The sequence below is a fragment of the Hibiscus syriacus genome, unplaced genomic scaffold, assembly GCF_006381635.1.
Source record: "Hibiscus syriacus cultivar Baekdansim isolate YM2019G1 unplaced genomic scaffold, ASM638163v2 tig00111280_pilon, whole genome shotgun sequence".
NCBI classification, from domain to species: domain Eukaryota; kingdom Viridiplantae; phylum Streptophyta; class Magnoliopsida; order Malvales; family Malvaceae; genus Hibiscus; species Hibiscus syriacus.
Window position 1 is genome coordinate 461673 of NW_024063046.1, and position 60948 is coordinate 522620.

Sequence of the window (60948 nt, forward strand, 5' to 3'; positions counted from 1 at the left end):
AAAGTAGCCGTGGATGACACATTGAAGAAAATGAGGGTTATAGTTTGGAGATATATTATTAATTCGTAATGTTGTTGCATGAGATGACTATTTAAGTTTTGTTGTCCTTTTTATTTTTATTTAATTTTTGACTTATATCTAAATAATTATATTCAGTGTTTTAATTTTATTCTTTTTACATATCATTTAAGAGTTTGTTTTTGTCTGCTTCTATGACATATTTATTCCTTGGATTTTATGACACAATTTTTTCTATCATTGTAGTAGTTTGACATTTCATGTTACATTTATCACAATACATCTTCTGATCAAGAAATGTCGACGATGTTTCATAATTAGATCTCATTTTGACTTATATCTAAATAATTATATTCAGTGTTTTAATTTTATTCTTTTTACATATCATTTAAGAGTTTGTTTTTGTCTGCTTCTATTACATATTTATTCCTTTGATTTTATGACACAATTTTTTCTATCATTATAGTAGTTTGACGTTTCATGTTACATTTATCACAATACATTTTCTGATCAAGAAATGTCGACGATGTTTCATAATTGGATCTCATTTTGCAATAGTTTATCGACGCATTTAGAACCGTTCCCAGAATAATCTATCAAAATGATATTTTCGATCTTCATGCCTACTTCAATATTGTATTTAGGTTCAACTAGAATCAGTGAGATTATTCCATAAAATCAAAATGAAAAATATGATAAAAATTTAGAGGCTGTAATGATTAAACAACTAAAGTTTAGGGGTCGCCTAGAAGAAATTGAAGCGAATAACGTTCTTTGGGATAAACCCTGGAATTGGGATTACACAAACCGGTTCTCATCTTATTCCAGCCGCAAAGCAATCGTAACCCTAAGTTGGAAAACCTTATCCCTAAACCTGCAGACACCCCAGATTATTTCCCTACGTTGTTCCACAATTCCAGTCCAAGGTATATATTTTCCACTAATCCAATTCTCATTTGATTTTGTTCATGTCCAAATGTTCATATCGACTCATAATTCTTGCATTTCTACGTTTGATTTTACATAGTTGAAGAATGGGTATCCGTGGCAAAGGCAGTTTGGATCGTTTAAGAACGATATGGACACCCGAAATGGACCGATATTTCATCGACCTAATGCTGGAACAGCTCAACAAGGGCAATAGATTCGATGACCATGTGTTCAGCAAAACGGCATGGGTGAACATGAACTCATCGTTCAACGAGAAATTCAAGTTCGATTACGAAATGGATGTGCTGAAGAACCGGCACAAAACGCTGAGGAATGTGTACAAAGCTGTTAAGAATCTGCTGAATCAGAAGGGTTTTAGCTGGGATGCTACTCGACAAATGGTGGTCGCTGAGAGTAAAATCTGGGATGAATATGTCAAGGTTCAATTCTTTAATTATTTGATTATTTTTTTTGAAGGATTTATAACATTTTAGAGTCTTATTTGTTGATTTACAGGTAAACCCAGATGTTCGTCCTTACAGACTGAAAAGTCTTCCATACTATGATGATCTTTGTGTTATATATGGAGATAATTTAGCTGGGAAAATGGGTAAATAATTCTATCCTTGATACTACTAATTCTAAGTTATTGGTCTGCTATTCCGACTTAGAGGCGAGTGTCGGGTAGGAACGGACCTAAAATTTTATGTCGGATGAATTATAAAATTTTAGGAGACAAATTAGATCATCAATAGAAAATATAAAGAAAAAATTGTTGGGTATACATATATATGTTTGCGAGCTCAATTGGAAAGAGGGTAATATTTTTAGTCCGGTTTCAAATTGAGAGATGAGTTTGTTTATTAATATTTTGTGTGTTATATATGGAGGAGGTGTGTCGGATACGTACAAGGAACAAAGTATGCTCCATCTTCAAAGATTTTGCATGTATTTGGAGGACGATATACCATATTTATGTCCGAATGCGTCAAATACATATATTTAATGCAGATACTTTAGCAAAAAAGAGTGTTTGCAACCGAAGTTTCATATATTTTGTTACCAGGTTATAGTGTGCCGGAGACATCATCACACTTGGGTGAGGACAAAGAAGGATCAGCCGCTCGATTAGAATGTGGTGATGATGGAACCGTGGAGGCTGTTCATGAAATTGTATTGGGTGAAGAATGTGTTTCCGTTCCCCTAGAAGTGATGGATGCATCGGAGAGTACGCCAATTGCAACAGCAAACCCACCTTATGGTCGTAATAGGATGTACTGGCAACCACCGATGGACCGGTTTTTCATTGATCTTATGCTTGAGCAAGTGCACAATGGGAACCAGATTGATGGTGTATTTTGCAAGCAGGCATGGATAGAGATGATTGCTTCATTTAATGCGAAATTCGGTTCTAACTATGACATGGACATACTAAAGAATCGCCTTAAAACTCTAAGAAGGCAATATAATGTTATCAAGAATATTCTTCAACTGGATGGATTTGCCTGGGATGATGAACGTCAAATGGTGACTGCTGATGATAGTGTATGGCAAGACTACATCAAGGTATGTAATTATGTGTAAATCTCGAACTACAGTCAATGCTCTTATAATCTAGGCCATATTATACCTGAAGCTTACATACTCTACTTGGAAGCGACGTAGAATCTGTGTACCTTAGGACTTGGAGACGATATATGCCATCAAGTATTAATGGCATTGTTTTATTTGTTTAGAGCTATGTTACAGTTAATCGGTGTGAATGTTCGGATACTGGTATGTATCTGACATGGAAATGTTCAAAATTTTCAATGTATTTGGAGGATCATATTCTGAACTTAATGTAGTGAAATGATGTTACAAGGAAGATGATATTGTTGTCATTTCATTTTGTTTATTGATTAATTTGGTACTATTAAATGTCCTTTACGGCTTGTAATGGAGAGGCTTTTGATGCATATCACTACATGCAGGGGCATAAGGATGCACGACAATTCATGACCCGACCGGTGCCGTACTATAAAGACCTGTGTTTGATATGCAGTTCCCCTGATAACAGTGATTGCTTTGCCCTCCAATGTTCCGAACCAGAAAACGTGGATCGAGAAGTGAAGCCACTGCAGGCACCTAAGTTTTCTCAGTCTCCTGTAGCATCTGTTTCGAGTGAAGGTGAAATCGGTTACTTGCTGGAGCCAGCATGTCTGGATTCAAACACAACCGGGTCTAACCATAACTACAAACGCCAACTAGAAAACAAGTCGAGTTCTGTACATTCAAAGAAATTACGAAGCGAATATGACAGTATGGCCAGTGTGCTTCGAGAGATGGCAAGTGCTGTTTCTTCTTTAACGGAGAAGAAGGATGACGGGAACTCAAACCCCATCTCAATAGAGAGTGTAGTTACAGCAGTACAGGCGTTACCGGACATGGATGAAGACTTTATACTGGATGCATGCGACTTCCTGGAAGATGAAATAAAAGCAAAAACTTTTATGGCACTGGATGTCAAACTGCGGAAGAAGTGGCTGTTGAGGAAGCTCTGTCCTCCTCAGTGAGTTTAATGGAGTCTAGTCGATTGTACTTCTATTCTTTAGCAGAGATTAGGCACAGAGTTATACACAGAAGCATATGCAGATGGTAGAGAAATTCTGAAAATTTTCTAGGATGTCTGTACATACATAGAAACAAGGTTATAGTTTTGAGACATATTTTGTGGGACAAATGTGTCTTATATCAAATCAAAGACATCTTCCTCATCTCCTCTGATGAAGGCAGCAGGCACCTGATCACCTCGGTCAATGACGATCTCATCCGGCACTCCAATGGCGGTTCGTGCCGGTCTTTCTGCAACTCAGAGAGATATGAGGTGGTAATCTGGATTGGGCTTTGCAAAGGCCTATTACGAGGAAACTCTCCAAATTCAGTCATTCGTAAACATTAAAATTTAAATTATTAAATTTAATGTCTTATCCTATTAAATCAATCTGGTTTATTTGATGATCCTTCTCAATAGGTTACTCATTTTATATTAAATATCCGGCTATCCACCAACTCAAATATATTACTATTCAATAAGAACTGTTATTGAAATTTTATGATATAATATTAGTAGAAAATTATTTTAATATATTTGAAATTAAAGAGATTTTCAGCTAAACTGAACATTATTTTATTATTCTTGTTTGTTTTTAATCCCAGCACGATGTAACACGCTTTAAACATAATTTATGCTTAATTATACTAATTAATTTTTTAAAACAAGCATAGGCATGCTTCCACTATCAATTAATTGTGGCCCCAAATTAATTAGGTAAGCAAATTTGACACTTGATTTACAATTTGACACTTGAATTTTATTCTTTTTCATTTTAGTACTTTTCTTGTTTCAGTTTTATATCCAAACTATACTGTCGTCTTAATTTATCAAAAAATTGTTAATCATAATGTATTTGTATCATGTTTTTATTGGATATTCGTAATATTTAATAAAATAATAAGAAAAATGATAATTTACATATCAAAATGTAATTTTTAATATAATTTCCATAATCTAAGAAAAAATATAACAAGATTCTAAATTAATTACCCTCAAATTTGTTTCACCGTTGACAAATAATTGCAGAGCAAAGCTTCCTTGCCTCACGAGGCAGCAGCTGACCTTGCACCATCGCCAATGATTTATAGACATCGACAATCATTTTGTCGTCGTATTCTTTCACCGGACGCTTCCCAAAGGTAGCAATGTTCCAACCACCACCACCACCACCACCAATGTCTCCTCCGTAGGCGGTGTTAACCACCACCCCGGAATTGTCTAATCCCTGCATCATTTTCACATAGGCATCTCGTAACCAAACAAACAACTTCTTGGGGGAAGGCAGTATTCTCAGCTTCGCCTTGACCCTCATCCTCCACAACCTCCTCCTCCTCCGCCGGGTGGAACCAAGGTTCACCACCCTGCTCCGTCGTGCACCTGTGGAACTGTTGAGCTTGACGTAGCCTTTCCGCTTCCAGTAGCCTCTCAAATTCTTGTACACAGTTACAGAAATGCCTTCCATTAATACTTTTGGCTTCTTCCTGATGGAGCCTTTCCTGATTTGTTCTTGTTTCTGCAAGAGAAAGAAACGAAGGTAGGTGGTTGGGAGATTGATGGCACGTATCTTATAATACATAGTATCATTTAATAATAATATTATTATAATTATTATATACAAGTTTGTTAAAGAAATGAAATTAGTAACCACCATGAATTAGGGTTTGAGCTGTGTGTCATCCATTTGTTTTTTTTCCTAATTTTAAAATAAATTTTAAATATATATTTAAAAATAAAAAAATAGTAAAAGTATTGTTATATCCAAAGATATTCTTTAGAAACTACATCAAATATTTGCCAATAAAGATTCATGGAGATATCACATCATCTCCGGAACTATCTTATGTCGTGAGCGTTCTTTCGAGTCCATGTTTGTGTATCTTTAACATGACCTTTGACATAGTCAAACCAGATAGTTGATCATTGTATCTGTGCAGTCTGCCAACCTATCAATAGGCCTACATAATGACGTTAGACTTGACACTAGTCACCATATATTCATGATATTTATATCTCAAGCAAAGGATGAGAAGTGGTCTCTCTCTCAGCTCTCTTATCTATGATAATCATCTTTTCTCTCACACAATCTTTCTCTTCTTTTCTCTCACATAAAAGCACCGATCAATAACCGTTCTCTCACCGACTGTAGCTCTTTGCTTAAACTAGAATGTATGAACTTTCAACGACCAAAGAGACTAATTTATTCCATCAACATGTCTCTTTTTTCTCCATCGAAAAAAAAGTTGATTATCGTGATCCTCCACTCTCTAATTTTTGTTTAACAAAATAATAATAATATAATTGTCTTCTCTTTCATTTTTTTCTCATTTTTTTTCGATCTTCGATTTTTATTTTTAATAAATTCTAGACTCTAAACCTTAAATTTTATTATGACATCTTTAACATTTAAAAAAAAAGCTAAAAAAGTTAGAAGCGATAATTAGATGATTGAAAAGGTCAAATACCACTTTACTTGGATACTTATTTTTTGGTCAAAAAAACAATTCCTTTGGATTATGTCCCAAAGTCTCAAGGACAGCCCACCTTTGATTCCCTCCCATGTGCACACCACATTTGATGATTAGATGGAGTCACGTTGGTTTAATCACAATTTATTTAAGAACTTTAATTTATGTAATGTGGGTAACCTATATGCATCATACATAATTAAGAATAGGATATAATTTTCGGATTTGAAATATTCAAGGTAAAGTGGTTTAATTATTTTTAATATTTTATAGTTTTATTTAAGACTAAAAGTAAAAGAAAAAGGAAAACAATTGAGAAAAAAATCAATTTGTTAGAGTGTGGAGTGATTTCAAGACATTATTTGTTTAGAATCCTTTTTGTCATTGATAATGCCAAGCACGCTTTATAAATACAATCATTTAAACCCGAGTCTTTTAGAGATAACAAGATTCATTTTTACCACTAAGATCACTCAATGGCTATCAAACTTTCTCTCACCTGAGGGGGAACTTTTAGAAAAAAAAGATTGATATCTCTAATTTTCTTTTGATCTATTTCCTATGACAATTCGTCTAGAAGTCTTTATTTCCGAAATATGACTTTCTATTAACATTAAAAAAGATGAATTATGATCGATCGATCATCCCCACATTTTCAATCCATTTAATCACCTTTAATGACCACCTCCCATGTGCTACATAAACATACATATATGATATATGTCCTTCCAACATAATTATTCTAATGCAACATTTAAACAAATAAAAGTACTTGGAAAATGATATAAATGAAACTTAATTATAAAATATAGTTGGACTATTAAACTCAAGCCCAAGTGCGCATGTGTCACAAATACCCATCTTTCGATGTAAATAAGATAGAGACCCACGAGAAAAACCCTAGCCATGCCTTATTTTGGCTTAATACCGAGATTGACCCTGTATTTTTAGGATAATTCTTACTTTGAATTTTTATTATTTTTTATCGATTTGATCTTTCAAATTTTATTTTATCAAAAATAGTTAAAAATACTATGTGATTCAATCAAATTTTCCTACATAATATTTTTATTAAAAAATCATAAAAATGTAAAAATATCTAAAAAAATTATCAAAAAATCAATATTTATGTTTTGAAATTATATTTTAAAAATGTAATTATTCTTAATTTATGGATAAAATTTTAAAAATATTTAAAATCTAAAATATAAATGTATAAAATATTTTGGGTTATTTTTATTTAAATTTTATATTTTTAAATAATTTCTTAATGATTTTTTAATTTCATTTTCTAGATTTTTTATTTTTTATTTTCCACATGGCAAAACCGATTAAGGCACTTCATTCTTAGAGACTCAAATGATAAAATAAATAAAGGTCTAAACTCATAAAATAATAATAAAACAGATCAATGGAAAAATGTCACTAAAATACATGGGTTAAAGTAGGTTTGAAGCCTTTGTGTTTTTTTTAATCATATTGAGAGAGAAATAACAACTTTACTGATACTTCTATAGAATTCTTCAAAATTATTACATCAATAATAATATCAACTAAACTCGGATCTAACTAATTGTATATCTACGAATAATATATTCATTTAAAGGGAAAAAGAAATAATAATACACTTTGTTGAAAAGAAGCAAAATCAAGAATTGGTTACGATTCATATAGCACGTTGCTTTGTTGAGCCATAGACTATTAAAAGTTATAAAATAGTTTTTAAATTATATAGGGTTGCATTGTTGATTTTCTCAACTATTAATAGTTACAAAATTGTCTCCAAGTTATACGGTGTTGTTTTGTTGAGTACTATACTATTAAAAGTTCTAAAATAGTCTTCAAATTATATAGTGTTGCATTGTTGATTCTCCCAACTATTAATAGTTACAAAATAGTCTCCAAATTATATGGTATTGTTTTGTTGAGTCACCGACTATTAAAAATTATAAAATAATCTCTAAATTATAGGGTGATGCTTTATTGAGTCCCACGACTATTGAAAGTTACAAAATGGTCACTTAGCTATTCATATGTCTAAACTCATCATTTTCTGTTAAAAATGGGTAAAATACGCGTTTAGAACCTAAGCTATCAATTTTGATATGTTTTAATACCTAAACTTTCATTTTTTCCAAAACCATACCTAACGTTTAGTTTTTGTTTCATTTTAGTATCCCGACGTTAAAGACTTGACGAGCGGGCTGACGTGGCATAGCTCCAGTGGATGGACGACCAAACTGAATAGTGGACCACGAGAGAATGGAAAATCTACCAACATAGTCCAGTTTCAGGTCCATCGAACAGTGAACCATGGAGATCGAATAATGAAGAAATCAAAGAGCCCATCGTCGATTTTGGGAGATTGAGGTGTTTCTCGGTGAAACGGACACCGAAATCGCGTTAAGGAGGTCGAAAAGGTGTTGGCTAGAAAGTTTGGGCTTCATCGACCGACAGATGAAGAAATCGAATAGTCCATCGTCTATTTGGGGAGATTGAGGTGTTTCTCGGTGAAATGAAGACGAAAATCGCTTTAAGGGGTCAAAAAGGTGCGGGCTAGAAAGTTTGGGCTTTATCGAGTGAAGGATGCGACGACTGTAGATGCGGCAATCGGCGAGCCCGTCCATTAAGTTTTTAACGGCGGGGTACTAAAATGAAACCAAAACTAAACATCAGGTATGGTTTTAAAAGAAATGAAAGTTTAGGCACTAAAATAGATCAAAATTGATAGTTTAGGTACTAAACGCATAGTTTATCCTTAAAAAATTGACGATAGTCTGAATTAGACGTTAACTTATTGACTGATATATGATGTACTAAAATAGATCAAAACTGATATTTTAAGTATTAAATTGACAGTTTATCCTTAAAAATTGACGATACGTTAACTTGTTAACTCAAATACGATAAAGGTGATATATTCCTAAGAAAAAAATAAATAATAATACGACTCCTCGAGAAATAAGCAAAATCAAGAGTTGATTATGATTGATATAATATCTGGAAGAAAATCTGGTAAATTAATCTGCAACCGAAACGTAGAATTCCACCAACTTGAAGATTATACAGGAAATCAATGGCCAAACAACACGTCCAATTATGTGGTACGTACCAGTACAATGAAAGGAATTGGAGAATCTTGGACCCTTTACAGAATAATTTTTTTGTATTTAATAAATATCTTGAAAATACTTTTCATTCTTGATAAAAAAAATACTACAGGATGTATCAAAAATTATTAAAGAAGATTTTAATTTTCTTTTTAAGTTACTCTTCTACAAGAACAGTAATATCTAACCTAAATAATCTTGTATTATCGAATAAGATTTATAAGTTTTATTATATTTTAGTGTAGACACTCGTTTTCATCCCGATATTAGTAATATTATTATTATTATTTATTTATTTATTTACATGTTGCAAAATCCAACCGGCCCAATAGACTTGGGCCCAAATTAAATTATCAGTCCCAATTAACCGACCCAAACCCCAAGCCTACTAAAAGTAGAGTTTGTTGAAACCCTAACTTTTCACCCTAGTTCTAACCGCCGTCGCCACCACTAGCAGGTGAAGAGTCACTTCGCCGCCACTGTTCCAACCAGTTCCTGATGATTCAACCGTCATTTCAACTGCACACCATCATCTACAGTAAACCAAATCAAACCAATCAATAAAAATACAAAATCAACAAAAAACCATCATCAACAGTATGGTTTTTAATGATTTTGCCTCTTTTATTTATGCGTGTTCATTTTGGTCACTTTAAGCAATGTATTTCTGTTTATTTCAATTTCTAGCATGTAATATTGAATATTAACATTTCGGTCCTGAATATATGGGTTTATTACATTTTCGGTGTTTGTAATATGTGATTTATTACATTATGTGTTGTGTTATGTATTTAATTTGCTTTTGAGACATTAAATTTCCAGTTTTATTATTTAGTCCCATTTTGCTTGTTATCTTTTTTTAGGAATATTTTAATTTGAGTGCTTTACTTTAAATATGTCTATTTTTGTCCTGAATGATTGAAGTTGGTCTATTTACTATTGTAGTGCCTAGTTTGTAAATTATTTGCAATGGTTGCCTTGATTTCTAGTTGGTTGTATAGTTTAATCCTCAAAGTCACCATTTTTATTATTTTTATCCATCATATATTATTTTTCATGAGGAATTCATATAAACGCGCCTTAACTGACAAGGAGCATGTTTCCAAGAATTGTTCGAACAAAATAATACCTTTTATATTCAAATAAATTTGTTTTTTAATAATATATTTAATATATCTATTTTATCTAAAAGCTAAGGCAATATTATTTTGTACGGGGAATCCATGGATGTAACACCCCCAACTCGTATCCGACCAAAATACAAATCCGAGGTGTCACATTGACTTTATGAAACATTTACTTTTAAAAAGGTAGTTGACATTTAAACATACAATTGAAATGAAATGGTGGAACCTTTGATCAAAAGTAAATAAACAAAATTTAGCTTATATTGAAATTTAAAACTCAATAATTTACATAAATGTAGTAACATAGGTTTACAAAAGCGATCAGAGCATATGTGATTCAAAACTTTAATTACATGCCAACACATAAATACTACAAAATTACATATGGCATAAGTTGGTTCTGATATGATCTTCTCGTCTAGTTATGCTGTCTTGTTTGATCTTAGCTTTACTTCTCTTGTTTCTTCGAACTTACGTGTGAAACACTCACACGCTAAGTTACAGACTTAGTGAGACGTATAAAATGCGTACTAAATCTTAAACACTTAACATAATCTGAGCATTTTAAATAATCATATAATATGTAATCCATAGAACATATCATACAACAAAATGCACATATGCAAATATATCATCATAATCATCATGCATTTCTCTCGTTTATATCTTCCTTTTTGTAGCCCATGGTACATCATTGAGAACTTAAGGTATGTGAGTGAATTGAGGTTGTGCATAAATTCTGTCACTATAGCTCGTATAAATTGCACCAAAGTGCCATATAGAAATATCTCGAAGGACCACATAGTATTGTCCCGAAGGACCACAGTATTATCCCGAAGGACCGCGTAGAAATATCCCGAAGGACCGCGTAGAATTGTCCCGAAAGACCGCATAGAATCCTCGACTCTTGGCATGCCAACTATACCCTCAGCTCTCATATCACATACTATGGGCTTTACCCTTTATACCATTTCAAATAGCTTATCACATAGGATAATATATAACACATAACTCATGTATAACAGTTCATGTAACATACAGTAATATGCATATACTCACGTACATATGGAGACCATAATTCATGTAATCATGAAAGCAAAACATTGGAAATAGACTTATCACAAGTCTAATTTCAATATAATCATATACCATAGTAATATGCAATCACCTTGGCCTCACTAATCAAATCAAAAAACTTATGACTCTTGAACACTCTTATAGCTTTGAATCGTCTTGGACTTGCCTTCGATCGATATCTACACAAATATGATCTATATAATATCGGAATTTGAATCATTAATAATCAATCATACAAACTTAAGTTCAAATGACACTTGATTCACAAATTTATGTTGAATAGTATCGGTACCCCAGGCCCAGGACCGATATTTCCGTACTATGGTATCGATACTATACTTCAGTATCGATACTTATTCTGCATTATGGAATTCAACCTTTAAAAATGGTACCGATACTTATCCATTAGTATTGATACCTTTATAATGGATGCTACTCCCTCGGTATCGATACTGATTAAAGCATATCATCAAATTTTACCTTATGGTATCGATGTTGTTTCTTCCAATATCGATACTCAACCCAGATTCGTTTATTATTGCTTTGAAGTATCGTACTGTTCATCCAGTACCGATACCCCCTGCCCAGAATTTACTCATCTCAATCCCAAAAATTTACCAATACTTACTTAAATCTTCCATTTTGATATCATTTTAAGCATATAACTTAACTATACTTATCCAAAACAACTTATCACACTTTAACACATTTTAATATCCTATATCTCACTAGAACACTTGGAATCCAAAAATTATATCAGATAACCATTATGTCAAGAATCCAAATCTAACACTTTAAATTCCTTATTCTAACTGATGACAAGTCAACTATAACTTCAAAATCCATTTACTAACTTTTCCCCAAAAACCCCTTTTATATAATCACTCATAACTAATAAATCTTTTAGTTTCTTATTCTCTTTACACTTCATAAGCTTTCCTAATATTCCAAGAATCAAAACCACTTATAAAATGCAAGAAATAACCAACCATAAGAATCTTTACCTTAGTTATGAAGTCACGGTATGATGAGGAAGAAAGGATGAAGAGAATTCTAGATATCTCCTCTCTTTATCTTCACATGCATAAATATCACAAACAAAGAGTTTTTAATTATTTTCTTAACTATTGACCAATATACCCTTACAACTTTCATTCTTTGCTATTCAATCCTATAAAAATAATTTCCCAAGTAAATCCTTGAACTTTTCAATTTATCTAATTTGATCATGAAATTCTAAAATCTTGCAATTTGGTCACTAACCCGGTGTTTGGGATGTTACAATGGAAATGTTCCCTTAACTGACAAGAAAGGTATTTTTGAGGATTGTTCATGCAAAATAATATCTCTTATATATATTTTTTTTAAAAGATCATAATTTAAATGTATATTCGAATTTACAAATTTCAATATTCAAATGATGTATAATCGCTTAGGACGGGCATTGTGGGGGTGCTAATCCTTCCCCACGCGTAATCAACTCCCTAACCTTTTTTCAAGACGAATTTTTGGTTAAACGCAGATCGTTTTTTATCTTTTAAAATTATTTTTATTAAAAATATTTTAAAAGATATTTTTAGGCATTCGACTTACCAACCCAAAGGTCGATGTTGACTCTAAATTTGTTTATTTATGCATTTATTTTAAAACTCAATCTTTTCCAAAATTAAGTTGGATCGCTCCCCGCCATAGCTCAAAAAGCTTGAAGACAATTCTGACATTTAGTTTATTTTTTAAAAGTTGGATTTAAAGTCATTTCGACCGATCAAAATGACACTTATTTATAATTTTATGGATTAAAGGTTAAATTTTCAGGGGCTCACTATTGAAACCTATATTCGCACCTTCCGAAGAGGGTGGAATAAAAGAAAGGAAATATGACTTGGATGGGGTGATGAAAAAAAATAAGAAAAAGATTGACAGGTATAGGGTATTAGGAGAATTATTTTCTCAACTAGGGCATTTGTTGTAGTGCTAAGAGTAAGACATCAGGATCACTATGCATCTTCCGTAGATACTAGGAACACATGCATGTAAATGTTCGTGTGTTTTTCCCCCTATAATGACATCCATGTATTTGTTCAAAGTCTTGTTGATAGGGATATATTCGGACCCCCTATAGGTGTTTGTTTCCTCTTAGCTTTTGATTCAATAAAGAAAAATAATGGCAAGGGAAGGGCGAAATGACAGCATTAGTTGGGGTTAAACACTTGTTTAGGCGTTTTTAGCTCAGTTGTGTGCCTAGCATGGTGGGCAGAGCCTGCAAAGTAACATTTGCACACATGGGGAAATGACATTAAAGTCCCACTATAAATATGTAATACACTAATGTTGGCAATACTAGGAAAAATATGACATATATGAAGTATTAGATTGATATTGAGATTAGCAATATTAAGAAGAGGAAGAAAAATAATGGACTGCAAAAATATTTTTGATGGTAGACATACGTATATTAGTAACATAAAATTTAATTTAAAAAAATTTAAATATCAAGATGGATACAAATAATAAAATTGATAACTAATAAAAATTTTGAATTTTAAGGTAGGTGTTTTCACCACCGAAGAAAAGGCACGGATGGATGGAAGAGGACGTACATGCATAGGGTAGTGGGAGATAATCAGTGTGATGGAGGAGCGAACTGTGTTTAGAAACGTGTCCGAGTACGAGAATCATCGTGGTACGATTTGCCAAGTACAACGAATCATTTGTTTCCTCTTCATTTATACCTCACTTGCTAACATCAAACCTCATGTCTCACGTCCTTCACCAATCTCAAAACAACACCTCCCCCTCCCCCACCTTAAAAAAGATATGTCGGCATGTTTAATGCCTCTAAGTAATGCATCATGAGCCTTGGCTTGAACTGCCTCCTTTGACCTTACTATCTATTTCCAACACCACTTGTCGAGCACCCATGTTCCAGGTTTAATAACATATTTTCCATCGACAAACTTGGATAAATATACCGAGATCTTTATTGATTTCACTTCCTTGGTAATGAATATTGTTGATTGTAAAGTGTGAGTTTAGACGATTTTGAATGATTTCTCTTTTTGGATTTTGACGGAAAGTGACGACTGATGGTTCAAATGAGTTGAAGAATAAGATGCATAGTATGATGAGAGATGCTTTGAGAGAGAATCAGAATTTAATCCCTTCTTCAATCATGTGTATTGGTTATTATATTGATCTTTGGTGCTGGTAAGTCTAAGAATGATGATAACTCATAAGTTAGCACGATAAATGGATATGATCATCTGACAATATATTTGATTATAATCACGTGAGTTAGAAATCATGTCAAAGGATTGTGATTGGTCGATGAATAGGAATTCCTCTGGAGGTTTCGATAGTCGAAAGAGTAATAGTAGAAACATGGTCGGCAAAGAAAATCTAGAGAATGTACAATAAATTTATATATTTGTTATGCCTCCAAAGAATAATCTTCGGAAACTGCCACTTCTCCTCCAATAAGGACACCAGACTAATTCCTCCAGAATTTGTATCCTCCAAACACAAGCCTTTGAGTCAATTGCAGTGCATAGATAAGATATCTGATAGGTTCATGTGACCTGTCATGGCGAAATTCAAGATCTGACTATCATATCTATCTAATTCGTTAACCTACGAAAAACCATAATTACCGTATGTCTGACTCAACTAGTTAAGGGTCACTATAAATATCCTTCAACCAAAATTGAGAGAGGGGGTCGAATCTTTAATAACTACACAATCTCTCTCTCCTTCTTTATGACCAACTCTCTGTCACAGAAAATTATCAGGCAACAATTGTACTGTCACCAGTCGTAACTCTCCATCAAAATCAAGACGGATGAAGCACTAACGGATGACGAGGTAAACGTGTTCCAACCCGAGAAGAAATGGTCCTCCACCCGTGACCCGACCAGACCCGACCCGAAGAAATTAAGGTTTCACCCGACCCGACCCGGCCCAAATATATGACTTAGAAACCCGACCTGACCCGAAATAAAAAAAAAATTTTTATTCAATAAAAACAGTGACTTAATTGAAAAAAAATTATATATAGAGGGATATTATTATAATTATCCCTAAATATATAGGGTAAAATTATATATTTTTTTGGGTCGAGTCGGATTTTTTCCACCCTAAACTCGACCCGAACTCGAATTTTTTTTTTAAAAAATCTGACCCAATCGGGTCGGGTCGGAACCCGTCGGGTTCGGGTTGAGTTTCCATCTCTACTTTGGGGGCCTAACCTATGTTCAGCGAGCTACCTTTAACTTTATACATCACCAAAGATACATGTATGTGTATATATAAATAAATATTAAACTAAGATTATAAACCAAAAAATAGATAAAAGAATCAAAGTTTAAACCATGTGTAGTCATTCATTTTCCTCCGGGGCTTATTTAGTATATATAATAATATAGTATCACTACAAGAAATTATAACTATATAACACACGAACGATGACACACGATAATTTATGACTTGCAAAAAATGTGTGTCATAAAAATGTCATGTTTCTTAAAATCTGAACGATTTATGACTTACAATAATGTGTGTCATATTTAATAGTCATAATCCAAAAAATTTATCAAACACACGTAGTACACTTTTCATTGTGTGTCATCTCTAAAAGTCGTCTTTTAATTTATTTGAGTTTCTCCAACCCTTTTTGTATTACCGAGCCCACTCGAAGGCTGAAACCCTCTAAAACCGACACCATGGGTTCAATAGACACGCCGACGATAACAGAGAATGGTTCAACACAATCCCACGCTGCTGTAGAGTCGGTCGGTGACGACCAGAAGCCTCTGGCCTCCTCTAATGGAACGCCGGAGCCTGAGGCAACGAAAAAGAGGAGGTCGAGTATACTCCCTCTAGAGGAGGGTACTCGCGTGATGTGCCGTTGGAGGGACGACAAGTATCATCCTGTCAAAGTCATCGAACACCGCAAGATGCATTTTTCTGAGTCTAATGATTATGAATATTACGTTCATTACACCGAGTGTAAGATTTATGTTCTCCCTATGGTTTCTAATTAAATTTAATTACTTTAGGTCTTTATTATTTAATTAAAAATTTTAGAATTATTTATATTAGGAACTTTGGAAATTGTTATGTTTTTTTTGTGTTATGGTGATGATAGTTAATAGGAGGCTAGATGAATGGGTGAAGCTTGAACAACTTGATCTTGATTCGTGGAAACAGTTGTCGATGTTAAGGTTGAAGACAAGGTAAAGTTTCTTTTACAATGTCGAGCATTACATTTCAGTTTCTTCTCTATTTATGTTCTGAGGGTGTATTTATGTGAAGATTTTGCTCATGGGGTTCTCAGTTACAAGCTTAAAAATGACTCGCCATAAAAACGTAAGATTAATGAGACACACATCGAGGATGTAAGTAAATGCACGCCTTTTGCTCGGCGATGTGTAAAGATCAGAGGCTAATTTGAAATTTCTACTTGTTGCTTTTGTGAAATTCTGTTATACGTAACTGTATGTTGCTTTCTTTTCAGCAGGGTCATGAAGAACTAGATGTTGCTAGCTTGCGTGAGCATGAGGAATTCACAAAGGTGAAATATTTCGACCATAGAACTTGGAAGATATGAAATTGAGACATGGTACTTTTCCCCTTTCCACCAGAATATAATGATTCATTGAAGTTGTACTTTTGTGAGTTTTGCCTCCTCAACTTCATGAAACGCAAAGAGCAACTTCAAAGGCATATGGTGAGCTTTGCTTCAATGTAGTAATAAAAATTTCCCCTTATAATACTTAGGGTTGCATTAGTTTGTAATAACTTAATTGTTGACTATGTTCTAGTTTCTTTATAGTAACCTTGAATATTGTAATGTGATTTTACTTTTTTTTAATCATGAATATAAGTTTTGTTTACCACATATTTTTGTTATGTATTGAAGACACCAAATTTCGACCTTTTCCATTCAATTAAAATTATTATATTATATAATATAGTTACGTATTATATTTTATAATACACATATATTTACATATTGTTTTACATTTTACTGGCCAAAATCAAGCAGCCCGATTCAGGGGGCCAATATCAGTACATCAACCCACCACACGCAACCCATCTGCTGAAGCCCAAGTCAAACCCCAAATCAGTTAGGGTTTTTAAACCCTAGCCCCATCTTCTCCACAGCGCCGCACAGTAGCCAAGAAGAGTCCCACAGCCACACGCTACTCCTCCGATCTTTCTAGTGGACGTGACTCCAAGCTACCAACGTCACGTGGATCTCACGAGCATCACCAACAACCCTAACAACCAACCAGTATTAGGATTCCAGTTAGAATAAGAGTATTAAATATAGGGTTTTTATTCGACTATAAATAACATGTAATCATCTATTGTATTTTTCACGATTGATATATACAAATCATACACAATTTTTACAGTGGAAATACTAGGACATACGAGCAAAAATCACAAATATTCAGAGCAATCCAAGCACTTGCAATTTTTACAGTGGAAATACTCGGTGGCCGATGAACGTAAGGGTAAAAAACGAGATCTTTCTTTAGATCTACGATTTCCCGAGGCCCATTTTGAAAAACAAAATCTGTTTTTGGAACGAGGACACTGAGATCTTTCGAAAAAAATTAAAAAAAAAAAATTAACTTTTGCCGCCGATGACTGGAGGCCAGCGCCGATCAACGGCGGCGGCGAGGCAGTGTGGGGTGGCCAAATTCTGGGCTGCTCATCATGTTCTTCGGTTTGAAGAACAGATCAGAGGAAATTATAAAAGGGGGGCTCTTGACTAAAAACCTCACAAATGAGGGTTTTAATTTTTTTGGGTTTTATATTAAACCTAGCGGACCAAACCGACCCGACCCGACCCATTGCACATCAGATTCGTGTGTTTTCACGCAAAATTGAGAATTCCTATTTGATCCCTCGTAGTATGAAAATATTTGATTTTTGCCCATTTCCTACGATTAAACGTCGAATTCCTTTTAATTTGACCCTGTTTTTTGTTTTCTTTCAATTAGGTCCCCCACATTTGACTGTAAATCCCAAATTCTCTTTAAATTGGCCCACCAATTTTTTTTCATTTTAGTCCTTATTATATATATTTAATTATATCTTTTATTTTTTTTCTTTTTATCCTTTCTGTTTTTTTATTATCTATTATTAATTTTTAGTATCTTATTATATATTTTTTATATTATATATATATATATATTATTAGTTATTTATTATTTACTATTATTAATGTATATATATATATATAGTTTTCTCTTTATTATTATTATCTTTATACATATTCTTTTGTTTATTTCATTTCATTTCTTTTATTTATCTTATTTTATTTTATTTCCTATCTAGTTGTTATGTATTTATTTATTTACATACATTATTTACTTTATTTATTTTAATTTTTTCGTTTGTTTTATTTTATTTATTTCTTATTGTCTTTATTTTCGATTCACTTTCATTTTTTTTCTTAACATTCCTTTTCCTTTAAGGTTATTTCAATCAGTCAGAGGTAAGTTTTGGGATCGTTATTTTACCTTTTTAATTAAACTTGCAATTTTCTTAATTTAAGACAACTGAAAATTACGTAGTACCGAAAGGGCAGTTCAAGGGTGCTAACCCTTCCTTGACTGTAACCGACTCTCGAATCCGACATATCTTTGGTAAGACACAGATCATGTAAGAAATAAGATATCTGATCAACCCATTTTTTATAAAATAAATGATCGGTGGCGACTCCTAATCTATTTTCCTAAGTTGAAGCCCAATTCGGGCCAACTGAAAGACGGTTCCCATAACTTGGCGACTCCGCTGGGGACAGGTTAGTGAGTCAGGCCGAAATTAATTTTCGGTTATCTTTTTAAGCAAAAATTGTAAGTTTAAATTTTAATATAATTCTTCGATTCTTATTATTTATCTTTGATTTTTCCATATAAATAGTTGTACTGACGTTTTTTTTCAATGATTTCAGATTTTCAAAATTTTCATCTCAGGATCTATACCCGAGCTCCAAACCCTTTTTAAGTGGGGGTGAAAGCGACGCCTTCGTGAGAATTTATTCTCCGTGTGGGCCTAGCAAGTAACCTTCGGGATTCATATACCTTATGTCTTCGTGTGAATTTATTCACCGTGCGGGCATAAGGGAATGTGTCCTTTCGAGTTTAACTTAGTCCACACAAGCCTGTGATGGGTTTAGGACTAAGGGTCTGGCAAGCTCAAGGGGGCACCGACAAGGAGAACTCGGGTACCGTTTTTTAGAACCTAAACCGAGAGACTATGAAGAATTAGAGCATACCCCAAAACCACATTCCAAAACCTATGATATTTTTACCCTAACCATGTTTTTTGTGTTTTTCCTCTTTTCATCATTTTTTATTTTTTTTTTTTTACTAACTTTTTTTTGCCTTTGTGTTTGTTTTTTAGCATTTGCATAATATCAAGAGGTTATTGATCCCTAAAAAAATATTTGTTACATACAAAATAATCTGAATTAATGGTCAAAGGTGTTGTACTACAAGAGATTAAAAACGCAGAGACACGACTATGGTCCGAGAAGACTCATAAAGAAAAGGGAGACAATCTTCAGGGGAACTATGTGTCAGAGCTGGTTAGCTACGCCTCTTTCAGCCTAAAACAGAACGATGTCCAAGAGCTGTGGAACATTTGGGGCAGTTAGAAGAATGACAAAAAGCAGAAGTTCAGTCAACGATATGGTGATATTTCCCTTTTACTTCATGTCAAGACTGATGATCCCCTGCTCTGAGCATTGATTCAATTCTGGAACCCGGGATATAGTTGCTTCACCTTTAACCGGGAGGACATGGTGCCCACTATCGAAGAGTATACTACACTACTGCACTGCGAAAGCATCAGACTAGAGAGGGCATATATCAAACACATCAAGAGTTAGCCTTTCAAGAACGAACTAGCTAAGATTGCAGGAGTTGATGAAAAATGGGTGATTGATCGACTCCGACACAAAGGTAGTAGGGAATGAATCAAGTGGATCTACATAAAGCAACTAATGAAGAACCACCCTGATGAATGGAAGACTATAGACCTTTTTGCACTGGGTCTGTACGGTTTGGTTATTTTTTCGAAGACTTTAGGGTGCATCGATGCTGCCGTGGTGGAACTGTTTGAACAACTTCCGAGATTAGTCAACCCAGCACCTGCCATCTTAGCCGAGACCTTTCGATCTCTCAACCATTTTCGAAGAACTGGCGGGGGAAGGTTCATTGGGTGTGTTCAGCTCCTTCAAGTCTGGATTCACAACCACTTTTGGAAGACTAACGGGGTTGCCTACCGCCGATTTAACACCACCTATTCACCTTTTGGGAGAGTTCATCACTATGAAATGGCATGAAGGCGCTACAAAGGAAAAGTGGATGAAGGTCTTCACTCATCTTCAAGACCGGGATATTGCTTGGAGAGCCCCCTAGTTATTCCTCAGTGACGTTCTTTTCCGGTGCGGGGATTCTGATACTATGACTCTACTTGGACAATGGGGTGGAGTTGGATATTCTCCCTTTTGACACTTAGACAATATAGGGCACGTCAGTTCATCCCGGCTACATACGAATTATCTACATCAGAGTTTGTGTACCATGGTGATAACTATAAGAAGATGAACAAAGAGGTAGCCGACTCATGGAAGAAAGTTGTAATATTCCAAAATCAGGGTTATGACTAAAATGAAATTTTTTGAAACTTTGAAGTATGATTTCAAAAGATAGTAAAGTGCATGAATTTATTTGTAAATATTTTTAAGGGATTGTTGGTAATTATTAAATGAAGTAAAGGGTAAAATGGTTATTTGATAAGGAAGATTTTTATTTTCCCTTATAAGATAAGGAAAACACGTGGGAAGAGGGAAAAGGGAGTTCCAGAGTTCTCTTCATCTTTCTTCTTTCTCTCCATCGTGAACCAAGGTTGCAAAGGTAAGTCCTCTTGTTAGTTAATTTCTTGTTGAATTCAAGGTTGATTTATGATCATTAGATGATAATTAAACTTAAAGAAAGCTTAAATAATCTTAAAAGCAAAGGATGGTGGAGTTAGGAGAGATTAAAGATTAAGAGTTTTCAAATAAAATCTTGGAATAAAGTTCATTACTCAAATTGGAAGATAAATTTGACTTGTCATCAACTTAATTAAGAGCTGAAGTGATAGAATTGAATTTAGAACATATTGAAAATTTGGTATAATTCTTAGCTTTAAGAATTTGGATGAGATATGGGAGATAATAAGGCATTGGAATGATAAAGGTTAGTTAAAATGGTTGTAGTTGAGTTTAGTGGTATAAATGGAGTTTTATATGAGGAAATTTAATGAAAAGTTGTGGAATTTTCAGATGAAATAGTCTATTATGGGATGGTGCGATGCACTATAAGTGTGTACCGATGCACTAAATAAATTTTGAAGGTGCATCGATGCATTGAGAGGTGCATCGATGCATGAGAATTTCAAACCTAATTTGTGTACCGATGCATCCATAGTGCATCGATACACCCCTAAAGGAAAAAATGAATTATAGTTCAATGAATTAGTTTAAGTTATTAGCGTTGAATTATAAGGTTTAGGCTTCTAATAATCGTCTTGGAAATTATGATTATATAGATATCGAGCACAAACAAGTTCCTGGACGACCATCAAGTTAAGATTCGATCGAAAGAAAAGAATCATAAAATGGGATTGGAACTTAGTGCCAAGGTGAGTGCGTATTAGTTGATATATTATGATGAATGGAAATAAGACTTGCGATAATTGTATTTCCTATATTAGCATACATATAAGCATGTTATTGATATGAGCATAATTGTGATATATTATTGTATATGTGGTATGATCTGTGTGAATGTATGTTATTGTTATGTGATAATGAATTGTATGGATATATGGAAGGTGAAGTAAGCTAAAGTATGTGAATATATGGTAAACATAATAATATGGCCATGTTACGTGTCATGAGAGCTAGAGGTATAGTTGGCATGCCAAGAGTCGAGGGTTCTACGTGGTCCTTCGGGACATATATATAATTCTGTTGAACATATATATGTGGTACTTCGGTACATTTATTTGGTCCATTGTATTATGTATATGGTTCTTAAGGAGTGGTCCTTCAGGACATAGTGGTCCTTTGGGACATAGTGGTCCTTCGGGACAAATATACAGTGCCCCTAGTGGGAATTTATTTGAGCTGTGGTGACAGCATCAGTGCACAACCTCAATGAACTCACATATCTTTAGTTCTCCAAGATGTACATGGGCTAATAAAGAAATAATATACAGAAACTTAATATGATTGTGATATGTGATTGAACATTTGAATGTGAATGTATGAGCTTTATTTATTGCATATATGATAGGTTCTATATGAAATATGTTGATATGATATATGGGAATGTAAGTGAGTATAATATAATTATATGATATGTTAGAAGTAATTTCACGAGAAATATAGTGAACGCTATGTATATATATATATATACATAAATAATGAAGTGGTGAATTATGTATATATATATATACATAAATAATGAAGTGGTGAATTATATGATTAATGAGAATTGAGACAAATCATATAGTATATTAACTATGGAAAAGGTATATAAATAAATATAAAAGGATATTAGATAAGTTGTGTAGGAAGGTATATACGTTTAAGATAGAACTGTGAACTAACCTTGCTAAATTAGTAAGGGATATGAAATTTAGTATAAGAATCTAAGAAATCGTATGAGAATATCAGGGGAATCAAATAACAATAAGTTATGCAAATGTATGTTTATTAAATGAAGATTAGGTGAGGAATGAATTAAGAGAATATAAGAAATTAGGATACTAGAATATGTAACGAGAATTTATGGGTGAAATATTAAATAGAAACATATAGAAATAATAAATAAGATATGTAGGATTGTGATCAAAATTACAGGATTAAGAATAAGGTAAGTAAACAAATTAAATGAAGATAGTAGAATAATATATAAGCTAAGTAGTGTAAATTAAATGATTATAAGAATATGAAATAGTAAAACTCATAGGTGATATTATAAGGTTTGTGTATGTATGTATTCATTTGATGAATGTACATGAAAATGTATGTTATAATAACATTAATTATTTATATGCATTGTTAGAAGTTTTAGTTTATATTATATGTTTTATAAGCCTCACAAGTCATAGACTTAGCGTGTGATTGTTTTACGTAGTTTGCAGAAGTGAGAGAGAAGCTAAGAGGAGCAAGACAGGTCAGCATCTTCCTTACGAATATCGGATCGGAAACATATTAAATATATGTATTTTGTTTTATAGAATGTAGTTGGCATGTAGTCTAAAGATTTGAATAGTATAAGCTCTGATATGTTTTGTAAAATGTGACACTTAGGACTCGGATCCGGGTTGAGAGTGTTACAAAAGTATTCTGGATGGATATTGTGGCTTCTAGAGACATGCTTACTCCAGATTATGTAGAGTGGCGAAGATTGAGAAAAATGACAACATCCCGGTACCATACTGTGAAGACACCCGGACCATGGAGGAACATCTCAGGCATGTCCCTTCTGAACTTGAGATAGCCAAGGAAGAGTTTGAAGTTGTGAATATTGAGCTGAAGCAGAGGGTAAAAGAACTTGAAGCTTAACGCTGTCAGTGGAAGCTAAATGCCGACACTCAGAAAGATCGGACAGACAAACTGGAGAAAGAACAGAAGAAAATCCGTTTCGAGCTCGAAGACTTGAGAAATGGGTATCAAGATAAAGTAAAGGATAACTCCAAGTTGAAAGTGACCTCTGAATTTTGGAAAGACGAAGCTCACGAAAAGAAAGTTCGAAGGGCATGATGAAAGAGCTTGGAAGGAACAGCTGAAGACTACTTAGAGGCGCTTAGCAGACAGTCAACATCAGAACCAATGCTTGAGAATCCGAGTGGATGATCTAGAGAAACAACATGAGAGAGATGGCAAGACAATAGCTGAGTTAGAAGCTGTTGTAGATGGGTTCAAGAAGCAAGCAAATGAACTTGAGATAGTGCCCTTCGACAGAGGTTTACAGTGGCGTTTTCGTTGGGAGCAAGCACAACAAAGGGTGAAGGCCAGAGATACAATCATCTGAGATTTTTGGATCAAGTACAGAGGGCAACCCATCATCTACACGGCCTAGCACTGGAAGCTGGAGTGGTTCGACAAGGCATTCTACACGGTCTAGAGGATTTAGTCCGGATGTACCTTTGATTGTTTTTATGTCTCTTAAAAGATAAAACATTTTTGTCTAAATAAGGATTATTTATAATAATAGACACTTTTCTGGATCAATGCCTCTAAATCACATACATCATGCATTGCATTTGCATTTTGCATTTTGCATTTTATTTATATTTCATGTTTATTTTTATATTTTCCATATTTTTATTCTTATTAACTAACAGAACATGTCTCAGAAAGAGAAAGAGAAAACACCAAGCTTACCTCCACAAGTTAAGACACACATCACCCTCACAACACTCGAGCAAAGAAGAGACAAATGGAAGCCAGAATCGAAAAGATTGAGGAGAACATGGAAAAGCTACAAAAACAATTGGAGGACAAAATGGCTCAGAACAATAAGAGTACCTTAGAGTCCATAACGAAAAGCCAAGAATCCTTAGTCGACCAAATCGTGGCTAAGTTGTCTCATTACAACAACAAGCAAGTGCACCCAGTAGGTGTCTGAGGGGGTAACCTATCACCGACCCCATAGGTGGTTATTTCACCCGAGATCTTACCCAGACTGCAAGAAGACTCTTCTGCTACCAAGGGAAAAGCAACATCCGCTGTAAAGAGGCAGGCTTCTACCACCAATCTGACAACCATCCGGATGATTATAATGTCCCAGATTTTGATGATGAGGATAAGGCAAATAAGATGGAAGAGAAGATTAAGATATTGGAAGATCAGATGAAGATGGTCAAGGGGGACCACGACTATTATGGGGTGGATGCGATAGAATTGAGCTTGGTTCCAGATCTGGTGCTTCCACTAAAATTCAAAGTCCCAGAGTTCAAGAAGTTTGACGGGAACAGTTTCCCTTCAGCCTATATCTCTATGTTCTGTCGGAAGATGACAGGATATGGGGAAATGACCAACTCCTGATCCATTGCTTCCAGGAGAGCCTGTTCGGTTCAACTATCCGTTAGTACAACCAGCTCAACCGAACTCATATCAAGATGTGGAAAGACTTAGCCAATTCTTTCTTAGAGCAGTACAAGCATATCAATGATATAAGACCAAACTGAGTTATGCTGCAGAGCCTAGAAAATAAGCATAACGATAGTTTTCGACAGTACGCACAGAGATGGAGGGATCTGTCTGTGCAAGTTCATCCACCTTTGAATGAAAAGGAAACTAGAAAGCTGTTTGTACAAACCCTAAAAACACCTTACTTCGGGTACCTGGATGCAATTACATCGGGAACTTTCTCAGATCTAGTTATGGCTGGCGAGATGGTCGAGCTAGCTATAAAACAAGGAAAAATCGAGGGAGGGGACTCCAGTAAGAAGCCTCCCATGAAGAACAAAGAGTGAGAGATCAAAAATGTCAACACCTACAGCGCCAACAAATGTGTTACGGTATAAGTTTAAAAACAACTGCAGCTGTACCATATGGTACTTCTAACCAAGCTCATAGAGAACCAAGGAAAGAAAGGAAAATGGAGCAGTTCGATCCCATTCCCATGAAGTATAAAGAGTTATATCAACAGCTCTTCGACACTCACACGGTGTCACCCTATCATATGGATCCAATAAGGCCCCCTATCCGAGATGGTTTGACGAGAACGCCCACTGCGAATATCATGGCGATGTGCAGGGGCATTCAATCGAAAATTGTCTCGCATTCAAGAGGCTTGTACAATGAATGCGGAACAAAAATTAGATCTATTTCAACTCCGGAGCACCGAACGTTGCCAAGAATCCCTTGCCTAATCATCCGGAGACTGGAATCAATGCAATCACCACCGAGAACGGCAGAGAGTTAAAACTTATGTTTTAGAAGTTAAAGCTCATTTGGCTTGGGTTTGGAGCCAAATAGTAAAACCAGAGCTTCTTATACCCCAGTCACGTGCAGCAAGGAATGAAGATGGTAACCATTGTTGTTACCACAACGAAGAAGGGCATGAAGTGCAAGAGTGCCCAGAATTCAGATCGTTAATCCAGCTCATGATGGACCGGAAAAAGATGAAATTTTACGAAGAAATTCAAGATTCTTTGGAAGCATATTTTATGCTACCGAGAGTCATCCGATAAGAAGTACGGTAGGGGTAGCCATTTGATAATTACCCCTAAAGCAAAAAAAACAACAAACACCAACCAAGGTGGTGATCACAACACCTTGGCCTTTTCAATACAAGGAAAATCGGCAAGTACCATAGAAGTACGAATGCCAGGTAAGTACTTCTAAAGGATGTGATAGCAAAGTGGGGCAGAGACCACTTGAGCCTTTCAAAGAAGATGTGTTAGCTGCCGACAAACCTATAAAAGAGGAAGAAGCTAAGAAGTTCCTCAAGATCTTAAAGCACAGCAAGTACAACATTGTAGAACAGCTCCACAGCTTACCTACGCGTACTTCAATGTAGCACTATTGTTGAACTCAGAGGCACACCGAGAAGCACTGTTGAAAGTCCTAAATCAAACGTTCGTACCGCAAAACATACCAATCAGCAAGATGGATCGACTGGTGAATAATATTCAATCTGATAATCTCATCTCATTTTCAAATGATGAGATTCCATCCGAAGGAAGAAGTCGAACTAAGGCATTACACATCACTACCTATTATAAGGGGCATGCCTTACCAAGTGTATTGATCGATAACGACTCAGCCCTGAATGTGATGCCTTTGGTTACACTGAAAAGGCTACCAATAGATACCTCACATATGAGAACCTGCCAGAACATGGTCCGAGCATTCGATGAGACCAAAAGAGAGGTAATTGACAAGATCAAGGTGTCGCTAACCATCGAACCAACCACCTACGATGTTGAGTTTCTAGTGATGGATATCATGCCTTCCTATAATTGTCGTTTGGGAAGACCATGGATTCATCAAGCTGGTGTAGTACCATCCATGCTGCATCAAAAGGTCAAATTTGTTATTGACAAGGGCTTTAGTAATTATCAATACTGAGGAAGATATGAGGCAACTGTGACCACGGTGGTCTCATACATCGAAGTACATGATGAAGCGATAGAATGTTCATTCCGCTCCTTGGAGTTTGTGAATGCCACATTCGTGGTAGAAAGAAATAAGATTCCTATACCCCGACTCTCCAAGTACACAAAGATAGAGATCAAGCAAACCCTGGGTTGAGGCGCCAAGACCAGAAAGGGGTTTGGGAAACAGCTACAATGAAGGATTAGTCTAGTCCTTCCCATTTCAAAATTAAACCAGTTTGGGCTCGATTTTCAGCCCAGTTACCAAGAAAAGAGGAGGGAAGTCCAGAAGAACCGAGAAAAAAGACTAGTCAGGCTAACTGGAGGTGAACTTCAATGGGAACCCATGGTATTCCCTTCTCTTTACCATACATTCAAGTCAGGTGGTTATGTGTTTGAAACCACCTTATCCGATTTACATGTGGCTCTGGAAGATCTGACATGACCACAGAAGATGTTGACAATGAAGATAGATCTGGGATATGCCCTCTGCCACCTGGGTTCGTGCCTAGTAGCTAGTCGGTGGAAGAATTACATGTGGTTTACAAGACTCTTTTAGAGTAATATTCGAACTATCCCTATTTGCCTATACCCGGGGCAATAGGTGATCTTTTGTAAGGGTGAATAAACATTTCGTTTAATTTCAATAAAAGATGCATTTTGTATCTTTCCATGGCAAACAAATTTTCTTTTTTTCTTTTGAATTCATTGTCTATCTTCTTCATTTCAGTACTTCATTTTCCATTTTCTTTCGAATTTAATTCTTGATATTCCGTGTGGGATATTTTCCTCTCACACATACACATTCTCTCTTCCTTCAGGTCCCTAGATGGTGATAATGTAGACACTGATGATTCTGATTCGGAGGTGGATTTTGAATCGGCCATTTGTCTTGGGGAATTCGATGAATGCGACAATGAATAGAGTGCAACTTGCCTACCGAATTTTTGAGAATGGTTGAAAGAGAAGAAAACAAATACTACCACATGAGAGGCGTCGAATCTTGAATCTAGGCACTGAAGATGACAGAAATAAGGTTAAAATTGGCACAACTCTCTCGGCTGAAGCAAGAAAAAACCTGATAGTCTTACTTCAGAGTACAGAGATGTGTTCGCCTGGTCATATCAAGACATGTCGGGACTAGACACAGATATGGTAGTTCATAAACTACCGATCAAGCCAGAATGCAAACCCGTGCAACAAAAGCTAAGGAGAATGCGATCAGAATACTCCTTAAGATCAAAGAATAGGTCAAGAAGCAATTTGATGTTGGTTTTCTTCAAGTGACCAAGTATCCGGAGTGGGTGGCCAACATAGTTCCTGTTCTGAATAAAGATGGGAAAGTACGCATGTGTGTTGACTATCGGGACCTTAATAAGGTAAGTCCCAAAGATAACTTCCCTCTGCCTTACATTGACACGTTGGTAGACATACAACCGGGAATGCTTTCTTTTCTTTCATGGACATTCTCGGGATATAATCAGATCAAGATGCATCCTGAAGACATGGAGAATACCACATTCGTCACAATGTGGGGAACTTTTTACTACAAAGTGATGCCCTTCGGATTAAAGATACTGGGGTAACCTATCAAAGAGCTATGGTGACCTGTTCCATGACATAATGCACAAATAAATCGAGGTTTATGTCAACGACATGATTATCAAGGAATAAACCGAGAATGAACATGTCGAGAACCTAAGAAAGCTCTTCCAGAGATTGAGGGAGTTCAACTATTGAACCCTAACAAGTGTACCTTCGGGTAATATTCGGGAAGCTATTAGGCTTTGTGGTTAGCAGGAAATGTATCGAGGTCGATCCATGATAAAGTCAAGGCTATCCATAATTGCCTCCCCCATGAACAAAAAGAGGACAGAGGTTTTCTGGGAAGATTGAACTACATAGTAGTTCATATCTCAGTTAACCGAAAAATGTGACCCATCTTCCGTCTTCTCCGAAAGAACATCCAGGAGCCATGGGATGCAAACTGCCATATTGCATTCGAGAAAGTAAAGGAGTATTTATCTCGCACTCCTATCATTATGTCCCCTATCCCAGGCAAACCTATATTCTTGTATCTATCCATATTCGAGAACTCAATGGGGTGTGTCCTGGGACAACATGACGAATCTGGGAGAAAGGAAAGAGCCATCTATTATCTGAGCAAGAAGTTCACCGATTGTGACAGATATCCTCCTATCAAGAAGGTTTGTTGTGCTTTAGTCTGGGCTATAAAAAGACTACGAAAATACATGTTGTATCACACTACTTGGTTGATTTCCAAGTTAGATCCTTTAAAGTACATGATGGGTGTACCTGCTCTATCTGGAAGATTAGCCCGATGGCATATGCTCTTATCTGAATTTGACATCGAGTATGTGAGCCAGAAAGAAATCAAGGAAGTGTCATATCGAGTTATTGGCAAGTAGAACCGATGAGATTATGAGCCATTGGACTTTAATTTCCCATACGAAGACTTGATGGCTATATCTTAGAAGAAACAAGTACTTTAACAGCAGTTCCTAGAGAACGTATTTCGATGGGGCATCAAATGCATTAGACATGGCATCAAGGTAATCTTGATCTCTTCAAAAAGGAAACTCTACCCATTTACCAGCATACTGAACTTCGATTGCACCAATATGGCAGAGTATGAAGCCTGTGTATTGGGACTTCGAGTTGCACTGGGGAAAAACATAAAGACCTTGCAGATATACGGAGATTCGAAATTAGTAATCTATCAGCTCCGTGGAGAATGGGAAACCAAGGATACAAAGCTGATGAAATACTGGAAGCTAATACTGGATCTGCTCGAAGAATTCGATGAAGTCACCTTCCACTATATGCCAAAAGAGAAGAAATCAAATGGCTGACGCTTTAGCTACCTTGTAGCCGCATTCAAGGCTGGAAGGGAGTCTAAAATGATGCCAATTGACATGCAGTCGTATGAGTACCCGGCTCATTGCTACCAATTGAAGAAGTGAAAGACACTAAGCCTTGGTACTACTACATTTGCAGTATATCAAGCATCGAAGTTATCCAGAGAAAGCCACCAAAACTGATAAAAGAACCATTAGAATAATGGTAGTTGGAAGTCCTTGACGGGAGGTCTTGTACAATAGAAGCCATAATCAGTCCTTTTAAGTGCGTTGATGCTGAAGAGGCAAAAATGATAATGGAAGAATACATGACGGAGTTTGTGGGACATATGCAAATGGACATATGATGTCAAGGCAGATCATGAGATGCGGATATTTTTTGTCCACACTGGAAAGTGATTGCATCAACTATGCTAGAAGATGTTATAAATGTCAAATTTATGGAGAAAATCAATGTTCCACCTCATCTACTCCATGTAATGATGTCACCATGGCCTTTCTCTATATGGGAATGGATGTTATCGGGCAAATCCATCCGAAGGCTTCGAATGGTCATTGTTTCATTCTCGATCATTACCAATAATGCTACAAATTTGAATAACAATGAATGCTGCTTGTGAGCAATTCAACATAAAGCATCACAACTCTACTGCTTACCACCAAATATAACGGGGCAGTAGAGGCAGCAAACAAAACATCAAAAAGATAATGGAGAAAACGACCGATACTTACAAAGACTGGCATGATAAGTTGTCTTTTACTTTGTTCGCTTACCGAACCTCGGTACGAACCTCACTAGGGCAACTCCATTTTCACTAGCTTATGGATGGAAGCAGTGCTACCCATTGATAGAGATTGTCACTCCGGGTCTTGGTAGAAGTCAAACTGGATGATGCAGAATGGGTGCAATATCGATGATCAGCTGACCTGATAGATGAAAAGAGACTGAAAGCCATTCACCATGGTCAAATCTATCATAAACGAATGATCCGAGCACATGAAAAAAGTGTGCCCGAGAATATTCTGCGAAGAGATCTGGTGCTAAAGAGAATTTGGCTGGTCCAGAAAGACTTCCGAGGAATGGACGCCAAATTGGGAAGACCTTATGTCGTGAAAAAGGCCTTTTCCGATGAGCACTTATCCTGACTGAAATGGACGACCTGAACTGCCATATATTATCAATTCAGATGCAGTCAAGAAATAATTCTCCTAGATGAAAACCCGAAGAGCGTCCTAAGTAGAAGAAGAAAAGAAAAAGAACAAAAAAGAGAAAATGTTTATGGTAAAAACCCGAAAGGGCGCCCTAAATTAAAAAAACATTAAAAAAGAGAAAAAAAAACAAAAGAAAAGAGAAGAGAAAATAAGGTGATTCATTTGAAAACATTTTGATGTTTCGATATAACAATTAAATTAAAGGAATTTTAATTTTGAAAATGATTTTCTAAGCATATTCGATATATTAAATCGAATATTAAAGTATTTCAAAGTTCATTTTAAATCCTTACTCAAGTGTAAAATTAAGTTTTAATCTTAAAATAATTTCAAAACGATTTTACAAAATATTTCACCATTTCAAAGCCAAAAATTCAGATTGCTCAGAGGGAACCGATTCCCCCAAGGCTCCGAGAATTCCAGTATAACCGATTCCCCCCATGGTACCGATTCACCACTGTTATCGAAATATTTGAATTTTACACTTAGGGAACCGATTCCCCATCAAGGGTACCGATTCCCCCCACTCTCCAAGAAGAAATATTTATTGTTTTCACACTTAAACGCTACAATAACTTCATTAATGATCCACAACGTTCAGAAGTGATTCAAAGTGTATTTAAGCAAGCTTAGAAGCCATTGATCACAACAAGAAACATCAAGCAACTAGAATCAAGAGAGAATCAAAGAGAAAGCATTAAACCTCAAGTTTGAGCATTTCAAGCCAATCTTTCATTCAATATTCATTTTGCTTTCAAGAACACTTATTGTGCTCAATTGTATTATTCTTGAGTGTTCTTTTCTTTATTCTAGAATTGTGCAAACAATCTACTTGTGAGGATTTCCTTGTAAGTTTGCAAATTTGTATTGTTCTCTTTGGGAGAGAGTGTTCTCAAGAATTTGGGGTATAATTCTTGAGGGTTTGTAGGTTACTCTTTGTCCTCAAAGAAAGAAATTAGTGAATTTGTGGAAAATCCTTAGTGTGGATTGCTAAGGTAGTGACGTCCACTCTAAATCGTTGTACAATTACTTTCAATTTTCTGCAAAAGCTTCACCAAAATTTTAATTGCCAATTCACCCCCTCTTGGCCATATTCGTAGATCGATTAACTCAACAATTAACATCAGAGCCTAACTCATTTGAAGGTTTAATAGCCTCTTGAGTCGATTCGGGAAGAGTTACATCGATATCAAGTCATCAATGGCTCAACTTCAAACTTGACTCCGGTCTCGATTCGATGCCCGTCAACAAGCCTCCTTTCTTTAATGGGGCTAACTATGCCTATTGGAAAATAGGATGATGTACTTCATTCAAGCAAGTGACATGGGAGCATGGAATGTCGTAGAAGAAGGATACATCAAGCCTCTCACTCATCCAAGATTGTGGAGTGAAGGAGAGACAAAAATGTTCCAGCTCAACTCCAAAGCCATCCATCATATTTTTGTGCTCTTGGACTAGATAACAAGAGTTTCATCTTGTACAACCACCAAAGAAATATGGGACAAACTTCAAGTCTCATGAAGGTACGATGTGGTAAAAATCTAAAATTAGTATTCTAACGCATAGCTATGAAAATTTCAGGATAAACCAATGAGATATCAAAGCTATGACGGATAGATTCTCAACGATTTTCAATGGTCTCAAATCATATGGAGAGATCATTTCAATGAAAAGCTTGTGAGGAAGTTAGTTTACTCCCTTCCAAATCATGGTAATCAAAGAAGACGGACAATCATCGAGTCTAAGGACCTAACGTCCTTAACTTTTGAAGAGCTAATCGTTCACTCCTCACTCATGAAATGATGCTTGAAGATGAGGTGGACCTCGATAAGATTGAAGAGACACCAAAGGGAATGAGAAGAAGAAAAACATTGGAGTTGCTCTCAAATCCACAAAAGATGAGAGTGATTCGGATGAAGATGACGATGACGATGACGAGGAAATGGCATTGTTGCCAACGGTTCAGAAAAATGATGAACCTTACCAAGGAAGAAAATTCAAACGAAATGAAGGCCTCAAAAATGACCAAAAGAGAAGGACCCAATCATTTGCTATGAATAAAAATCGGAGCATGTCAAATATGATTGCCCATAATTGAAGAGAAAGGGTCGATCAAAGAATAAGCACGAGGCTCATGTGCTACATGGAGCGATGAGAAGGTTCGATGAAGAGGAATAAAGTAGCAAACTTGTGCTTGATGGCATTCGGGAAGATTCTAAGTAACCTTTAACTCATATGATTTTGATGATTTATCCTATGATGAGTTATTAGGGAATATAATGGGTTGGCTTTGGATTATGAGAAATTGTTTTTAAAATATAAAAATGATATTTCAAAATTGAAAAATGAAAATAACTCATATCCAAAACCAACAACGATCTTAAAGTAAAATCAAAGATTTGTAAATCAACTAGAAGAGTTTGAAAAGAAATTTTGGATTTGCAAAATTTACTTTCAAATGTCAATGAAATAAAATTGATGATCTTAAAGCTTCTTTTGATAAAGTTGGAACAAAACGTTTTGAAAATTGAGAAAATTCAAAATCCAACTTGTTAGAAAAAGTTTTAAAACTACAATCATAGAGGTCCCAAAAAACCTCTAATGGAAAAATGGTTAGAAGTATATGGGTTCCTAAAGAGCTCATTACTACTAAGATAAGGATATCCTACATAAATGGATACCTATGGGGACTAGGATTTTGGAAACTAATGAATATGTACCCAAAAGAATTTGGGTACCAAAAATCAAAATTAATCTATGTTTATAGGAAAAGAAGCATTGCTACAAGGCACGGTAAACAAATCTAAATTCATGGTACCTTGATAGTGGATGCTTGAGACACATGACCGGTGACAAAAAACCGGTTTCATGAGCTTAACGCCAAAAATGGATGAAGTGACTTTTGTGATGATTCAAATGTCACATTGAAGGTATAGGTACAATAGTAATACATCTTCCATACAAATTAAAAATGTTATATGTGATGGATTAAAGCATAATCTCTTGAGTATTAGTCAATTATGTGATAAGGGATTCAATGTCATATTTGAAACTAATGGTTGTAAAGTCATTGACATTGCATCTAATAGGATTATGCTTGTTGGTCATAGAATAGGAAACATATACATAGTGCATTTAGACTCTATAGAAATGACTATTTATGCCTAGATGCAAAGGATGAGCATGATAGTTGGTTATGGCATGAGACTAGGACATGCTAGCATGAGTGTTTTGCAATGGTTAGTTCAAGGAGAATGGTTCGAGGGCTGCCTAAAAAAAATTTGATAATGATAAAATCTGTGATGCTTGTGCTAAAGGAAAACAAAAATGAGTTTCTTTTTAAATCCATTAATGATGTCAACTAGTAGAGTATTACAATTGATCCATATAGATCTTTTTGGGCCAACTAGGACTACTAGCTTGGTGGAAAACAATAGCATTTGTTTTGGTAGATGACTATTCTAGATATACTTGGGTTCTATTCTTAAGTACTAAAGATGAAGCATTAGAAAATTTCATCACATTTTCAAAAGTAATTCAAAAAGAAGGGTTACTCTATCACTAGTGTTAGAAATGATCATGGCACTGAATTTGAAAATCTTGGATTTAATGAGTTTTGTAATTCTAATGGTATTAGCCATAATTTTTCAGCACCTAGAACCCCTCAACAAAATGGAGTTGTTGAGAGGAAAAATCTAACTTTAGAAGAAATGGCTAGAACCATGCTTTGTGAAATAATTTGCCAAATATTTTTGGGTGGAAGCCACAAATACCGCTTGTTATGTTATAAATCGAGTAATGATTAGGCCAATTTTAAAGAAAACTCCATATGCAATTTTCAAAATAAAAAGCCTAACATTAGCTATTTTCATCCTTTTGGATGTAAATGTTTCGTTTTAACAATGGGTAAAGAAAACCTTGGCAAATTTGATGCTAAAAGTGATGAAGAATTTTTCTGGGCTATTCCTTAAATTCTAAAGCTTATCGAGTATTTATAAAAGAACTTTGGTTTTAGAAGAGTCTATACATGTTGTTTCGATGATAATCTTCTCTAAGGAAGGATTCTTGTTTGAATGATGATGTAGGTATATAAATACAAATGACATTAGACATGACGTTGGAGAATCATCATCAAAGGAAGAAACGAAAGATGAGAAACTCATGATCCTCTGAGAATCCAACCATTGAAGAAAGGGAATTATTATCCAAGACAGTGCAACTATGTCAAGGATGGTGAGATTATAGGTGATCCATCAAAAGGGTAACAACTCGATCTTCTCTTAGAAATATTTTAATTATGTTGCATTTATTTCATGCATAGAGCCTAAGAATATTAAAGAAGCATTAAATGATGAACATTGGATTATGGCTATGCAAGAAGAGTTTAAATCAATTTTGAGAGAAGTAAAGTATGGACATTAATTGAACGGCCTAGTAATAAATCTACTGTAGGTACTAGATGGTATTTAGGAATAAGCTTGATGAGAGTGGTAATATAGCGAGAAACAAGGCTAGACTTGTTGCTCAAGGGTATACTCAAGAAGAGGGTATGGACTATGATGAAACATACGCTCCGTAGCTAGGATGGAAGCATTAGAATGTTATTAGCAATTGCATGTTTTCATGAATTAAACTATATCAAATGGATGTTAAAAGTGCATTTTTAAATGGTTTTATAAAAGAGAAGTGTATGGAACAACCTCCAGGTTTTGAAGATTCAAATTTTCGATCATGTTCTTAAATTGACAAAAGTACTTTATGTTTAAAACAAGCTCCTAGAGCTTGGTATGAAAGATTGTCAATTTTTTTAATTGAAAAGGTTTTTCAAAAGGGAAGGTTGACACTACATTGTTTTTAAAGCATAAAGGTAAAGATTTATTAGTAGTTCAAATTTATGTGATGATATAATATTGGTTCTACTAATGATGTTCTTTGCCAAGAATTTTAATAAGCTAATGCAAAGCGAATTCGAATGACCATGATGGGGAACTCTTATTTTTCTTGGGACTCCAATCAAGCAAAGAAAAGATGGCATCTTCATCAATCAAGCTAAGTACGTCAAGATATGCTCAAGAAGTTTGGACTGGAAAATGGCAACCTCATGACACTCCAATGAGTTCTTCAACAAGCTGACTTAGATGAAGGAGGTAAATGTGTAGATGTTAAATTATATAGGTCAATGATTGAATCTCTACTTTATCTAACTGCAAGTAGACCGGACATTATGTTCAGTGTTTGCTTATGTGCTAGATTTCAATCATGCCCTAAGGAATCACATTTACTAGCTGTTAAGAGAATCTTTGGATACTTTAAGGACACTCCTAGTTAGGACTTTGGTATCCTAGAGACTCTAGCTTTAGCTTGCATTCCTTTTCTGATGTGGATTATGGAGGATACAAATTAGATAGGAAAAGCACCTCCGTACTTGCCAATTCCTTGGAAATATGTTGATTTCTTGGTTTTCAAAGAAACAAAATTGTGTTACATTATCTACCACTGAAGCGAATACATTTCAGCTGGTAGTTGTTGTGCACAAATTTTATGGATGAAACAACTTTTTGATTATGGAATTGAAGTAGGTACCATTCCTGTCAAGTGTGACAATACTAGTGCTATTTGTCTCACTAAAATCCCATCCAACACTCTAGAACTAAGCACATTAAAATAAGACATCACTTCATTAGAGACCATGTCACTAAGGAAGATGTAGTTCTAAAATTTGTTGATACTTTGCATCAATTAGCGGATATCTTTACAAAACCTTTAGACATGAACGTTTTTGGAAACTTAGGAGAGAATTAGGTTTAACTGACCTATTTTCACTTAGTTTTAAAATAATTTTTCCGGTACTTGCCAATTCCTTGGAAATATGTTGATTTCTTGGTTTTCAAAGAAACAAAATTGTGTTACATTATCTACCACTGAAGCGAAATACATTTCAGCTGGTAGTTGTTGTGCACAAGTTTTATGGATGAAACAACAACTTTTTGATTATGGAATTGAAGTAGGTACCATTCCTGTCAAGTGTGACAATACTAGTGCTATTTGTCTCACTAAAAATCCCATCCAACACTCTAGAACTAAGCACATTAAAATAAGACATCACTTCATTAGAGACCATGTCACTAAGGAAGATGTAGTTCTAAAATTTGTTGATACTTTGCATCAATTAGCGGATATCTTTACAAAACCTTTAGACAGTGAACGTTTTTGGAAACTTAGGAGAGAATTAGGTTTAACTGACCTATTTTCACTTAGTGTTTAAAATAATTTTAGCACTTTTAAGACTAAATGAAAAATGCTTATAATAGTAATTTCTGATTATATTCATTGCTATTAGTTAGGGGGAGTTTATGATTCTTGATGAAAAATTAACTTTATGTTCAAATGTAGTTTAAGAATTAATTTGATTGATTGAACATAATTAATTTTTGATATATGAGTTGCCAATACCACTAGAGAAGATTAATTTAGGGTTCTGGTTTTTAAATCGGGCAGAACTCCCAAATGTTAAAACCCAAAATTCTCTTCTCTGTCGTCGTTTCCACTCTCTACTCTCTTCTTATCTCCACTTTGCCTCAATACAACGTTTTTAATCGGAATTCTCTTCAAATATCATCTTCTAAACCTGCTAGCATCATTAAAATCATGCAAACAACATCAAAATCCACTCAATCTCATCTTTCAAGGTAAATTTTTCTAAACTCTCTATTTCATTGATTTTGAACATAAGACTTTTCAATTAGTTCTAATAGAAATAGTGATCGGGCATGCTTATTAGTGTTTACAAACTAAATTTTACAACTAATTCATCAAAAACACAAGATTTTTTTTGAAATTTTTGGAATTTTCGAAATAAAAAAAATTATTCATTGTGTTTTGATTGAATTATGTTGTTTGAAAACAATTGATTTTCAAATATCATTTTTCAATAAGTTTTTCAAAAACTTTGCCCATTAGGATTAGTTTAAGAGAACCTTGAAATATTGAGAACTCAATTGAGTTTTGGGATTGATTGAATTGCATACATGTGTTTTCTAAATTGCAGGTTATCCATTCTATTCTGATTTCCTAAACCATGTCCAATCCTAAACGTGCTAGGTCATCATCTAGTCGCTCAAACCGTCAATCCAACCCACCTCCAAATCCTCCACCTATTCCTAAAATTCCTATTCCTAATCCTGTTGACCCTAATATGACTATCCAAAACTCGTGTTTCAATCATCTTGGTCCTAGAAATCATCGTTTTTGGTATTATCAATATTTTGACTCTTACAAAATAGAGAAGAACGTATCCTTCTCGTCAAGCTATGATAGATATCAATTTTAGATATCTTTCTCTTTTACAAGAGTGGAAATTTGATAAACGTTGTGACCTTGAACCTATAGTTTACCGTCAACTTGTTCGCATATTCTATTCTAATGTCGCGTGTGATAAAAACCGAGCTCAAACCAAAACCATAGCAGTTCGTTCCTATCTCCTAAGAAAATTCATCCATCTTGACTCGGCTTACATAGCTAATGAATTAGGATTAGATAATGATGGTATATCAAATGAAAAACATTTTTTAGGTTCTCGTTATAAAAGAAGGGATAGTGCGAGTGTCTTAGATCTTCATGATCGTTTTCTTTATCTAATGATTTCTCGGTGGTTTCGACCATCCGAAGGTCGTTACTCTACTCTCTGTGCTTTAGATCTTTGGTGGTTACATTGTTTCCAAAACAGTATTAAAATAAATCTTCCTGAGATTATTTTTGCTGAAATCGTTGAAACCGTAAACTTAGTACCAAATAAGAAACTTTATTCCTCTCTAGTTTATGGTTGCATTCTAAGTAATCTATTTTCTAAAGCCGGGCTTAGAGTAGGTCTAGATGTCATCTTTCCTCTCAAGAAACAAATTAATCTTCTTTCCTTAATGAGAGCGGGATGGATAAAGAATAAGGACACCGGTGAATGGGTTCGATCTTCTGAAGATACTCCGGGAGCTAGTTCTTCACGAGCTCCTCCAGCAGATAACGACGATCCCGAACTTGAGCAATTAATGCAAGATATTGACGAAGCCGACGATGAGCCGGAACAACACGAGGAATAAGCTCACCAAGAATATCATGTGCCTCCATATTTTCAATCATTCATGGAGACATTTGATTTCTGTTATGCATCCTTGGATTCTCGCTTCACTTCCATAGAATCTCACTTATCGACTATGGAAGCTCAACAATTGGAAATTCTCCGAGAGATGCGTGCAAACAATGAGGCAACCAACGCTCGTATTAATGAACTCACTCATGAAATGGCAGCTATGCGAGCTCATTTCTCACCTCCCGATCCTCCTATGGATGCTTGAACTTTAATCTTTGCTTTGCTTGTTTGGATTGAACTTGGATATTTACATTATTGTTAAAACTTTTTGAATGCTTTTGGATTGTTTATTTTTTGTTGTTCGAACTTATGTTTAATACATTTGATTTGGATTTCGTGTTTATTTTGCATCTTTAGACATATATGACCAATTATCCATTACATGTTTATGAATATTGTTTATGAAACTAATCGCTAACCTCTCTTTTGATTGTGTTCTTAGCAGTTTAAGCTATATATATTTATAATCAATTGGCTAAATGATTTCAAAACCTTGTTTAAAATCTTTTACGAGTCTTTTTGATTTAACAAAAAGGGGGAGATAAAAGGCGTTTTTGAGGAGTAGTGTTAAAGTAAGGGGGAGTAGTATTTTTCAAAATCAAAATTCATTTTGAAATTAGAAAATCTTAAAATATTTTTGTTATATCAAAAAGGGGGAGATTGTTGAAAACATTTTGATGTTTCGATATAACAAATTACATTAAAGGAATTTTAATTTTGAAAATGATTTTTCTAAGCATATTCGATATATTAAATCGAATATCAAAATATTACTCAAAGTATTTCAAAGTTCATTTTAAATCCTTACTCAAGTGTAAAATTAAGTTTTAATCTTAAAATAATTTCAAAACGATTTTACAAAATATTTTGAACCATTTCAAAGCCAAAACTTCCAGATTGCTCAGAGGGAACCGATTCCCCCCTGAATGGTTTGGCTCCGAGAATTCCAGTATGCTCGGAGGGAATCAATTCCCCCCAGGGGTACCGATTCCCCCCACTGTTCAACGGTCGAAATATTTGAATTTTACACTTAGGGAACCGATTCCCCATCAGGGGTACCGATTCCCCCCACGCTCCAAGCGGAAATATTTATTGTTTTCACACTTAAACGACTATAATAACTTCATTAATGATCCCCAACGTTCAGAAGTGATTCAAGGTGTATTTAAGCAAGATTAGAAGCCATTGATCAACAAACAACAAGAAACATCAAGCAACTAGAATCAAGAGATAATCAAAGAGAAAGCATCAAACCTCAAGTTTGAGCATTTCAAGCCAATCTTTCATTCAATATTCATTTTGCTTTCAAGAACACTTATTGTGCTCAATTGTATTATTCTTGAGTGTTCTTTTCTTTATTCTAGAATTGTGCAAGCAATCTACCTTGTGAGGATTTCCTTGTAAGTTTGCAAATTTGTATTGTTCTCTTTGGGAGAGAGTGTTCTCAAGAATTTGGGGTATAATTATTGAGGGTTTGTAAGGTTACTCTTTGTCCTCAAAAGAAAGACAAATTAGTGAATTTGTGGAAAATCCTTAGTGTGGATAGCTAAGGTAGTGGACGTAGACTTTGGTTGAGAAAGTCGAACCACTCTAAATCGTTGTGCAATTACTTTCAATTTTCTGCAAAAGCTTCCACCAAAATTTTAATTACCAATTCACCCCCCTCTTGGCCATATTCGTCGATCGATTAACTCAACAGTTCAAGATGAAAACCTGCAAAGGGCGTCTTGCAACAAAGGATGGGTCCAAGTTGAAAACCCAAAAAGGGCAATTTGGATATTGACAGTGGATCCATCCCGGTTTCTGGATCTTCTACAAACTCAACAAGTCGGAGAAAGGTTGCACTCTCTAGAATGTTGTCGCGTTTTTGAAGATTCCTCGATAAATGCTGCATTTAAGGTCACCTGACGACTTTTCAGCTCAGAAGTGCCCACATTATCGAGATCTAAGACATTCATACACACTTCATCATGTATTCATTTTCCAAAATGTTTGTCATGTATTATTTGTTCTTTTTCCCCTTATGAATAAAGACAATCTTTTCTCTAAATCAATTTCTTTTGAGCATCTTGAATTGAACTTAAACCTAATGATTTGTTTACTTTTGCAAAAGATAATCGCATATTACTGTAAAAAAAATTCATTTAAAAGTACAGGTACCCGAAAGTAGATTAAGGCTCATGCACATACTTGAGATGGTCGAGAAGCATTTCTCAAATCAAGAAAAAATGTACTCATTAGATTTGAACGTTGAAGAATTCAATCAGAACTTCAAGATTCCAGAATCAAGATTCCAGACAAGCAACCAGAGATCGAGATTTCTCTCCAGAGCCCAAAATAACATATGTTGCATATGCATTTTAGGCATACCTAAGAGCATGACATTCATAGCATTACATATATGCATCACTTTGTAGGTTTTAACTAGAGACAATTTCAACTTCGCAGTGAAAGAGATTGGACTCGAAACGACACAATTTACTCGAGAGTAGATTTCAATTTCATGACAAAGGATATCTAGCTCGAAATCAAACTTCACAATAAAGGGAGTCATCGACGGTTTCAACTTCATGACGAAGGGAATCGCGTCCACCCGCAACATACAATACTTGGATTTCAACTTCACGACGAAGGATATTTAAGTCAAGGCTCAACTTCACGACGAATGGGCCATCCGCGATTTCAACTCCACAACGGAGGATAGCGTACCCACACATCCACGATTTCAACTCTACGACGGAGGATATTGTGCCATTTGAGGCTCAACTTCACAACAAAGGGACTTCCCAGTTTCAAAGCCAATTTCAACTTCACGGCGGAGGATATTGGACTCGAAACAACACAACTTACGTTGGATTTCAACTTCACGATGAAGGATATCCAATTCAGTGGCTCAACTTCACGACGAAGGGCCCATCCACGGTTTCAACTTCACAATGAAGGGAATCGTACACACAAACAACATCCATCTCTAGATTGGATTTCAATTTCACGGCGAAGGATATCCAACTCAAATAAGGAGTGTTTGTCAATAAACTTTTCAGTTTCAGAGTCAATTTCAACTTTATATCGAAGGATATTGGCCTCGAAATAAAGCAACTTACATTGGATTTCAACTTCACGATGAAGAATATCCAATTCCCCGACTCAACTTCACGACGACAGGCCATATATGATTCCAACTCCACAACGAAAGGTATCGTACCCCAGCAGATTGACTTAACTTCACGACGAATGAGTCATCTGTAACACCACAGCACCAAAGTCTTCAGGTCAAGTTTCACCTTCATGATGAAGTATCTTGAGTCAGAAGACGATTCAGAGGCCACTTGCCAAAAGCTTTGAGCTCGTTTTTAACTTCACGACGAAGAATTTCGTGCTCAGAATTTTCCAGTTTTGACTCAAACTCACGATGAGGGAGTCATTTCGTGATTGACAAATTGGTTTCAGCATCGGGTTTTAACTCTACGACAAAGGATAGTCGATGTGGACAAAATCTGTGTCTTTTAATATTTTCTCTATTTTCGTTACACGATAATGAACAAATAGGGGCAGCTGAAGACACCAAATTTTGACCTTTTCCATTCAATTAAAATTATTATATTTTATAATACACATATTTTTACATATTGTTTTACATTTTACTGGCCAAAATCAAATAACCCGATTCAGGGGCCTAACATCAGTACAGCAGCCCACCACACACAACCCATCTGTTGAAGCCTAAGTCAAACCCTAAATCAGTTAGGGTTTTTAAACCCTAGCCTCATCTTCTCCACAGCGCCGCACAGCAGCCAAGGAGAGTCCCACAACCGTACGCTACTCCTCCGATATTTCCGGTGGACGTGACTCCAAGCTACCAACATCACGCAGATCTCGCGAGCATTACCAACAACCCAAACAACCAACCAGTATTAAGATTCCAGTTAGAATAGAAGTCTTAAAAATAAGGTTTTTGTTCGACTATAAATAACATGTAATCATCCATTGTATTTTTCACGATTGATATATACAAATCATACGTAATTTTTACAGTGGAAATACTAGGAACATACGAGCAAAAATCACAAATATTCAGAGCAATCCAAGCACTTGCAACGTTTCGAAATAAGTAAAAAAGGGTAAAAATCTCACATTTTCGTTTCGATTTCAAAGCTTGCATGCGATTTCTTCTTTTTTTCTGTGTTTGAGTTTTGACGAAACCCAAAATACTCGGTGGTCGATGAACATAAGGGTAAAAATGAGAACTTTCTTTATATCTACGATTTCCCAAGGCCCATTTTGAAAAACAAAATCAGTTTTTGGAACGAGGACGCTGAGATCTTTCAAAAAAAACAAAAAAAAAAGTAACTTTTGCCGCCGATAACCAACGGCGGCGAGGCGGTGTAGGGTGGTCGGATTCTGGGCTGCTCATCGTGTTCTTCGGTTTGAAGAACATATTAGAGGAAATTATAAAAGGGGGGTTTTTAGCTAAAAACCTCACAAATGAGGGTTTTAAATTTTTTTTTGGGTTTTATATTAAACCCAGCGGACCAAACTGACTCGACCCATTGCACATCAGATCCGCGTGTTTTCACACAAAATTGGGATAATTTCCATTTGATCCCTCGTAGTCTAAAAATATTTGATTTTTGCATATTTCCTACGATTAAACGTCGAATTCCTTTTAATTTGACTCTGTTTTTTTTATTTCTTTCAATTAGCTCCCCCCACATTTTACTATAAATCCTGAATTCTCTTTAAATTCTCCTACAAATTTTGTTTTTTTCATTTTAGTCCGTATTATATATATTTAATTATATCTTTTATTATTATTTTTCTTTTTATCCTTTCTGTTTTTTATTATCTATTACTACTTTTTAGTATCTTATTATATTTTTTATATTATATATATATATATATATATATATTTAATTATATCTTTTATTATTTTTTTTCCTTTTATCCTTTCTGTTTTTTATTATCTATTACTACTTTTTAGTATCTTATTATATTTTTATATTATATATATATATATATATATTAGTTATTTATTATTTAGGTCCAATTTAGTCCAAACTGCAGCCCAACCGAGCAAACAAGCCCTGATCCAGCAAGCCAACCCAGTTAAGGGGCCTGACCTAGCCCAAAATAACAAATTAAGGTTTTGTATCAAGCAAGGGCGCCATACGGGAAGCGTACATAGATTCCATGCGCCTAATCAATTCGAGAGCTGACCGAATTTCTCGGCCCCTGAAACTGCAAAAACATAAAATCGGAGAAAAATATGAACAACAACGTCGTGCCGAAAGATCGGCCACACCGAACACCCCGAGATATTTGGGACCATAACAATCGGCCACAAGGCTATAAAAGCCCCTTCCAGGCAACGAAGAACACAACAACAAAATATCATCACCGGAGCAACCAATAGCCAAAAAACCCGATCAAGCAACAAGATCACCAAAAGAACCCAACAATATATGAAGATATCAGCAAAATACCCAAAAAAAACTACGAAAAGAGCATCAAAACACCGAAGTAAAGTGTTGGGATTTTCAAAAGCTCAAATCGACAACCGGAACGGTTTGCAAAGAGGGGTCGGAATGGTTTTGTGTTTAGGGAAGGAGATTGAAAGATAGATAATTGCACAACAATTTATAGTGGTTCAACTTTCTCAACCAAAGTCTACGTCCACTACCTTAGCTCATTACCAAGGATTTTCCAACAAATTCACTAATTTGTTCTTTCTTTTGAGGATAAAGAGTAATCTTACAAACTCCCTAGTTTTTCCGGGCTAAACTAGAACCTTTCCCTAGCTTTTACACGGGATAAGCTAGAACATTTCCCCTTTATAAAAGGATAAAATAAGTAAACAAGAAAACCTCTCTAAGGTAGGTTTTACAAGATTGAGCTCACAAGAACAAAATATTTACAAGAGAAAGATGAAATAAGAATGAAAAACTCTTCTCTTGTGTTTGATTGCTTGGATAATTGTTCTCTTGCTTCTTCAAGTGTCCTTAGGTTGTATTTATAGCTTGGAATGTGTTTGAAGTCGTATATAGCCGTTAGGGATGTTTTAGAGCCGTTTAGGGATGAGAAATAATTAATAAAACAGCTTGAAGTGTGGGGGGAATTGGTACCCCCTTATGGGGAATCGGTTCCCAAATTATAATCTATTTTTGACCGTTAAACAGGGGGGAATCGGTACCCCCTGGGCAATCTGATTTTTCTTGAAACCCTTTGAAAAGAAAATTTTTTGGCTCGATTTAAGGCTCGAAATACTTTGTAAAATTGTTTTAAAATAGTTAAAGTATAAAACACAATTTTACACTTTAGTAAGGATTAAAATGAACTTTGAAAGACTTGGAGTAATATTTTGATATTCGAATAATTACATCGAATATACTTAGAAAATCTTTTGTAAAATCTTAAAATTCATTTAACTTAATTTGTTATATCGAAATATCAAAATATTTTCAACACAAAGAAAAGCAAAGCCTAAAAGCAGCATTGGTCTCGGCTCGAGAGGGAAAAGGCCACCGAAAATCGAAAAGGTGTAAGAACCGACTGATTTTTCTTAGATCTATGCTATTTGAGGTTTATTTTGGGGATTTGAGGCTCGAATTTAGTTTCGAGGTGTTGAGGGGAACATTTCAGTATAGTTTTGTTTTTTCTGGCCACCGCCAGCGGCGGTGTGGGCGGTGGTTTTGTCTCGGGAAGTTGGTTGGCCATAGGTCAGTCGGTTTAAAGTTTAGAGAGTTTAGATGGAAGAGAGGTTTTTTTCGTGAAATATGTTGAAATGATTTTTTTGGGGTTAAAAGGGCTATTTATAGGGAGGGTTGTTCTGCAATTATGAAATTCTTAAATTATTTCTACTGTCTATGTAGTTTTGATGCGTAATTCATTTTGGTCACCTATTGTAAATTGGCCCTTGAATTTAAAATTTATTCAATTTAATCCCGATTTAAATTTCTTAAATTTTGCAGTTTTAATGTGTAATTTAATTGACCCCTCCTAACTTATCGACCAAAGATGAATAGAGTGGTAGAAGCATCAAATAAAAATATCAAGAAAATAGTGGATAAAACGACTAAGATGTAGAAATATTGGCACGAGAAGTTACCTTCTGCCTTGTTTGTTTAACGAACTTCAGTGCAGACTTCGATTGTGGCAACCTCATTTTCATTAGCATATGGGATGGAGGTTGTATTGCCCATTGAGGTGAAAATCCCATCACTCTGGGTTTTGTTAGAAGTTAAACTAGATGATGCAGAATAGGCGCAAACTCGATATGATCAACTAAACCTAATAGAAGTTAAAAAGGTTGAAATCCATTCACCATGGTGGACTTTACCAAAAACGAATGATCCGAGCACACAACAAGAAGGTGTGCCCAAGAGTATTCCATGAAGGAGATCTTGTACTGAAAAAATATATTTCCAATCCAAAAAGACTTCAAAGGAAAGTGGATACCAAATTGGGAATGGCCTTATGTTGTGAAAAAGGCATTCTCCGGAGAAGCACTAATCCTGGCTGAAATAGACGGGCCAGAACTACCAAATCCTCTCTGATGCAGTCAAGAAATATTTTGTTTAGGGTGAAAACCCAAAATGGCACTCTAAGTTAAAAAAAGGTTTATAGTGAAAACTTGAAAGGGCGCTCTAAATAAAAAGGAAAAAGATAAATAAAATGTGGGTCCAAGATGAAAACCCGCAAAGGGCATCTTGAAACCGAGGGAGGATCCAAGTTGAAAACCTGAAATGGAAGCTTGAGTAATGATCTAGGATCCATACACGGGAAGGTCCCTGATCAAGGCAATAAAGCATCACGACGTCCAAGTCTTCTTCAAATGACTTGGTGATTTGGGAGGAGTTTTGCACACTTCCAAATGTTTCCACATCTTCGAAGTCCCCTTGACAAAAGCTACACTCAAAAGTCATCTAACGGCATGCCAGTTCAAAAGCGTCCATATTATCGAGATCTAGGGCATCTACTTGTATTTCTGAATAACTTCGTTTTTTATGTTTGCCATGTATTTTATTTTCCACATAAATAAATATGGCCATTTGTCTGAGAGAAATCAACTCCTTAGCATCTTACATTGAATTTAAATAAGAATAATTTATTCACTTTTGAAAAGATCATTGTGTATTATTGCACAAATATTTCTTGAAAGGTACAGGTGTTTGGAAGTAGGTAAAGGTTCTTGCACCATACTCGAAAGAATGGCACAGATACTAGGAATTGATTAAGATTAGAAGCAAATCTTCTTTCTAAAAATTCCTGGAGAGGATATCAGATCAAAGAATCCAAAATCAAGAATCAGAAATTCAAGATTGGCAGGGATCAAGAGACGTCAGAAAAATGAAGACTGACAGCAAGAGATTGAGATTTCTCTCTAAAAATCCTAAAATAACATACTTCACATATACATTTTAGGCATATTGCATTCATAGCATCGCACATGCATAGTTTTTGCAGATTTTTATCAGAGTCAATTTTAACTTCACAATGAAGGATATTGAACTCGGGGAACAATCAAGATTAAGGACAATACAGTCCATCCAAGTTGGATTTCAATTTCACGATGAAGGATATACGGCTCAGAAAATATATTCAATTTCGACTCAACTTCATGACGAAGGAGTCACCCACGATTTCAACTTCATAACGAAGGATATCGTGCCCAACAGATCGACTTAACTTCAGAGCGAATGATTCATCTGCAACAAGGAGGAACTATCTCAACAAAGGTCATATAGTCAAATTCCAACTTCACGGCGTAGGGTATTGGGATAGAATATGGCGAGGGCGTACCGCCTACTCCAAGCATCGAGCTAGATTTTAACTTCACAGCGAAGGATATCACGCTCGACTGACTCAACTTCATGACAAATTGGTCAACCACAATTTCAACTTCATGACGAAGGATATCATGTTCAAAGATATCTCAAGCTTGACTCAACTTTACGACGAAGGAGTCACCCGTAATACAGCTCAACAACAGGAAGCCATATTCTATTTTTAAGTTGAATTTCAACTTCGCGATGAAGGATATGCGATAAAAAGAGTCGATTAAGACACTGAGTCAGATTTTAAACTAAGAGATCGACAACCCTCATAAGAAAATGCTTGCTTTCAAGTCCACGTGCACCAAACGAAAATTTGTATCTTTTTGTCTTTGCTCTATTTTTGTTACACAATAATGGGCAAAAAAGGGCAGTTGTAGTCACTTATTTTCGTCCGGTGCTTATTTAGTATATATAATAATATAGTATAGTTTTTGAAAATATTTTTGAAAACATATAATATATAGTTTTTAGAAAACGGTTTTTGAAAGCATATAATATATAGTTTTTAGAAAACGGTTTTTGAAAGCATATAATATGGTTTTGAAAACACATTTTTGAAAACGTATAATATATAGTTTAAAAACAGTTTTTGAAAATATATATAATATAGTTTTGAAAACATATTTTGAAAACACACACATATATATATAATATAGTTTTGAAAATATATATATATATGTTATATAGTTTTTAAAACGATTTTTGAAAACATATATAATATATATAATTTTAAATTTTTTGCAGTTAAATCCTTTTTAATTTTAATTTCTTATTTTATACTTCTTAATTTAATTTTGTTTTTCTTTAATATTTAACGCTGGTTTGATTTATATTTTTTTAGGTCAATTTTAAATTCTCCAATGGTAAGTAATTCGGACCGAACTTATAAATTTTAATTTGACTCTTAATTTTCGCCGTTAAGACAATTGAGAAATTAAATTGGTACCAAAAGGGCAGTACATGAGTGTTAATCATTCCCTGACTGTAATCGACTCCCGAATCTGATTCAATTCTGGTAAAAATGCAGATCTGGTAAAATGGGAAATTAAGGTATTCGACCAATCTAATTTTAAATGATAGGTGGCGGCTCTAACCCATTAAATTTTAGTCGAAGTTCGATTCTGAGCTCATCCGAAGGACGGTTACGACACCATGCAAGATAAAAATAGATAATAAAATGACAAATAACGAACTGAGTATCATGTTGAGATGGTTGAATCATTATGAACCCTAAAAAATAAGCTGCGTGCACAAATGTGGCATATAAAAGAGGAACTTATCAACTTAATTAACATCTTTGTCTATATTGTTTTAGAGGTACCTATAGGTTAGGCTGCAACAATTGTGCTTTACAAAAAATTTATAATTTTCTATTGTAGTCGTTCGTAATATTTAACGTGCATGGACGAAGTTAGAAAATTTTTGAAAGGATTAAAATTAAATTATAAAATATTTAAAGGTTAAACTATAATTTTATCATTGTTTTAGTTTATAATTTTATAATTTTTAAAAGTAAATTAGATTATGGTCATTAAACTTTTAGGATATTTCATTTTGGTCACTGAAATTGAAATATTTTTAGTCATTTCTATTAAGAAACACTTTTATTTCAAGCATTATCATTGACATGTGGACATGTCAAATTAGGTGCCGTTAATTATTTAACGACCCAGTGACCGAACTTAAAATTTTTCTTAACGAATATAGTTCTAATATATTTTTTATTTTGATGATCAAAGTACAAGTGCCTTAAAAGAATAGTGATCATTAGTATAGTTTACCCTTTTTAATAAGATTGTGGTTATATCTGACTCAGTAAAATTAATCTTTATTTAGATATATTTTAGGGTAAAGTATGCAAATGATCCTCGATTATAGGATACTGCTTTGTTGAGTCCCCTAGCTATTAAAAGTTATAAAATGATCATTTGATTATTCATTTGTTTTAAACTCGTATTTTTTCTTTAAAAAGATTATGACAGTCTGAGCTGGACGTTAAAATGATGACTAAAATATTATAGTCGTTTGAGATTTTGGGATCATATTTTATCATATCACGATCAGCAAGTTAACGTCCAGCTCAGACTTTCGTCAATGTTTTAATAGAAAACAACGAGTTTGAAACATGTAAATGGTCAAGTGATCATTTTGTAACTTTTAATAATAAAGATGTTTAACAAAATAATGCCCTATAATTGAAGGATAATTTCGTAACTTTTAATAGTTAGATGACTAAACAAAACAATATGTTATAGTTGGAGAATAATTACTTATCACAGTATAGTAGTTGAATTTTTTTTAACCAATTAAGAATACACCTTACCGATAACATTTCCTAGTATTATTTAGGCACTTGATGATAGTTCATATTTATTTAGATAGCTAAACAAATTGACAAATGACGCATGTGATTTAAATCTACGAACCCTCAAATGCTGCTATAAATATGTATGCATCTACATCAAGTTAACACACAAATTATCATACCATTTCTCTTCGATTCTTCCAATGACTGAGACGTCAATCACCAACAATTTGTCATCTTCTTCATCTGATAAACAATCGGGCCCTAAACCCACTTCGTCGCTAAAGCTATTTGGCTTTTCACTGACCGAGCAAGACGAGGTTCCGGATAAAGCTGGATATTTCGGTGAAAGCAGGAGATTCCAGTGCCCGTTTTGTCGCCGGGTATTCGCAAATTCACAAGCACTTGGCGGGCATCAAAATGCTCACAAAATAGAGCGTCGAAGAGCAAGGCGAACCCAGTTTCACACCCATCATCATCATCAACGGTACTTGGCAGTTGCGCCGCCCGTTTTAACCGTCGTCCATGCTGTAAGGTCGACGCCGCCGGGGTTCACAACCACCACCGGCGGTAAATTCGTGTCGCAACGGCCACAGCTGGTTCGTTCGACACCTTGTGATCAGTGCCGCCCTGGGATTTACATGGCGCCGCCATTGTATTTCGCAGCATCAGCTGCAGAGGCGGACGTAAACGTTGATCTTCATCTTAAACTATCCCCTTCAGGTTGTTAGATATGAATTGTAACAAGGATTTTAATTAACCCCTTCTTTTCTTTTTCTTTTCTTTTTTCTTTTTGCTGTTTAAATCGTGTTCTCTCTCAATGTATTAAAGAATTTGGTAGTTAATTTGGTACTTAAACAAGTTACGTTCTTCTAAATTTTCTATTTTTAGGTTAGTAATCGAGTTTTAATTTCATTTATTATTTTATTACTTTTATTACCGTTTTAATCTTTATAATAACTCGAACCAACTTACCTTAATAATTAAAAAAATCATTATTATAAGTTATAAATTCGAACACCAACGAAGAGAATTTTCATTAATATTTAGAATAAGTATTATTTTGTAAACACTATAACTTAATAAAAAATATAATCTTTAATAATATAATGATATAAAGTTGTAAGCTATCTATGTCATAGTTTACTTTAATATAATTTTTTTAAAATTAATGAGTAAATACAAGACATTAGTGTTCAAATTTAATACAAAATCTTTAAATCTATTAAAAAGTTATAAAAACAATAAGATAATCAAACCAAAATAATATTAAAAAAATAGGGTAAACTGCTTTAATATATATATATATATATATATATATATATATTCATATCCGACACTTACATTAGACGCATTCTAAATTAGATGGGTTATAATTTCCAAACATTTATGAAAAGAAAGACCTTGAACAAATACGAATACTCGAGTCCGAATAACATAGTTCCGAAGACATGCTTTTCGTCGGAAATTACGGCTTTCCTCACTCCTAATCCCATGACTTCCATCCAACAAAAAGACTTGCACAATAGAAACGATATCAATCAAGAATGTTCAAACATAAAGCTACAAATTTTAAGAATAAGCTCTTGAAAATTTGGCCTCATATCAGGTTATATCCCTACATCATGGGCATATAAGAACAGCACATCGAGTAAGAGAGCTCGGACCTTAGTTCTATTGCAATAAGGACTCGCGTGAAGAACCTCTTTTGCGTATATCTATACCATAAGACTCGAATGTATCGTTTCCCCTACATTCAAGGATCAAGGTATCAGTTAAAACAAAGCAAAATATGTGAAAGTTGCATTTAATTGTGCTATCCGATGCTAGACCACGTCAACTTCCGTATGTAAGGGAAAATACCCTCCCTAGTACCGGTTGGGTCACTAGACCAGTAGGACAACTTTATATCCTTACGCAATTTGAGTTGCGAAATAATGTAATTACGTAAAAGTCGAAAGAGATATGAGCAAACATTAGCCGAAAATGCAGCTGACCAAACCAGCCATAGATGATAATATCAAGGTCAAATCATGTTCATCTAAACCAAGCAGGTGGAAAGTTTCGAAAAATAAAACTTTCGGAGGGCCGTTTACCTCGTAAAACTGATGCGGATGTATTGAAATTAAATTGTAAATCAACTTCCATTTGATGCCTTGTAAGATATGCTTCCAATTTCCTTCTTGCAGATAATATAAGACCTAAAATCGCACAAGAATAAATGTTATTATCGTCTCACATGCCAAATCCACGAGAAAACATGGAAACTATATGATCAAGTATTTATCCATATTCATAACAGTTATTCTATTTCACAGTCAAATAGCAATGAATATTTAACTGTCCCGTATGAGACCGCGACCTTCTGCATGGATACTAGTCAATGGTCATTTTCACATATTTTTCATTTTATAGAGGTATCAATGAAATATTATGCACTCAAACATGCACAAAGGCAGTTGGTGGAGAAAAAACATGCACATGAGCTCTGGATTTGCATGTGAACAGTAAGTACCTAAAAATAGAGCCGAGGGCTTCCCAGGACGTGATTTAAATTCTGGATGAAACTGCACACCAACATAAAATGGATGACCTGGAAGCTCCAGAACCTGCAGAACACAAAGAAGAAGAAATGCACATGTAAACCCACAACAAAAGAACTTCAACATGAGGGGAAAATGCACATGTAAACCCACCTCCATCCTTTTCCCAGTTTCATCCTTCCCGACAAATTTTAGCCCTGCTTCTTCAAGAACACCGATGACATTTGGGTTTACCTGCAGCATGGTCATATAAGGAGCAAGAAATCATATTGTAAGATATGAAATTATTCCAGTAAATCCAAGTTTTCTCTTCTTTCCAGTTGAATCAACTTGACTAACCTCATATCTATGACGGTGTCGTTCATCTACATAATGTGGATTGCAGTACCTAGCCAGTGGTATAATAAATAATTTATCGTGCATGGCAATCAAAACAGACGATTAGAGCAGGAGCACCTACTGAACAATAAAAACAGGCTTTCCTTTTGGTGCATAAAAAGGGCTTATTTTACAGACCAACGTCTTGATAAATAATTCAGATGAAGCAACAATTTCATGGGAAGCAAGCAATGCCACCTAAAAAGACAGCATTGTACCCTTGTAAAGTACTTGGTATTAAATAAACTTCTTCATCCAGAGGTCAGAAGGCAACAGCACCCATTGCACAAATGGGAGACAAGTGAATTCAGATTTTTTTCTTTTCAGAAGCAAAGCTAGAACAATTTTCTAAATTAAACAATCAACAGATAATAACATACAATTTGGAAGTAACACAATCAGGGTTCTGAAATAGTGTTCTTCGAGATCCCAGTCTCATTGTGCTTCCCATATGCGTCCTGGAGCCCTGACACAAAAAGTAGAAAATAATTTCACATGCTTGTGTAAGATGTATGAAAAAGTACAATGAGGAAGAATATATACTTCAGGCATAAAAATGACAACAGGATCAGGTGTATCCTCATCAAACTCACGACTGTTTGCCTTTTCTAAACCAAGAACCTGGATCAAATAATTTGAAAAGCTTTAATGTGTGACTTGGAAAGTAGGAAGCATGAATTTGAAAGAAACGTCTCTTACAGATCTGGCATACTCAATGACAGATATCTGCATGCCCAAGCAAATACCAAGATAAGGAACATTATTCTTTCTAGCATATTTTGCTGCCAATATCATTCCACACACACCACGATCTCCAAATCCACCAGGAACTAGGACACATTCAGCATTCTGCAAATAATAGTTTGAAAAAAGAAAATCATTTTCCGCAACACCAGCTCGTCTCTTTAGAGTACGCTATTCTGCCTCAAAACAGTCCAGTGACCTAAATAGAAAGGGATAACTATTGAACTGATAATGCATGATCCAATTTAACACAAACTTAAGTCTTAAGGACTACATAAATAATCAATTTTTAAACTAACTTGCAAGAAACTAGACCATAAAAGTGCTAAACCAAGATAGGTTGTTAGGTAAAGAATCTTGCAGTGCAGGAAGTTGAGCATTTAAAACAATGGGTACAAGTACAACTATAAAAGGCTTACTCTTAAACTCTTCCATGCGGCAGCATGAGCTTCTGGTGCCTGGATGAGATAGAAAAATATTTAGACTGTCATTTTCAGAGAAATAAAAGAATGTAATAGCAAAAGTGCTACTGGATCAGTACCGAACGGGCAGTATCATCTTCAAGATCTGAAGCAGCAATCCAGTCAATAGATGGCTTCAAAGAGCATGCAATACAAGCATGTAAAAGTGCCTATGAGCAAAGGAAAACATTTATAGTGAGGGGTAGTAGAAAATAACGGTGATTACCACCGGAATATATTAATCAATCAGGAAGATGCGGAACTTCTGTATCCAGAAAACATGCAACTAATTAGGAGGCATATGGCTGTACAGCAGGCACCACTAATAGAAAAATACCTAGTTTTCACAATTTGGCTTTTAACAAAATGATCTTAGCTTATACAATAGGATGTAGGATATGGTGTAACACAAAGTTATGAAGTGATCCAGGTGTTAGCCTCTCCAGCAAATGAAACATTTGGATAATAGTTTATGAAAACCTTACCAGTTACCAGGCATCATAGTGTAAAAGGATGAAAAGATGGATAATTTAACAGCGATAATAGTATACCAGAAGGACTTTTTGTATAACATAATGTGTACATCAGGATTTTTCCAAAAGATATAGTAAAGGTAAAATTAAGGATGTCCAAAAGCCATAAAATTAAACTAGTATTACACCTTCACGACAGATAGATATGAGTCTGTCAGACCAACATACTTTCCCACCATTGCAATCTTCACCTGCACACAAATGATACGTTTTTGTATCACAAATGACAGAATTTCTTCTATTTCAAACTGGACAATTACAGCTAAATTAAGAATACTAACTGAATCAGTGAGATTATCAAAAGTTTCTGCCCTCCTGTTCCAAGCTTCTAAATCTGGAGGCGTGGCAATGCTGAAACACTTTAAAACTACTTAGTAAAACTGGTAAAAACTTCCTGCAACTAGTACTTGATCCAAATTTAATGGTAAATTTGGTAGTTAACAGCAACAATTTTTAATGCAACAGTCTGACATGCCAACTAGTAACAAATATAACCTTTTGCGCCTATAACTAAAATCACTGAGATAGAAATTGAAAAAGAAAAAGAAAACAATCAACTAGTTATGTACCATACAAAATATCAGTGGCGGATCCATATATAACCCAGGGTGGGCACGGAAATTCGAATTTCGTTACTTTAGTTGTTCATTTTACTAAAAATGCCTATCCTGAAATTTTATTTGTGTCCGCCCCATACAAAAAATTTCTGTTATTAATACATATTTGCCTACTCTGAAAAATATTTCTGTATTCACCACTGCAAAATATTGATTGCCTCAGCCAGCCACATTGTGCGGGAAGAGTTTAAGTCATAACAAATAAACTTAGTCCAACGATAAAAATAAAATAAAATAAATTAAGAGGGAGATGATGGAAATGTTGACTAAAAACTAACCTGAGCAAATTCAGCTGTTTCAGAATTGAATGATGGGCATTTTGGTTCTGAAGCAATAGTCAATATGGAACATCATTAAAAAAAAGAATGAGAGACTAGGTTTCCTTAAGTTCCAGAGAAATGAAAAGCTGCGATGGAACATACTCTAAGTAAGAGAGGAATATGCCAAATGTTGGGAACATCATGAATATTTAGGATGTTGGCAGCCTGTGGAGAACCACAAGGAGAAAAACACAATTGATAGTCAAGATGACAAATCTAAATCAAAAGAATACAAACCAAATTTTGCAAACAAATTTACCTCCACGTGACAAAATTGTGAAAGTTTCACCTTTGTATTATCCAATAAAGGCTGTAAGTCACCAATCAAAAGAGTATAATTACCATCAGTTTGGGACAAGGACAAATCAATAAAACAAAGCAATCAAAAGGATACCCAGCAAAATAAGAAGAGAAAACACAAGTAAAGCCAAGAGCTAAAGCAGAAAAAATGCAATTTTAAATAAAATATTCATATGATATGAATGCCAAGTTATATATGACAAGTCCAACAATATGTTCTAAGCAAACTTACAAAAGTAAAGTGCCAACACAATGCCACACTCCAAGAAGATGATTGCTAGGTTCATGCCAACCCACTTAAAAACTAATAAAAATGCCTAAAAAGTGCTACAATGATCCAAGGCTGTAATACTCCAGAAAGAAAAAAAATGGAATGATGCAATTCTTCAAAAAGATACTAATCACAAAATCATCTACAGCATGAAAGTACATGAAAGGTAGTGAACCTGAGCTGAGCGACATGCAAGCAGATGAGGAGTCAAGCCTAATGCCCTAAGTTCTCGAACACTATGTTGTGTAGGCTTAGTTTTCTGCATCATAGAGAGAGGGAGGGAGAATTATTTTCACCACAATTGGTGGCAATGTCTAATAAGGAACTTAACTAACCTCAGTTAAAAAATAAAATCTAAACAATGGCCTAAAAGAACTAGCAATTCATGTATTATGTTTAAGGAAAATTATGGTGTATTACTTGCTCTCCAACTACACCCAGCACAGGTATTAGGCTGACATGAATGAGGCAGAAATTATCTGGGCCTGAGGAAGGAAATGAAATGTATTACAACACATGAAGATTCAAATCCAAAGATGCTAAATAGACTGATATAAAGTCTCTTTGTGCCACACAATATATGCATAATCAACTGTTTTAGATTGAGAGTTTAACAGGATGGTAATGGCTACCAATTGTTCAGAAACCTGAACAGTCAATACTTCTCGTTTATCAACTTGAATCTGTTTGTACATGACCACACTGAAAATACATGTCCAAAGTATTTAACCTATCGATCAGCATAGTGTGGAGCATTTAAATAATGCATAAGTTGCACAGTTGGCAGCACTGCATACTTAAATTGTATTACCAAAGAAAAAAATGAATCTAGGCCGATATATTCCTTATTAACCTAGGTTCTCCTAAAGGCACAACTTTCTGGCCTGTGACTACATGTAGATCCAAAAGGTCATCAAATATGTGTTGACCTAAATAAGCACTGGGCACCGCATGACAAGGTAAATAATCAAGTTGGAAGAAAACGATTCACAGACAAACAAAGCTTCGTAGTACTATTAACCTTTCTGAATAAATAGAAAACAATAGCTTACCAACTGAAAAGGACAACTGCCGCAAAGCCTCAATGAATGGCATTGATTCGATGTCACCTAAAGGAACACCCCAACCCCCAATAAAAAGGATCAATCATTTCTCAACCCCCCAAAAAAAGAAAGAAAAAGAAAGGAATAGGGTGAGTTCTTGACACGTCTAATGTCTTTAAACCATGGTTCATACCAACAGTGCCTCCCAACTCTATCACACAGACATCTGCATGACCCTCTTTTCCATCTACAGGAATGACAGCAACTGACTCGATCCAATCCTTAATAGCATCTGTGATGTGTGGAACAACCTGGGATCCACATAAAAGTGAAAAGAACATGAATTTCATCCTTATCCTTTCTTTAAGCATACAAAAGTAGCAACGTTATTGGTAATAAGAAAGGTCACCTGAACAGTCTTTCCAAGATAATCACCTTTCCGTTCCTTATCGAGGACGGACTAGCACAAAAATACAACACGATTACTAATTTTCACCCACTAATTTAAATCAAGTGAACACTGAACAAAAGCACTAGCATCTACCCTGAAAAAACTGAAATACCTGATATATCTTTCCAGTAGTGATGTTGTTGTCTTTAGTAAGAGTAACATCTAGGAAACGCTCATAATTACCCAAATCCAAATCAACCTTTTAAAGACCAAACAACAACATAAACAAAATTAATTAATATTATATTGCAACGAGGTCCATTTTTTTGGAAATTTCTGTAAGAACAAAATACTAAACGCTAGAGACAAAAGAAAGGGAATAGTAAAACCTCTCCACCATCATCAAGAACAAAAACCTCCCCATGTTCAAAAGGCGACATGGTTCCGGCATCCGTGTTCAGATAAGGATCTGCAAATATGAAGATTAAGGAACCGCTAAAGGAAAGCATAATCAGGAGGGTTATCAAAGTAAAATCTAAAATAAACCGAGAAAAGTTAAGAAGCTAAGGAACCAAAGAGCAAGCCATAACAATAATAAACACTGAAAAGGGAGAGCAGATTATATAAAGCTTCCACCTAATAAATGCACCCAAAATGTATCACTGTTGGTCGAAAAGAACGAACCCAGAAGCCTGAACCCAAACCCAAAAAAAGAGGGGAAATTAAAGGAAAAAAGAAAGAAATAAACCAATTTTAATGGAAGTAACACGAAGGCCACAAGCTTGAAGAACGACGCCTATGCTGCTGGCTGTGACGCCCTTGCCAAGTCCACTAACGACTCCTCCAGTAATCAAAACGTACTTCATTTCTGATATCTTTTGGGGGGAAACACTGGATTAAAGTAATGGTGAATGTGTTGCAGGCGAGGTGTTTGATTATTTGAAGAAGAAGAAGAGGAAGAAAAAGCGAAAATGAGTTTTACTGGAAGTCGCTTTCCAGGTTTACCAGCATTTTAAATAAACAAATCGGTCTTTGAAAGCATTAATAACCGAAAACTTTTTAGGGTACAAAGTCTAAGTTTGTAAAAATCCCATCTTTTTCATTTTATTTTTCCAGGAAAAAACACCAGAATTTTGCACACACGTGTAATCTTTCTCTTTTTTAAGTTAAAGGGTTTGTGCATAAAATTTCTTGGTCGGTTCTAATCTTAAATGATAGATTTCACTAAGAAAAACTTCCATGTTATTAATTTATTGTTAATTCATTAACAGCAGTTTACGTAGCATGTTAAAGAACCCTAAAAAAATTGACAGTTATTGCTCTCATTTTATTGTTGTTTCTATAGTTGTTCAATAGATTCTTCAATCGAAAAGATCATTGAATTATTTCTCCTCGTTCTCTTTTTTTCTTTCGATTAAAACTCATCAAAAAAACCTTCTAATCTCATTAAAACTAAAAGTTAAAACTTAGAAATTTATCATTTTCACAGTCGAATCAACTTAGAATCGAACTATGTTAATCTTCTAATTAAATAAAACCTTTTCATCTTTAGAATTGATCAACTAGTACTACATTCATAAAAAGTTGGTATTTGTGGTGGTTGTTTGGAACCTTAAGGGTTAGTTTGGTGAAGAAGACTTTTATCGTGTCAAGCTAGCTTTTCTTCACGACAACTAATGGCAATAATTGTAATAAAAAAATGAAATAAAAGTTTAGTAAGATTATAAATAATTCATCTAATTTCAAAAAGTTACAAACGAGTCACTCAATTAATTGGTTGTTACTAACAAGTTATTGGATCGTTAAATGTTAGATGGCTTTCTGATTGGTATATTTTATTCATTAAAAATATTAGATTTTAAAAAATTACAATCAAGTAACTTAATTAAATGATACTAATAATTAAGTCACCTAATTAATTAATTGTTGCACTTAGTTTATATAACATCACGGCAACCATAGTTGACCATCATATACGATGGTCGATGAATCTATGAATTCATTATAAGATTCATCTCGATCTTTCAAATTATCAAATTAAATTATCAAGAATCTCTCTTAAAAGCCACGAAATCATTCCAAAACTTTTGAACTTCTTGAATCTATGTCTATGTTGTCCATTGTCTAATGACCTTTGTCTTGGGTAACCTATGTCTGTTGTCCATCTATGATCCTCCCATGGAGCCCCGATCTTCGAAAGTCTCAAAACCTAAAATAATTTTCTTTTTTGATTAATTAACTTTTTTTAAATTGGATAACCTATTTATAATATTACTAATAATTGAATGACATGTAGCGTAACTTATCCAATATGAAAATCATTAGGAAAAGTTTTCTAACGACGCCTTCTAATGTTCGTTCCATTTTCAAAAGTCCGTTGACATGTTTGTGATAATCAATTACTTGAGTAATTTGTTTATGTTATTTTAGAATTTGATGAACTATTTATAATTTTATTAATAATTGAGTGAC

At 34.9% G+C, this 60948-nt stretch overlaps 3 protein-coding genes and 1 long non-coding RNA gene across 8 annotated transcripts; 3 read left to right on the forward strand and 1 right to left on the reverse strand.

Moving 5' to 3' along the window:
- The first annotated feature begins 817 nt into the window (after positions 1-817).
- Positions 818-3665, forward strand: LOC120157971 (L10-interacting MYB domain-containing protein-like). 3 transcript variants are annotated; one of them, XM_039168923.1, is made up of 6 exons: positions 818-944; positions 1046-1388; positions 1465-1558; positions 2015-2514; positions 2922-3522; positions 3641-3665. In XM_039168923.1, exons 2-5 carry the CDS (start codon positions 1053-1055, stop codon positions 3501-3503), a joined length of 1512 nt encoding a protein of 503 aa, XP_039024854.1. In that variant the 5' UTR covers positions 818-944; positions 1046-1052; the 3' UTR covers positions 3504-3522; positions 3641-3665. The 3 variants fall into 3 exon arrangements, with proteins under 3 accessions (XP_039024854.1, XP_039024853.1, XP_039024855.1); XM_039168922.1 differs by lacking the exon at positions 3641-3665 and having other exon boundaries at positions 2922-3631; XM_039168924.1 differs by lacking the exons at positions 818-944; positions 3641-3665 and having other exon boundaries at positions 951-1388; positions 2922-3631.
- A 24666-nt stretch (positions 3666-28331) lies between these two features.
- LOC120157977 lies at positions 28332-56508 on the forward strand. Its single transcript, XR_005519183.1, has 3 exons — positions 28332-28342; positions 32889-32894; positions 56398-56508. It is a non-coding gene; the product is annotated as an uncharacterized LOC120157977 (long non-coding RNA).
- Positions 51071-51645, forward strand: LOC120157976 (zinc finger protein KNUCKLES-like). Its single transcript, XM_039168931.1, has one exon. The coding sequence runs from the start codon at positions 51079-51081 to the stop codon at positions 51604-51606; it is 528 nt and encodes a 175-aa protein (XP_039024862.1). The 5' UTR covers positions 51071-51078; the 3' UTR covers positions 51607-51645.
- LOC120157974 (CTP synthase-like) lies at positions 52145-59542 on the reverse strand. 3 transcript variants are annotated; one of them, XM_039168928.1, is made up of 23 exons: positions 59225-59542; positions 58866-58945; positions 58649-58735; positions 58495-58545; positions 58279-58396; positions 58095-58151; positions 57463-57527; positions 57218-57301; positions 56731-56781; positions 56574-56636; positions 56430-56476; positions 55663-55885; positions 55082-55171; positions 54960-54998; positions 54496-54645; positions 54340-54417; positions 54177-54262; positions 53758-53806; positions 53572-53652; positions 53391-53484; positions 52972-53076; positions 52543-52626; positions 52145-52392 (listed from the first exon to the last, which is right to left on the reverse strand). In XM_039168928.1, the coding sequence occupies exons 1-22, from the start codon at positions 59340-59342 to the stop codon at positions 52550-52552; spliced, it is 1893 nt and encodes a 630-aa protein (XP_039024859.1). In that variant the 5' UTR covers positions 59343-59542; the 3' UTR covers positions 52145-52392; positions 52543-52549. The 3 variants fall into 3 exon arrangements, with proteins under 3 accessions (XP_039024859.1, XP_039024861.1, XP_039024860.1); XM_039168930.1 differs by lacking the exon at positions 52145-52392 and having other exon boundaries at positions 52462-52626; positions 55663-55725; positions 55816-55885; positions 59225-59540; XM_039168929.1 differs by lacking the exon at positions 52145-52392 and having other exon boundaries at positions 52462-52625; positions 59225-59541.
- Positions 59543-60948: the final 1406 nt, after the last annotated feature.

What these genes read in the sequence shown, in the direction of transcription:
- LOC120157971 (XM_039168923.1), top strand. Translation starts at nt 1,053, where the DNA reads ATGGGTATCCGTGGCAAAGGCAGTTTGGATCGTTTAAGAACGATATGG. An exon ending in TCTGGGATGAATATGTCAAG is followed by an intron (nt 1,389 to 1,464) that starts GTTCAATTCTTT and finishes GTTGATTTACAG; the next exon opens with GTAAACCCAGATGTTCGTCC. An exon ending in TATGGCAAGACTACATCAAG is followed by an intron (nt 2,515 to 2,921) that starts GTATGTAATTAT and finishes CACTACATGCAG; the next exon opens with GGGCATAAGGATGCACGACA.
- LOC120157976 (XM_039168931.1), top strand. Translation starts at nt 51,079, where the DNA reads ATGACTGAGACGTCAATCACCAACAATTTGTCATCTTCTTCATCTGAT.
- LOC120157974 (XM_039168928.1), bottom strand. Translation starts at nt 59,342, where the DNA reads ATGAAGTACGTTTTGATTACTGGAGGAGTCGTTAGTGGACTTGGCAAG. An exon ending in CCGCATGGAAGAGTTTAAGA is followed by an intron (nt 54,646 to 54,959) that starts GTAAGCCTTTTA and finishes TATTATTTGCAG; the next exon opens with AATGCTGAATGTGTCCTAGT. An exon ending in GACACCGTCATAGATATGAG is followed by an intron (nt 53,653 to 53,757) that starts GTTAGTCAAGTT and finishes ACCATGCTGCAG; the next exon opens with GTAAACCCAAATGTCATCGG.